Genomic DNA, 72,089 nt, shown 5'->3' on the forward strand with positions numbered 1-72,089 from the left:
GCTATGTTTGTGGTTTAATTGAGGATGTTTAATCATTAAATGAATACCATGTTATATGCTTTTGATTTTGTATAAGTGTGTAAGAGATCAAGGTTGACCAAAGCTTGGAAAATAGCCTAGGTATATTCCACACAGCAGAGACACGACCATGTGTCTCGATCGTGTATGGAACACGACTTTGGGACAGGCGTGTGGAGCCTTAAAGCATGAAATTTCCAATATTTTCGTAAGTTCTCGGTTTAGTCCCAAACCCTTTCTAAAGTATGTTTTGGGCTCCGTAGACTCAAATAAGGGACTATGTGTAAGAGAATGAACGCTTTGAAATAAGAATAAAATTTTATGGCTCGTATTTTAGTTTAATGTTTGTATGTTTGTCTGGTAACGCCTCGTACCTTAGCCCGGCCTCGGATACGGGTAAGGGGTGTTACATTTCAATTGCTCCACCACAATGCACAAAAATGGGTGAATCCTCAAAGAAAGTTGGGAATATATACTAATTACAAGTTTCTTTATATTATTAAATGTTTTAAATTTATTCAAGATTTAATTATGACGTGATTTGTGATTACAATTTTGATTCAATAGTTTTCCCAACATTAAGGAGAGAGAAATAATAACTTGTAATGAGTTAGGGGAAGAATAATTTGAACCGGAAGTTCAATAAGGATAACTCATTACAAGTTAACCGTTAGATGTATTTACAAACTTAGTGAGAATAACCAAGTGTTATATACCATCTAATATTTTAATTTAAATCAAATTCCCAGTAAGACAATCAGTTAGAATAAATAATAGATTGATTGGTTTCAAAGATGGAAATTCTTCTAGATGGTCATATAGTGAAGGCGGCTGATCACAAGAGACCCAAGACATAACTAATAAGTAAAACTTTAGAAGAGGTTCAGGTACCAGAAACTGAATTTTAAAATAATAAAAATAAGATATTTTGATAAGTTATGTCAATTTGAGAAAATGTGGAACCGAATAATAAAATTGTCGACAATGATTTTGCATGCAATATTATTATTGAAATAATGAAATAAAAAGAGGATCTTGAATAAATTCATTGAGAAATATAGATATGGAATAAATTGATCAAAATAGAAAGACGCAACTCAAGTACAATTAAATTTGTGGAGTTTTTGGACTAGTAGTCCTAATATCTAAAGGTATAAAGCCAGTAAAGGTCAATTCAAGTAATTTTGCAAAAGTAGTGTAACACCCCAAATTTTGGGGTTAAAAGTTTTGAGTTTTATGGTTAAGTTCAAAGAGAAGGGTGTGCTTTTGTGTAAAGTTTTTGCATTATAGTGTCAAGAATGGGCCTACTGGTCTGGTGGTTTGTTATATGTTAAATTGACTCTTGGTTCTGGGTTTGAGTCCTTGTGTGTGCGTTTTGAGTAGTATATTTTTATATTGTTAAATAGTAAATTTAATTTGTGTTTAAAATAAGTATTTAGTTTTATTTTTATTTATTTTATTTTTATTTTTTGATTTTTGGGAATCTTCCTTCTTTCTCTTTTTTTTGACGTTCTCTTCCTTTTGGCTTTTATTTTCTTTTTCTCCTCTTCTTTTTTTTGTAAATGGTGGTGTTTTAGTATTCAAAGAGCTTCGGTTTCCTGGTCATCGAGTCAGCATCTGAATGTTTTCGTTCACGAATCAAGTATGGGTTTCATATCCTTTCTTATTTATTTTTGACTTCCCAATTCGACTTTGTGATAGTCGGAAATTTATGTGTGTGTCCACGAATTGGTTAGTTATGATTATGTACCACTATTTTCATGCTTAAAACTTGTTTAGTTTGGTATGGTTTCGAGTTATCGAGGGCTGGTAAGTGCTTTGAGGGTGAAAGCATGCTTTTCGAGGCTATTTTAGGGTGGTTTCGAGAGCACAAGGGTGGCCACATGGGCTTCTTACCCCACACGGCCTATCGTTTGGCTTTGCCACCAGAATTGGAATGGATTCATGATGTGTTTCATGTACCCATGCTACGTCAGTATAAATCAGACCCTTCGCACGTGATTTCACCAACTGAAGTTGAAATTTATCTGGACATGACTTATGGCGAAGAGCCGGTCAAGATTTTGGCTCAAGAAGTCAAACAGTTAAGGAATAAGAGTATAGCACTCGTGAAAGTTTTGTGGCATAGACATGGATTCGAGGAAGCCACATGGGAACCCGAGGAGACTATGAGAGATCAGTACCCAAACTTATTCACCAGTAAGATTTTCGGGGACGAAAATCCCTAAGGGGGGAGAATTGTAACAGCTCGAATTTAGGGCCTAGTTGGAATAGTGGTTTCGATACTATGAATCTAAAGTCATAGAGATTATTTTATTATTAAATTGATGTTATGGCATGTTTATAAGAGTGCATGAAATTTTGATAGGTTAATTTTTGCGTTTATGAGCCCAATTGTGAAAAAGGACTAAATCGCATAAAGTGCAAAAGTCTTGAATTGATAGCTAAAGGTGTTAATAGTTAGAGAACCAAAATTAGGGGTCTTTAAAAGGCAAATAGACCCTTAGAAGAAGGCATAGCCGGCCATAGAGTCAAAGAGGAGACAAATTTGTCAAAATTAGGTGAGTTGGTGACCAATTTTGACTAGATTAAAATAAAATAAAGGGGAAATGATATCATTTTTTTATCTTCTTCTCCACTGAATTTTCAAAAAAAAATAATGGTTTGAAAGCTTCAAATTTTCAGCAACTTGAAGCACCCACAAGTAAGTGATTTTAATGAGTTTCTTGAAGATTTTTACATTTTTGGACCAATTGAAGCATGAGCTTTCAAATGAGGGTACTATTTTGCAAAATGGTTAAAAGTCTAGGTTTTTCCATAAGAGCATCTAGGGTGTTTTCTGAAATTTTATGGAAGAATATGAGTCTTGGTGTGATATAAACAACTTTTGTGAAAGGTGTTAGCATAAAAACACCTAAATGGACCATTTTGTATAAGTTGTAAAATATATGAAAAATGTGTGAAATAGTAGGATTTTAGAGTTGCTATAAGAGTAAAAAGGGTTCGACTAAGCTTAAGATAAGAAGAAATTCGATAAAAATTAATTTTCGAGTCTAGGGGTAAAATGGTCATTTTGTCAAAGTTTAGTGGAAAAATGGTCATTTTACCAAAGAAATGAATTTTTGATTTCCTAATTTTATTTAGTGATTAAATGAGTGTATTTTGTTATTATAGATCAAGAATTACCGAATCTAAATCTAGACAGGGGGAAAGCTAAGCAAATCGACTAAACCGAACTAGTCGCCATATTTTATGATCCGAGGTAAGTTGTATTTAAATAATACAACTACATTGTTAATGTATGTCTTGAATTGTACTTGAATTTAATATAGCATGAAGTGCTTGATTTTGGAATTGGGAAAGCATGATGATAATAGAGATAGTAGAGTTCTAGTTGAGCATAGGAAATAAATCGGATATTCATGCCATGACATACGGGTTAATGTGAGCTAGTTAAGACATGTCTAAGACATGCATCGGCCATATTATGAGAGCCAGTGTAAGACCATATCTGGGACATGGCATCAGCATCGACACGAGTGCTAGTATAAGACATGTTTGGGATATGCATCGGCTTCAAGACGTAAGCCAGTGTAAGACATGTCTTGGACATGCATCGGCTACAAGATGATAGTCAGTGTAAGACCATGTCTGGGACATGGCATCAACTTGAGATATGAACCAATGTAAGACCATGTCTGGGACATGGCATTGGTACCTCACCCCATGTTTGATGCTATAGAAATATCCGATAACGTCCCAATTGGTTTAATAGAGAAAGTATGACCTCAAGTTAACAAGGAAAAATTTTAACTGTGTTGTGAGTGGCACAAGTACCTATATGATATGTATGAAATGTGAGCTCAGTATATGCTATATGAGGTGTATTAAATATTGATGAGTAAGTTTTGCTTTTGCCACTTGTGTATTATGATACTTATTGATGAATGGTAAAGTTATATTGTATATTTATTTATGTGCAACTTGCTAAGCTTTATGCTTACTCCCTCTCCTTTTTTCCATTTTCTTATAGTGTCGCCTATCTAGCTCAAGGATCAACGGAAGTCAGAGATATCAATACACTATCAATTGAAGCATTCGGTATAGTTTGATCTATATTTTTGAAAATGGCATGTATAGGGCTTAGACTTTACTAGTTTTAGTGTCATTGAGAACTGGCCAAATGTGTTGGCTTGGGTTGAAAACCCTTCATTTTGTATTAAGCCTCAAACGATGGTAATTATTCATTTTGATTTGTATGCAAATATGTTAATTTCATAGATGAGTATAATGCACACATGGAATGTTGTTCATTGTGGTTGATTTGGTTGCTTGAGATAGCCTTGTATTGGCTTTGGTTGTTAATGTGTATGCAGGTAAGGGTGGCAAAGAGGCTTGGTAAATAGCATTATATTGTCCATACGGGTAGACACACGGGTGTGTGTCTAGGCCGTATGTGATACAAGGTCTATCTACGGACGTGTGGTCCAGCCGTATGTCCCCTGCATGTAAAAAAATTTCAAGTTAGTAGGACATGGCCTAACACACGAGCGGCTTTGGCAGTGTGACATTTTGGGGATGCTGATGTCAGAAATAGAATGTTCATGGTTTTGCACAAGGGCGTGTCATAGTGGTGTGAAGGACACGAGCCAGGTACACTGGCGTGTGCCAGGCCGTGTGAAAACCCCTGTAGGTGTGCATTTAAAATTAATTCCACACAAGCCCTATATTTCTTGGGTCATGTGAGCCATACGGGCCATTAACACGACCATGTGGAAATGGCCATACGAGCGTGTTGCCCTTCTACACGGGCGTGTGCCCTATTTCAATTTCAAATTTTCTATATATGGATTAAAAACCCGGGCTAATCCCGAATAGTTTTCAATGGTCGATTTGGCGCTCGTAAGTCCATAATAAGAATTTTAAAGTAAACTCTGAAAAATTTTAAATTAGATCAAGTCTTGGTGACTTGTGAACATTTGGGTGCATGAGATTGAGTTAGGTAATGCCTCGTACTCCGTTCCGACGTGAGTTACGGGTATGGGGTGCTATATTTAGTGGTATCAGAATTATGGTTTAGTCGGTTCTAGGACTAACCTAGCGAGAGTACGAGTTTAGTTATACATGCCATATCTGTATATTGATAGTGTGACAATTTCTGACAATTATAAATTGTATTTTCATATAGTAAATGGATCTTGATAAAGCTATGGAGAATGATGTGGAGAGTAACGCGTCGGCTCCCTCTGAAGGGACCGCGCCAGTTGAAAGTGAGCTTGTAACTATGGGTCAAGGCGGAGGGGCTAGAGAAGCCTACCTCCTAATGATGGATGCTTGGTATATGGAGTTCATTCATGTGAATCCGAACACTCTACCTCTTCGACCTCCTCTGATTCCTCAGTATGCCCCGGTAGCTCCGCAAGGCGCGGATGTGTTTAGGAGAGAGAAGCCTCCGGTAGACAAGATCCAGAAATAAGTAGCCGAGGAATTCCATGCAAACATAAATGACGACTCGGAGAAAATAGAGTTTTCGTTAGAGAATACCATCAGAGTGTTTGATAAACTATCATGCACGCTTGAGGAGTGCGTGAAGTGTGCAGTATTGCTCTTGTGAGATTCAACCTACCTGTGGTAGAGCACTCTCGTGTCTGTCATACCAAGAGAGAGAGTAACTTGGGAATTCTTCTAGGAATAGTTTCGAAAGAAGTATATTAGCCAGAGGTTCATGGACTAGAAATGGAAGGAATTTTTAGAGTTGAAACAAGGTAATAGGACTGTGATAGAATATGAACGAGAGTTTGTGAAACTCAATAAATACGCGCGGGAGTGCCTGTCCTCAGAAGCCGCTATGTGCAAAAGGTTTGAGGACGGACTAAATGAAGATATTCGAGTATTTGTTGGCATTTTAGAGCTAAGAGAATTTGTAGTGCTCATTGAGAGAGCATGCAAGGCAAAAGAGTTGGTTAAAGAAAGGAGGAAAGCGGCTATTGAGTCGTAGGACTCAAAGAAGAGACAGATGGGGAGATTACATCAGACCCCATACAAGAGATCGAAGGAATTCACCACTTGATCGAATGCTTCAGTAGGGTTTTCTAATAGAAACAAGAACTGGCAGAACGCAACTTCTAGAGCTCAGACCACTTCTGTCGCGAGTGTCGGTAATGTTCGGCCAAATAAGCCAGAATGTTTACAATGTGGTAGATGTCATTTTGGCGAGTACCAAGGTAAAGAAAGAGGATGTTTTAAATGTGGTCAGTGGACCATTTCATCCGAGACTGTCCCGATTTAGAAGAGGATAAGAAAAAATAAGAAGTGAAGGCGAGTAGTGCTCTATTGAGGGGTAGATCGCAAAAGAACTCTGGAAGCGGGGCTTTTAGCAGAGGTGCACCAAGAGATGTTGCAATGATATTCAAGGGCAGAGCGTTTGCAAGGACTTACGCTATAAGTGCCTGTAAAGAGGCAGAGTCTCCCGACGTGATCCCGGGTACCTTTTCTATTCATGATATATCTGTTGTGACTTTAATTGACCTGGGGTCTACCAACGCCTATATTTGTATGGAATTGATACCTCGTATGAACATGATAGTAGAGTCAATTGAATTTGTGATAAAAGTGTCCAACCCTTTAGGCTGATATGTGCTAGTGGATCAAGTGTGTAAAAATTGTACCTTGACAATTAGGAGTCATTGTTTTCTAGCAAACCTGATGTTGTTGTCGTTTAATAAATTTGATGTAATCCTTGGGATGGATTGGTTGACTTCTCATAGTGTTGTAGTGGACTATGGGAGAAAATTTACTGAACTGAAATGTGAAGATGGGAATATCCTTAAGGTTGGACCAGGTGAATCGAATAAATTGCCTATAATAGTATCGTCCTTGACTGCTAAGAAATATTTGAGAAAAGGATATGAGGCTTATCTAGCTTTTGTGCTTAATACTCAAGTATTTGAATTAAAGATAGAATCAGTACCAGTGGTTTGTGAGTTTACATGTTTCTGGAGAAATTACCCGGATTACCTCCAGTGAGGGAAGTTGAGTTTGGAACCGAGTTGGTCCCCAGTACGGCTCCCATCTCGATTGCTCCAAATAAGATGGCTCTTAAAAAATTGAAAGAGTTAAAGGTACAGTTGCAAGACTTAAAGGATAAGGGCTTTCCGAGATTAAGTTATTCACTGTGGGGTACTCTCGTACTTTTTTGTGAAAAAAGATGGGTCGATGAGGTTATGTATCAACTATAGACAACTCAACAAGGTAACTATGAAGAACAAGTATCTTTTGCCAAGGATCAACGATTTGTTCAATCAATTGAAGGGAGCCACCGTGTTTTCTAAGATTGATTTGAGGTCCGAATACTACCAGTTAAGAGTGAAAGAGCAAAATGTACCGAAGACTACATTTCGGACGAGATACATGCATTATAAGTTCCTAGTCATGCCCTTTGGTTTGACTAATTCCCCCACGGTGTTTATGGATTTAATGAACCGTATCTTCCAGTTGTATTTGGATAAGTTTGTAGTGGTCTTTATTGACGACATACTGATTTACTCGCGTGATGAGGGTGAGCACGCGGAGCATTTGAGAACAGTTTTACAAACTTTGAGAGATAAGAAGCTTTACGCCAAGTTCAGTAAGAGTGAATTTTGGCTTAAAGAGGTTGGATTTCTAGGACACATTGTGTCGAGTGATGGGATTAGAGTTGATCTGAGCAAGATTTCAGCTATTATTGAGTGGAAACCGCCAAGGAATGTGACAGAGGTTAGAAGCTTTTTGGGTTTGGCCAGATATTATAGACGATTTGTGAATGGATTTTCTATGATAGCTATGCCGATGACAAGGCTGCTGCAAAAAGATGTTAAGTTCGAATGGACAGAAGCATGTCAACAGAGTTTTGAGAAATTAAAAGCTTTGTTGAGTGAAGCCCCAGTGTTAGTGCAACCAGAGTCGGGCAAGGAGTTTGTGATATATAGCAACGCCTCCTTGAATGGTTTAGGGTGTGTTCTTATGCAAAAAGGTAAGGTCATAGCTTACGCTTCGAGACAGCTGAAGCCTCATGAGAAAAACTGCCTAATGCACTATCTAGAGTTGGTTACCATTGTGTTTGCATTGAAAATTTGGAAACACTATCTGTACAGCTAGAAGTGCCGAGTATTTACCGATCATAAGAGTCTCAAGTATTTGATGACTCAAAAAGAGTTGAATCTACGGCAACGAATGTGGCTAGAGCTAATAAAGGATTATGAGTTGATGATTGACTATCACCCGGGCAAGGCGAACATGGTTGCCAATGTATTGAGTAGAAAATCATTATTTACGTTGAGAACATTGAACACCAATTTGGCTTGGTCTGATGATGGTTCTGTTCTAGCAGAGTTGAGAGCTAGATCAATGTTTCTACAAGAAATTCATGAAGCTTAGAATAGCGACAGGGATTTGCAAGCCAAAAGAACTCAGTATGAGTTAGGAATTGAATCAGACTTTTGAATTGGCAACAATGAATGCCTAAGGTTCAAAGATAGAGTTTGTTTACCCAAGGACAATGAGCTTATTCAGAAGATTCTATGAGAAGCGCATAGTGGTTGTTTGTCCCTCCACCCCAGTAGTGTGAAAATGTACAACGACCTGAAGAAAATGTACTGGTGGTCAAGAATGAAAAGAGACATTTCAAACTTCGTTTCCAAGTGCCTTGTGTGTTAGCAAGTGAAAGCTGAACACCAAGTACCTTCGGGTCTAATTCAGCCTATCACAATCCTCGAGTGGAAGTGGGATCATATTACTATGGATTTCGTGACTAGTTTGCCATTAACCCCGAAGAAAAAGGATGTTGTTTGGGTTATTGTGGATAGGCTAACAAAGTTGGCACATTTTATACCAGTGCGTACCGACTACTCCCTAAAAAGATTGGCCAATTTATACGTATCTGAGATCATGAGGCTTCATGGTGTGCCGTTATCGATTATTTTGGATCGGGACCCAAGATTTACCTTAAGGTTTTGGAAAAAGCTACAAGAGGCATTGGGAACAAAGTGACGGTCAGTCAGAAAGGGTGATTCAGATCTTAGAGGACATGTTGCGGTGTTGTGTTCTTGAGTTTCAGGGAAGTTGGGAAAGGTACTTACCATTGGTTGAATTCGCCTACAACAATAGCTATCACTCAAGTTTGAAGATGGCACCTTATGAGACATTATATGGGCGAAAGTGTCGAAGCCCTTATATTGGACCGAGCTTAGAGAAGGTCAGATTCACAGGGTCGATGTAATCAAGGAGACTGAAGAGAAAGTTAAAGTGATTCACGACAATTTGAAGGCTACCTCGGATAGGCAGAAATCCTATATGGATTGGAAACGGAAGGAGATTGAATTTCAAGTCGGTGATCGAGTGTTTTTGAAAGTATCCCCGTGAAGAAAAGTTCTCAGATTTGGTAGAAGAGGCAAGTTAAATCCTCGTTTCATAGGACCTTATAAAGTTATCAAGAGAGTAAGACCTGTTGCCTATCGTTTGGCTTTGCCACCAGAATTGGAAAGGATTAACGACGTGTTTCATGTATCCATGCTACGTTGGTATAAATCAGACCCTTCGTACGTGATTTCGCCAACCAAAGTTGAAATTTATCCGAACATGACTTATGGCGAAGAGCTGGTCAAGATTTTGGCTCGAGAAGTCAAACAGTTAAGGAATAAGAATATAGCACTCATGAAAGTTTTGTGGCATAAACATGAAGTCGAGGAAGCCACATGGGAACTCGAGGAGACTATGAGAGATCAATACCCGAACTTATTCACCAGTAAGATTTTCGGAGAAAAAAATCCCTAAGAGCTGAGAATTGTAATAGCCCAATTGTGAAAAAGGACTAAATAGCATAAAAATCCCTAAGAGTGCATGAAAAATTTGATGGGTTAATTTTAACGTTTATAAGCCCAATTGTGAAAAAGGACTAAATAGCATAAAGTGAAAAAGTCTTGAATTTATAGCTAAAGGTGTTAAATAGTTAGAGAACCAAAATTAGGGGTCTTTAAAAGGCAAATATACCCTTAGAAGAAGGCATAGCCTACCATAGAGTCAAAGAGGAGACAAATTTGTCAAAATTAGGTGAATTGGTGATCAATTTTGACTAGATTAAAATAAAATAAAGGGGAAATGATATCATTTTTTTTATCTTCTTCTTCACCAATTTTTTAGCAAAAATTAAGGGTTTGAAAGCTTGAAATTTTTCAGCAACTTGAAGCACTCACAAGTAAGTGGTTTTAATGAGTTTCTTCAAGATTTTTACATTTTTGACCCCTTGAAGCATAAGCTTTCAAATTAGGGTACTATTTTGCAAAATGGTTGAAAGTCTAGGGTTTTTTCATGAGAGAATCTAGGGTGTTTTCTAAAATTTTATGGAAGAATATGAGTCTTGGGTGTGATATAAACAACTTTTGTGAAAGGTGTTAGCATAAAAATACCTAAAGGGACCATTTTGTATAAGTTGTAAAATAGATGAAAAATGTGTGAAATAGTAGGATTTTAGAGTTGTTATAAGAGTAAAAAGGGCTCAGCTAGGCTTAAGATGCAAATAAATTCGATAAAAATCAATTTTCGAGCCTAGGGGTAAAATGGTCATTTTGTCAAAGTTTAGGAGCAAAATGGTCATTTTACAATTTTTGATTTCCTAATTTTATTTAGTGATTAAATAAGTGTATTTTGCTATTATAGATCAAGAATTACTGAATCTAAATCTAGACCAATCGACTAAACCGAACTAGTCGCCATATTTTGTGATCTGAGGTAAGTTGTTTGTAAATAATACAACTACGTTGTTAATGTATGTGTTGAATTGTACTTGAATTTAATATAGTATGAAGTGCTTGATTTCGAAATTGGGAAAGCATGATGATAATAGAGATAGCAGAGTTCCCGTTGAGCCTAGGAAATAAATCGGATATTCATGCCATGACATATGGGTTAATGTGAGCTAGTGTAAGACATGTCTGGGACATGCATTGGCCACATTATGAGAGCTAGTGTTAGACCATGTCTGGGACATGGCATCGGCATCGAGACGAGTGCTAGTGTAAGACATGTCTGGAACATGCATTGACTTCGAAACGTAAGCTAGTGTAAGACATGTCTGGGACATGCATCGACTACGAGATGATAGTCAGTGTAAGACCATGTCTGGGACATGGCATCGACTTGAGATATGAGCCAGTGTAAGACTATGTATAGGACATGGCATCGACACCTCACCCCACGTTTGAGGATATAGAAATATCTGATAATGTCTCAAATAGTTCAATGGAGAAAATATGACCTTAAATTAAAGAAAAATTTTAACTGTGTTGTGAGTGGCACAGGTACCTATATGATATGTATGAAATGTGAGCTCAATATATGCTATAAGAGGTGTATTGAATATTCATGAGTAAGTTTTGCTTTTGCCACTTGTGTATTATGATACTTGTTGATGAATGGTAAAGTTATGTTGTATATTTATTTATGTGCAACTTGTTAAGCTTTATGCTTACTCCCTCTCCTTTTCTATTTTCTTATAGTGCCACCTATCTAGCTCAAGGATCAACGAAAGTTAGAGATATCAATCACACTATCAATTGAAGCATTCGGTATAGCTTGTTCTATATTTTTTAATATAGCATGTATAGGGCTTAGAGTTTACTATTTTTGGTGCCATTGAGAACTGGCCAAATGTGTTGGCTTGGGTTGAAAACCTTTCATTTTGTATTAAGCCTTAAATGATGGTAATTATTCATTTTGATTTGTATGCAAAGATGTTAATTTCATATATGAGTATAATGCACACATGGAATGTTGTTTATTGTGGTTGATTTGGTTTCTTGAGATAGCCTTGTATTGGCTGTGGTTGTTAATGTGTATGTTGTGTAGGTAAGGGTGGCAAAGAGGCTTGGTAAATAGCCTTATATTGTCCATACGGGTACGCTGTGTGTTGTACATGGTCTGTCCTACGAGCATGTGGTTCGGTCGTGTGTCCCTTACACGTAAACAAAATTTCAAGTCAGTATGCATAGTAGTAAATACACTGGCAGAGACACGGTCGTGTGTCTCAACCGTGTGAGGGACACAGCCTAGCACACGGACCTGTGCCTTGGCTGTGTGACATTTTGGGGATGCTGACATCAGAAATAGAATGTCCATGTTTTTGCACACGGGCTAGGACACGGGCGTGTCATGGCCATGTGAAGGACACGGGTCAGGCACACGGGCGTGTACCAGGCCATGTGAAAACCTGTGTAAGTGTGCATTTAAAATTAATTCCAAACGAGGACACGGCCGTGTCCTTATATTGCTTAGATTGTGTGAGCCACAAAGGCCATCAACACGACCATGTAGAAATGGCCACACGGGCATGTTGCCCTTCTACATGGGCATGTGCCTTGTTTTAAAGTCAAATTTTCTATAGATGGATTAAAGACCCGGGCTGATCTCGAACAGTTTTCAATGGTCAATTTGGGGCTCGTAAGTCCATAATAAGAATTTCAAGGTAGAAACTGAAAAATTTTTAAATTGGACCGAGTCTTGGTGACTCGTGAACGTTTGGGTGCATGAGATCGAGTTAGGTAATGTCTCGTGCTCCGCTCTGGCGTGGGTTACGGGTATGGTGTCTTACAACTTAGACCCTTAACTGTGTGAAATTGATTTTGTGAATTATATACTGAGCATGTTATATATATAAGCATGTATACTGAACTGTGCGTGTATCTGATAGACCTATGACATCTCATTGTATGTTGCATTGCATTGGATTGGGTTGATTATATTTGTAGAAAGTTTACTAAACGGCTCTTAAGCCTAATATACTGGCAGCTCAGCTGCAAATTACTATTTTGTGCCTCATAGGTTGTCACAGCCCGATTTTGGGCCTAGTTAGAATAGTGGTTTTGAAACCACTAATCCGAGGCTGGAAAAATTATTTTTAATATTATTTTATGTGTTATAGCATGATTACATGATGCATGAAAATTTTTATGAATTAATTTTAGCAATTGTGACCTTAATTGCGAAAAAGGACTAACTCGCATAAAAGGAAAAAGTTTTGTTTTACTAGCAAATGGTGTTAAATAACTAGAGAATCATAATTAGGGGTCTTTAAATAGCAAATAGAGTCATTTTATAGGGGTGGCCGGCCATAGAGATAAAGAAAATAGAAAAGTCAAAATTAGGTGAGGTTAGTAACCTATTTTGACTAGAAATAAGATAAAATAAAACAAAAGGCTTTATCCATTTACCATTCATCTTCTCTATCGAAATTTTCAGCCAACATAGGGATTTTGAGAGCTCAAAATTTTAGTCACTTTTCACTCTTGAAAGTAAGTGATTTTGATGGCCTTTTTTTATAATTTTTGTACTTTTAGAACCCTTGTAGCATAAGCTAACTAATGGGGGGCTATTGCAATAGTTTGGTTTTGACCCTAGTTGAAATAGTGGTTTTGGGACCACAAATCTGAGTTTAAAAAATATTTTAATATTATTTTTTGTGTCTATGATATGTAAATTGATATGTATGAAAGTTTCGTGCGAAAATTTAACTGTTTATGTGCTTAATTTGCAAAAAGGACCTAATCGCATAAAATATAAAAGCTGTGTGCTAGATGTTTAAGTGTTTATTTGAGTTGGCTTTCTAGAGTAAAGGTCCTTATGTGGTTATTTGACCATTGGAAGTTTGAATGGACATAAAATGGCATGTGTTAGGTGAAATTATAATGGTTTAATAAAGGTTATAATGGTCAAATGTTTAATAAAGTAATATATGTTATAAAAAAACATGAAAATAGGCATTATATACGTTGTTTGTACCGAAAATTGAAGAACAAAAAGAAAAGATCAAGAGTTCTAGAGTTCGGCTAGTTGGAAGCTTAAATCGGGTATGTTTTTGCTTCGATTTTTGATAATATCTATGTTTTTGTGATCGTTGCTAAGTGTACTATAAAGCCCATGTCTCAATTTCTGATTTTATTGATGATTTAAAAATGTTTCATCGATAAATTCATGATTTTTGTGTTGTTAAATGGTGAAATATGAAAGCTTGATGTTGAGTTTACATGTTTTGTCTTTGGATTTTATTTGGATTTGAGCAAATTCGGGCTAATTTGTGAAAATGTTATTTTGAGGGACTAAAATGCGAAATAAATGAAATGTGTGGACTAGTATGAGTACTAGGAGAATTCGACCAAACATAAATATATGCAAATTATGTGTATTTTGTGATTTTGTGAATTAGGGACTAAAGTGTCAAAATGTGAAAATATGAAGGTTAAATTGTAGAATGCCCTAAATATATGTTTGTAGATGGAATTGTATTAATTGATGAATAAAAAGGTTAATTTTGAAAGCCTATAGATCAAGAAAGGAGGAATTCGAACTTAGATCGATGAAAGTCGAAGGTTATCGAGTAGATAGTCCGAGTCGACAAATTCTGAGTACGAGGTAAGTTCGTACTTAAAATGTGATGTTAAGTAAGTTTTGATGCCTTTATTCTACATGAGTTGTATATAATTGAATTGGATAATATGGTGATGAATTGGAAGCTTTGGCAGTAAGTGTTCGATTTAAACTAGCTTTGGCACTAAGTGTGCGATTTAACTAGCTTCGGCTACTTGAGGCACTAAGTGTGCGATACCGACTTAGTCTCGGTTATTCGAGATGGCACTAAGTGTGCGAAAATATTTAGCTTCGACTAACCTTATAGCACTAAGTGTGCTGATGTGTAAAACACGAATAACTTATGGAAAGTCTTATAACATTCATCATGAGGTAAGTACAAAACTGAATAAGTACGGGAAGCTTCAGGTATGTATAATGCCTAAGTGGTATATGATGTTATGTATATGAATCTCATTGAGTTGATATAGTTATATGGATTGAAATTGTGCAAATACTCATAGGTTATCATTTTATGTTTATATACTATGAATGTTTTGAGTACGAGCTTACTAAGCTTTTGAAAGCTTACTCTGTGTGATTACTATCTGTTTTACAGTTATCGTAGCTACTGAAGACTCGGGGATAGTCGAGGATCGTCACCACACTATCGATCTCATTTTGGTATTTTTGAAAATGTAAATATTTGAAGTATGGCATGTATAGGCTAGTAGTTGTGAAGTATGTTTTGTGATGTATATATATTTAGCCATGTGATTTGGCTAATTTGTGTTTGAACTTATGGTTGAAAAAGTTTTATGATATGTGATGTAAATTTGCAACTATGGCATGAATGATGTATGTTTTTGCATAAAGAATGGTTGATTGGGTTGTACATGTATGTTTGTTTTCTTGCTGTAAGTTGACCCATAATGGGTGGCAAGTTAGCTTAAACCAAGCCTGCATTGTGCCACACGATTAGGGGACACGGGCGTGCCTTGTGGCCGTGTAAGAAAAGTAGTATTCTCTTAAAAATTACACGGCCTCGATACACGGGCGTGTCATATGGCCGTTGGCTAAAGTCAGTATCTAGCTTAGTATCACACGACCATAGAACACGAGCATGCCTATTGGCCGTAGGTGAAAGTTAGTATGGTTACCCTGATTTGGCACGACTGTTTCACATGGATGTGTCTGATACCCGTGTAAGGCACACAGTCTGGTCACACAGGCGTGTGACCTCAAAAGAATAGAAAAATTTCCTAAGTGTTGAAAGTTGTGAACATGTTTGGTTTAGTCTCGACCTCTTCCTAATGCATGTTTATGGTCTCATTGACCTAAGAAAAGGACTTATGTTGATGTTTGACTATGATGCTATGATGTTTGTGAAATGCATGCGAAGTGTTTCGATATGTTTGGCAACACCGTTTAACCCTAGTCCGGCGATGGATTCGGGTTAGGGGTGTTACAGCTATTTTGCAAATGGTTGAAAGTTTTAGGGTTTTGTCATGAAAGCTTTTATGTTTTTTGCTGAAATATTATGGAAGAAAATGAGTTATGGTTGTTAAATAAACAACTTTTGTGAAGTAGTTTTCATGAAAACCCTAACTAAGGACCATTTTGTATAAGTTATAAATTATGTGGTAAATGTGTGAAATAACTGGAATTGTGGGCTGCTTCTAGTATGCAAAGAATTCAGCTAGGCTTGGTTAGTGAGAAATTTGATGAAAATCGATTTACGAGTCTAAGGGTAAAATCGTAATTTTGTGAAAGTCTAAGGGCAATGTGGTCATTTAGCCAAAATACGTTTTGTAAAATGTCTTTATTAATGTGATGATTAAATTAGTGAATTTTATCATTATAGATTGAGAAATATGATATCCAGACTTAGACTGGGGAAAAGCCAAGCTAGTGGACTAAATCAAACTAGTCGCCCATATTTTGCATACCGAAGTAAGTTTGTGTGTAAATAATGTACCTTATATTTTGCAATTAATAATTGATGTTGAATGAGTTGTTTAATTAATGTTACAAATATGTCTAAAGAGACTTGATGTGATAAATTCCCGGTTGAACCCTAGGAATATTAGGATACCGAGGGCATGACGTTATGATACATGTGAGCCAGTGTAAGACCATGTCTGGAACATGGCATCGGCCTCAAAATGTGAGCCAGTGTAAGACTGTGTTTGGAACATGGCATCGGCATTGTTATGAGAGCTAGTGTAAGACCATGTCTGGGACATGGCATCGGCCTCAATATGTGAGCCAGTGTAAGACCATGTTTGGAACATGGCATCGGTATTGTTTTGAGAGCTAGTGTAAGACTATGTCTGGGAAATGGCATCGGCCTCAATATGTGAACCAGTGTAAGACCATGTTTGGAACATGGCATCGGCATTGTTATGAGAGCTAGTGTAAGACCATGTCTGGGACATGGCATCGGTCTCTTACCCTTTTGTATGAGGTTTCTCGAGTATCCTTTAGTATTCCAACCGGTTCAATGGGAAATTTAAAGATTTTATCAAATAAGAAAAGTTGGGATTTTGTTGTAAGTGGTACAGTTACCTACACGAAACTCATGAGAATTGAGCATCAGTTTATGTTATATGAATAGTAAGGATGAAAATGAGTAAGTTATGCCTATGATCATATGAAAATTTTGTGTAAGTTTATAATATATTGTGCGCGTGTTAGTGCATGATTAATGTTATTACTTATTTACATGCAAACTTACTAAGCTTTATGCTTACTCCCTTTCCTTTCCTTTTTCTTATAGCATCGCCAAGCTAACTCATCAAATGAGGTCGGAGGCTCGATTACACTATCAATCAGAATATTTGTTATAGTTAGGATTATTATTTTGAGTATGGCATATATAGGGACTTGGTCTTTTTGCTAAGTGTCATATTGTTTTAGCCAAATATGTTGGCTTGTCATGAAGGTTGTTTCATTTTTTATAAGGCCATGGATGATGGCTAATATATATTATTGCTAAATGCATTTAATGAAGATTATCATGGATGTGGTTGTTTTGGTTATGTGTGTTTATGCGTAGATAGGAGATGTTTGATGTTGTGTAGGTTGGTGCAAGTAAGGGTGGCAAAAAGGCTTGGTAGATAGCCTTGTTTTTGTCCAAACGGGCAGACACACGGGCGTGTGTCTAAGCTGTGTGTGACACACGGTCTGCCCTATGGGTGTGTAGTCAGGCCGTATGTCCCCTGCACCTAAATTTCACAAAATAGAATGCCTAGTAGTAACCACACGGGCGGAGATACGGCTATATGTCTCAACCGTGTGGAGGGCACGGCCTAGTACACAGTCGTGTACCATAGCCGTGTGGCCCTAAAGGGTTGATGACGTCAGAAACAGAATGTCAAGGTTTTTGAACACAGGCTAAGACACGGGTGTGTCATGGCCGTGTGAAGGACACGGGCCATGGACATGGGTGTGTTCCAAGCCATGTGAAAACCCTTGTAGGTTCGAATCGAGAAATAAATTCGCACGGACTAGGGACACGGGCGTGTCCCGATATGTACAGTCCATGTAAGCCACACGGGCCTTCAACATGGCCATGTTAAGAGGACACACGGGCGTGTCGCCCTTCCACACGGGCGTGTACCCTTGGTTGCATTGAAATTTTTCAAAATTTTTAAAAAGTGTTCGATTTATTCCAAAACTGTTTCCAAAGCATGTTTTGGGCCTTGTAGGTCCATATTAGGGAAAGAGGAAGTTTGAAAGTTTTAAATTTAAGCAAAATTTTACGACCCAAAAATGTTTGTATGTATATGTTTAAGTTTAGTAACGCCTCGTACCCTTCCCCGGCTTAGGATACGAGTAAGGGGTGTTACAGGGGTACTATCTAGAGTGTAGGGATGGGTGGGTGGATTTAATCCCCACATGGAGTGTAGGGTTAGACGGGGATGGTGTGCAGAGGCTGGTTGGGTAGGACTTTGTTACTGAATCATAAACACACTCATAAGCCAACACATTGGCTAAACTAATATGACATATAACAAAACAACCAAGTTTCTATACATGCCATACTCAAATAAAGAGGCTAACTATATCCAAAAGATCCGAATGATAGTGTGATCGAGTCTCCGACGCCCTTCGATCCCTGAACTAGCTTGGCGAAACTATAAGAAAAAGGAAAAGAGAGGGAGTAAGCATAAAGCATAGTAAGTTTTTATGTAAATTAATAAGCTATGAAAATATGAAATTTCAACACACACATAACTTCACTTATTTCATCACATTATCCATAATCACTATAATCATATCCTATCTCGTTCAAATCTCACAATGTCTCATAGAACTTAAGATCATGATTCCTCAATTTTCATCATACCAAAATTGTATCATTCTATATCCTCAATAACTATGAGTTTGGCATTCTTACCTGTACCCACTCAAGATAGCTATACCTCGTCATTCTTTTGCCACATCCTGGGACTACCCGATGAACCGCTTGGAATACTAGGGTTTCTCAGTATATCATCTACACAAGGTAGGGTGCCAATGCCATATCCCAGATATGGCCTTACATAGGACCACATAATGATGCCAATGCCATGTCCCAGACATGGTCTTACATGGGATCACACATTTCGAAGCCGATAGCCCAGCTATGGTCTTACACGATGTCTTATTATGATGCTAATGCCACGTCCTAGACATGGTCTTACATGGGATCACATAACGATGCCAAAGCCATGTCCCAGACATGGTCTTACATGGGATCACATGTCACTGCCAAAGCCATAACCCAAATATGGTCTTATACGGGAGCTCATCCACTCAAATGTCAAAACGAAGATATCGTAAGTGTTCCCGAGGTTCAATCGGTTTAAGTCACCACAATTCTTTAACAAACAACATCAATGATATTCACCAAGACAATTAAACCATTCGTATAACATCAAATATTAAATACATAATAAAATGCTATATTAATTTCACACAAACTTACCTCGGTACAAAATATGGATAATTACTTCGATTTAGTCCAAGATCTTCTTCTTTCCCTGATCTAGGCTCGGACTCCTTTTTTCTTGATCTATAATAGCAAATTTCACTTATTTAACATCCAAATTATTCAATTTAGTCCAAAAATCATACTATGGCAAAATTACACTTTTTCCCCTAAACTTTGACATATTTACACTTTTGTCCCTAAGCTCGTAAAATGAAATGTGTCTAATTTATTTATTACCCAAGTCCATCCTATTCATATTCCTTCTTATAACAACCCATATTTTTCATAAAATCACATTTTTGACACTTATTTTTGCATGTTTTATAAATAAGTCCTTTTTAGTGTTTTCATGAAAAATCACCTAGGAAAAGATGTTTATCTAACACTAAACTTTCATATTCCTTCATAAATCATCAAAATACATGCATGACACACATGGGTAAATTTTTGAACATGAACCCTAGCTTAAAACAATGGTAGAATTAGCTAGTTCATGTTTCAAAGATCTCAAAAATATAAAGAACATTAAAAATGGGGCTAGGATGTACTTACTATCAAGCTTGAAAGGCTGAAGAAACCCTAGCTATGGTGACTCTTCAAATTCGGCACAAGCATGAGAAAGATGATGAAATTTTGGCTTTATTTTCCCTTTTTATTCTTTTATTTACCAAAAGACAAAAATGCCCTTAAGGCCTTCCTTTAAAATTTTACCCATGCATGCCCATTTTTGTCCATAAAATTAGAAATTGGGAAATTGCTATTTAAGGACCTCAAATTACTAATCTAAAGACATTTCATACTTAAAGCTTCTAGAATCTTTAATTTTGCAACTTTTTCAATTTAGTCCCTAAGGTTAAATTGGACAGTTTACACATAAAATTTCTTAATGAAGTTTTCACACAAGCATGTAATCATATCATAGACCTCATAAAAACCAAAAAATAATTATTTTTACTTCGAATTCATGGTCTTAAGACCACTATACTGACTAAGCCCTAATTCGGGATGTTATAACTCTCCCCTCCTTAGCGATTTTCATCTGCGAAAATCTTACCGGTAAAAAAGTTTGGGTATTGACTTCTCATTGTTTCTTCGGGCTCCCATGTGGCTTCGTCAACCCCATGTTGTTTCCATAACACTTTTACAAGGGCAATACTCTTGTTTCTTAATTGTTTGACCTCCCAAGCTAAGATTTTAACCGGTTCCTCACCATAAGTCATATCCTGTCGTATCTCCACCTCTATACGTGAAATCACGTGTGAAGGGTAAGAACGGTAGCAGTGCAACATAGACACATGGAACACATCGTGAATCCTTTCCAATTTGGATGGTAAGGCTAACCGATAAGCCACCAGTCCTATTCTTTCAATCACCTCATATGGTCCAATAAAACGCAAACTCAATTTTTCTTTCTTGCCAAATCTAAGAACTTTTTTCCACGGGGATACTTTTAGAAATACCTTATCACCGACCTGAAACTCAATCTCTTTCCGTTTTAAATCTGTGTAGGATTTATGTCTATCCGAAGCTACTTTCAAACAATCTTAAATCACCTTTACTTCTTCTTCGGTTTCTCGCACCAAGTCAACTCCATGAATGTGATTCTCTCTGAGTCCAGTCCAAATAATGGTGTTCGACACTTGCGCCCATACAAAGCCTCATAAGGCATCATTTTCAAGCTCGACTAAAAACTATTATTATAGGCAAACTCAACCAATGGCAAATACTTTTCCCAACTGCCATGAAATTCGAGAACACAACTCCAGAGCATGTCTTCCAGTATCTGTATTAGTCTCTCTGCCTGTCCATCGGTTTGTGGATGGAAAGCAGTACTAAAATTCAATTTTGTACCTAAAGCTTCCTGTAGCTTTTTCCAAAACCGCAATGTGAATCTCAGATCCCTATCCGAAATGATCGACAAAGGTACTCCATGTAATCTTACAATTTCAAAAACATTTAACTCGGCTAACTTATTGAGTAAGTAGTCGGTACGTACTGGAATAAAGTGAGTCGATTTTGTCAGTCGATCGAATATGACCCAAACGGCATCTTTCTTTTTTAGTGACAACGGCAGTCCCTTCACAAAATCCATAGCAATCCTGTCTCATTTCCACTTGGGAACCATCACAAGTTGCAGTAAACCCGAAGGTACCTGGTGCTCAGCTTTCACTTGCTGACATATTATGCATTTTGAAACAAACTCTGAGATGTCTCTTTTCATGCCCGATCACCAATACAATCTTTTCAAGTCATTATACATCTTAGTGCTACCCGAATAGATTGCCATACAACTATTATATGCCTCGTAAAGAATTTTCCCGATAAGTTCATTATCCCTAGGTACACAGACCTTATCCTGAAACATCAAGCTACCATCGGTACCAATCCGAAAATCTGATTCAACACCCGACTTACATTGAGTTCTCTTGGTTTGCAAATCATTGTCACTTTTCTGAGCTTCACAGATTTCTTGGAGAAACATCGGTCTAGCTCTTCCGCTAGTATCGAACCATCATCAGACACCGTTATCTAATTGTTCATAGCTCTCAAGGCAAAAAAGGATTTCCTGCTCAAGGCATCGGCGACCACTTTCGCCTTACCCGGGAGATAGTCAATCACCAGCTCATAATCCTTTATCAACTCTAGCCACCTTCGTTGTCGTAAATTTAGATCTTTTTGAGTTATCACGAACTTTAGACTTTTGTAATCGGTGAATATCCAACACCTCTCACCGTACAAGTGATGTCTCCAAATCTTTAACGCAAACACAATAGCAGTTAGCTCTAGATCATGTGTCGGATAATTTTTCTCATGCAATTTCAATTGCCTCGAAGCATAGGCTATCACTTTGTATTCTTACATAAGCACACAACCCAATCCATTTAAGGATGCATCACTATAAACCACAAATACTTTTCCTGGCTCGGGTTGCACTAATACCGGAACTTCAGTTAATAATGCCTTCAATTTCTCAAAACTTTGTTGGCACTCTTCCGACCATTCGAACTTGGTATCTTTTTGCAACAATTTTATCATTAGAGAGGCAATCATAAAAAATCCTTTAACGAACCTCTTGTAATAGCCGGCTAGGCCCAAAAAACTTCTAACTTCAGATACGTTCCGTGACAGCTTCCAATAAAAAATGACCGAAATCTTACTCGGATCAACTCAGATCCCATCACCCAACACAACATGGCCCAAAAATCCAACTTCTTTAAGCCAAAACTCACTTTTGCTAAACTTTGCATACAACCACTTATCTTTCAAAGTTTGCAAGAAAATCCTCAAATGATCGACATGTTCAGATTTGTCACAAGAATAAATCAGGATATCATCAATAAATACTACGACAAATTTATCCAAATAAGGTCAGAAAATTCGATTCATTAAATCCATGAAAACCGCAAGGGCATTGGTTAGACCAAAAGGCATTACCGAAAATTCATAGTGGCCATACCTTGTCCGGAATGCAATTTTTGGCACGTTCGAGTCCTTAACTCTCAACTGATAGTAATCGGACCTCAATCTATCTTGGAAAACATTGTGGCTCCCTTCAGTTGATCAAACAAATCATCTATCCTTGCCAAAGGGTACTTGTTCTTTACTGTCACCTTGTTGGGTTGTCGATAATCAATATATAACCTCATCGAACCATCCTTTTTCTTCACAAATAAAACTGATGCACCCCACAGTGAGTAACTAGGTCTCGCGAAACCTTTATCCATCAATTCTTACAATTGGGCTTTCAACTCCTTCAACTCAGTTAGAACCGTCCTATACGGAGTAATATAAATGGGTGTCGTACCCGGAACTAGATCAATGCTAAATTCCACTTCTCTAATCGGGGGCAATCCAGGCAACTCTTCTGGGAATACGTCTGAATACTCATATACTACTGGTACTGACTCAATTTTTAACTATGATTCTTTTGTATTCAACACAAAGGCAAGGTAAGCCTCGTAACCCTTCTTTACACACTTCTGAGCAACCATAGAAGAAATTACTACAGGCAAGCTATCCGACTCATCTGATTCAACCTGGAGAATATCACCACTTTCACATTTCAGTTCGATAAATTTTCTCTCACAGTTTACTACTACATCATGAGCAGTTAACCAGTCCATACCAAGAATTACATTGAATTTATCAAATGGAAAAAGCATGAGGTTAGTCGAAAAATAGTGTCCTCTAATCATCAGAGGGCAATTCCTACATACTTTGTCAACTAGCACATATTTGCCTAATGGGTTTGACACTTTTATTATAAATTCAGTAGGCTCAACAAGCATGCTCATACTAGACACCAATTTCATACAAATATAGGAATGGGTAGATCGTGGATCAATCAAAGCAATAACAGTAGCATCATAGATAGAATATGTACCCGTAATCGCATTCGAGGATGAAGCCCCTTCGCGAGCGCGAATGGCGTATGTCCTTGCAGGAGCTCTGCCTTCAGGTCTCACAGTAGACTCTTTAAGGGCACTCTTACTGCTCACTCCACTACCCAATTTTTTCTGCGGTCTACCACAACCAGCAGAGTTACCCGATCTTGCACTTTGATATCTCTCTTTCTCTGTCATCTCGAGGCACTCTCTAATAAAGTGGTCTAGAGAACCACACTTGAAACAGGTCCTGTCACTTCTATGACACTCACCGGGGTGACGTCTACCACACTGTGGACATTCCGGCTGACTTGGTCGAGCATTACCCACACTAGCAATCGAGGTGGTCTGGGCCTTAGTACCCAATAATGTTAATCTTTATTTCTATTTGGAAACCCTATAGGAGCATGAGAGCGAGAATTGTGATCCATCAACTTCCTCGATGTGGATTGAAATGACTTGCTCATAGGCCTTTTCCTTGAGTCCCTAGCCTCAGACTTAGCCTTTCTCTTCTCTTTGGTCATGTCCTCGGCCTTACAAGCTCTTTCAACAAGTACAACGAACTTTTTTAGCTCAAGCATACCAATGAACATCTGAATGTCTTCGTTTAATTCGTCGTCAAACCACTTGCACATAATGGCTTCGGTCAACACACATTCCCGAGCGTATTTGCTGAGCCTCACAAACTCACGCTCGTATTTAGTTATCGTTATTCTACTTTGCTTCAACTCAAGGAACTCATTTCTCTTCTAATCCATGAATCTCTGACTGATATACTTTTTTCGAAACTCCTTTTGGAAAAATTTCCATGTCACTCTCTCCCTCGGTACTACCGAGACAAGTGTCTTACACCAATGGGAAGTCGAATCTCTAAGCAGTGATACCACACATTTCATACACTCTTCCGGTGTGCATGACAATTCTTCAAAAACCCAGATGGTGTTTTCGAGCCAAAACTCTACCCTTTCTGGATCATCGTCAATACTAGCGCGGAACTCTTCAGCTCCTTGCTTCTGAATTTTATCCACCAGGGGTCTATTCAGTCTTATAAAATCCATACCTTCGGGTGCCATTGGACTAGGCTGAGGAATAGGCGGAGGTGGAGAGGGTTAAGCATTTGGGTTCGCTCAAATAAACTCTGTGTACCAAGTATCCATCATGTGAAGAAAGGCTTCTCGAGCCCCTTCTCTTCCTCCCTGACTAACCGTGAGAGGTCAGGTATCAGTTGGCACCGTTTCTTCTGTGGGAGCCAATGGGTTACTTTCTACATCATCTGCCACAGCTCGATCTGGATCTATTTACTATATGAGAACACAATTAAAAATTGTCAGAAATCGTCACACTATCATAATATATGTATGGCATGTATAGCTAAACTTGTCCACACGCTACGTTAGTTCGAGAATCGACTAAACTTGTCTCTGATACCACTAAATGTAACACTCCTTACCCATATTCAACGCTGGAATAGGGTACGAGGCGTTACCGAACATAAAATCACACAATCATACAAAACCAGGCCATAAAATTTCGCCCAAATTTAAAACCTATCATTCGCATGCATAGCATCCCTTATATGGGACTTCGAGGTCCAAAACATACATTGGTTGTGGTTCGGGACTAAAATGAGAACTCTCGAAACTTATACAATGCTTAGAAAATTTTCCTATTTTAGAGGGTCAAACGCCCGTGTGGATATGCCGTGTGGTCTCACATGGTCGTGTGGCTTGGAACACGCCCGTATCCCTAGCCCTTGTAACTCTCTATTTATGACGTCATGAACAAAATGTGGTCACACGGCTAAGGCACACGCCTATGTGCTTAGGTCGTGTGGAGAATTAAATTTTATAATTTTTCTATAAATAGGTGCAGACTTCACACGGCCAGGGCACATGCCCATGTCCTATGGCCGTGTCTCTCACACGGACTAGAGACACGGCCATGTCTCATCCCGTGTGTTTACTACTGGGCATTCTATTTGTATTAATTAGAGTGTAGGGGACACACGGCTAGAGTACACGCCCATGTGTCTACCCGTGTGGACAAATTTAAGGCTATATTTCAAGCCATTTGCCACCTTTATTTACACAACACATTCATGGTTCTAAAGGTACTTAAACTCTCTCATGAATCTAGTTGTGTATTCAATTTCTCAAAACTTTAGACTAAATTAAGGCTTCTTATCATAATAACTTTATTGAACCAAACACACATGTATCTATGAGCAATAATTTTTAAATTTGCATGCATGCATTTACATATCAACCCATACTCACATAGTGATCATCATCATTCAGCCCTCACCCACTAAGATCCATACCATAATAGAATTGGCTCATACATGCATAATTGAATAGGTTTACAACCCAATAGTCATTGTAAGCCATATCTCATAGCCTTATACAAAATGAATCATAAACACACTCATAAACCAACACATTAGCTAAACTAATATGACATATAACAAAACAACCAAGTTTCTATACATGTTATACTCAAATAAAGAGGCTAACTATTCCCAAAAGATCCGAATGATAGTGTGATCGAGTCTCCGACGCCCTTCGATCCCTGAACTAGCTTGGCGAAACTACAAGAAAAAGAAAAAGAGGGGGAGTAAGCATAAAGCTTAGTAAGTTTATATGTAAATTAATAAGCTATGAAAATATGAAATTTCAACACACACATAACATCACTTATTTCATCACATTATTCATAATCACTATAATCATATCCTATCTAGTTCAAATCTCACAATGTCTCATAGAACTTAAGATCATGATTCCTCAATTTTCATCATACCAAAATTGTATCATTCTGTATCCTCAATAACTATGAGTTTGCGTTCTTACCTGTACCCACTCAAGATAGCTATACCTCTCATTCTTTTGCCACATCCTGGGACTACCCGATGAACCGCTTGGAATACTAGGGTTTCTCAGGATATCATCTGCAGAAGGTAGGGTGCCAAAGCCATATCTCAGATATGGTCTTACATATGACCACATAACGATGCCAATGCCATATCCTAGACATGGTCTTACATGGGATCACACATTTCAAAGCCGATAGCCCAACTATGGTCTTACACGATGTCTTATTATTATGCCAATGCCATGTCCCAGACATGGTCTTATATGGGATCACATAACAATGCCAAAGCCATGTCCCAAACATGGTCTTACATGGGATCACATGTCACTGCCTAAGTCATATCCCAAATATGATCTTATATGAAAGTTCATCCACTCAAATGTCAAAACGAAGATACCCTAAGTGTTCCTGAGGTTCAATCGGTTTAAGTCACCACAATTCTTTAACAAACAACATCAATGATATTCACCAAGACAATTAAACCATTCGTATAACATCAAAAATTAAATACATAATAAAATGCTATATTAATTTCACACAAACTTACCTCGGTACAAAATATGGATAATTACTTCGATTTAGTCCAAGATCTTACTCTTTCCCCAGTCTAGGCTCAGACTCCATTTTTCTTGATCTATAATAGTAAATTTCAATTATTTAACATCCACATTATTCAATTTAGTCCAAAAATCATACTATGGCAAAATTACACTATTGCCATTAAACTTTGACATATTTACACTTTTATCTCGAAGCTCGTAAAATGAAATGTGTCGAATTTCTTTGTTACCTAAGCCTAGACGATTCATATTCTTTCTTATAACAGCCCACATTTTTCATCGAATCATATTTTTACACTTATTTTTGCATGTTTTACAAATAAGTCATTTTTGGTGTTTTCATGAAAAATCACCTAGAAAAAGATGTTTATCTAACACTAAACTTTCATATTCCTTCATAAATTATCAAAATAGATGCATGACACACATGGGTAAATTTTTGAACATGAACCCTCACTTAAAACAATGGTAGAATTAGCTAGTTGATGTTTCAAAAATCTCAAAAACATAAAAAAAAACATTAAAAATGGGGCTAGGATGTACTTACTATCAAGCTTGAAAGGTTGAAGAAACCCTAACTATGGTGACTCTTCAAATTCGGCACAAGCATGAGAAAGATGATGAGATTTTGGCTTTATTTTCTTTTTTTATTCTTTTATTTACCAAAAGATAAAAATGCCCTTAAGACCTACTTTAAAATTTTACCCATGCATGCCCATTTTTGTCCATAAAATTAAAAATTGGTAAAATTATTATTTAAGGACCTCAAATTACTAATCTAAAGCCATTTCATACTTAAAGATTCTAGAATCTTTAATTTTGCAACTTTTGCAATTTAGTCCCTAAGGTTAAATTGGATACTTTACACATAAAATTTCTTTATGAAATTTTCACACAAGCATGTAATCTTATCATAGACCTCATAAAAATTACAAAACAATTATTTCTACTTCGGATTCATGGTCTCAAAACCACTGTTCCAACTAGGTCATAATTTGGGATGTTATAAGGGCACCTAGCCCGAATGTCTGACTTGGGAGTTCTTCAAGACTGCCTTCTAGGGAAATATGTGGGGACGAGCTACGTGGATGCCCGTAGGAGGGATTTCCTAAACCTTACTTAGGGAGATCGATCTGTGGCCGAGTATGAGGCCAAATTCCTGCGACTGAGCCGCTATGTGTGAGGTATGGTATCGACTGAGTATGTGCGATGTGTCCACTTCGAGGATGGTCTCAGGGATAATTTGAGAGTCTTGATAGCTCCGCAGAAGAAGCGTGATTTTTCTTCACTGATTGAGTGTGACAGCCCAAAATTGACCCTAGTCGGAATGTGGTTTCGGGACCACAAAACCGAGGCATAAAAATAATTTAAAATTTATTTTGATGCCTATAATATGTGTATGCTCATGTATGACATTTTTTGATGATTGATTTAGTGTTATAAAGGTGAATTTCACTAGAAAGGACTTAGTAGTGAACTTTGAAAGTACGATAGGGAAATGTGTGATGACTAATTAAAGCATGCATGCAAAACAATGGACTTGCATGTCAAATTCCCCTTTTTATAGGTGGTGGCCGGCCATGACCAAGAAATATGGGCTAAACATGTCATGAAACATGTTTTGTTGGGCATTAGGGAGAAATAATAAACAAATAAGCATGGGTAAGAAAAGAATGAAAAAAAAATGTGTGTGTGAGTGTGGTATCTCCCCCATTGCCGTGAGTTGTAAAGGAAGAAAGAAAAAAATTTGTTCATCCTTTCTTTGAGCCAAAACTAAGGGGGAAGAAGAGATTTTTGCTTCATTTTATTTGTTTAGAAGAGATCTAGAAGGAGATTTGGCTAAACTTGCACCAAGATTAAGGTATGTATGAGGTTGTACCATGAGATTCATGCATGTTTTTGGTTGCTAGATTGATGTTCTTGTTAGCCCATGGTTCAAATCTTTGTTATGTCATGGGAATGAGATTCGGCCCAAGTGAATATGGTGATAAAGCCATTGCATGCTAAGTGTGAAGCTTGATGATGATGCATGCAAAGATGGATTGTCTACTCTTGAAATTTCTTTGTAGCCATCTTGAGTAAGACATTGAGATTTCTTTTGTTTAACCATGATTGAAGTTGAAAGGGCATGATTGTGATGTATTCGGCCATGATGCATTCATGAGCATGGTTCATGCTTCTTGCATGTTAGTTAAAATTTGTGTTTTGGATGGCTAGGGACACCTTGAAATTCGGCCATGCACATACATGTATATATATGTTTGCACATGATGTTTTGGTTATGAAGTAAGTGATGAATATGTTTGTTTAAAGAAGAAAATGTTGAAGAATGCTTGTGAAATTGCAAGTACATTCGGCCTAGTACACATATGATGTGGAAATCTTGGAATTTATTGTTGAATTGGTGCAAGTATGACTAAGTATATTCGGCCTTAGGTAGCCTATTGATGGCCTTAGCTTTTCCTTGATGCTTGAATGAATTGTATTGAATTGCTTGATGTAGTATAAAATGTGCATGACCATTGTGTATTCAAGCTAAAGGGTGGCCATATGACCATTTAAACTCCTTGTCATATTCGGCCATAAGCTAGCATAATGAGGTTTTAATAAATTGAATTTGTTTGAATTAGCTCAAGAGCTTAGAGGGCCACAATTGGACAAGGGGAAGGAAAAAGTGATCGAATAGCCGTAAAAGCCGCTCGACAACATCCGAGGTAAGTCCTCAAGAAGTGACCCTACTTGAATTATGTGAAATGAAATATGGATGTGTAATGATTATCGATTTATGTGTGTATGAGTATTTGAATGATACGGGCTAAGTCCCGAAGGCGATTATGCTAGTGATTACCTTTGTGTTTGAGCCTTAGTAACGAAAATGAAACATGAATGTCTAATGATTATTGATGTATGTGTGCATGAGCAATTGAATGATATCCGGCTAAGTCCCAAGACATTTATGCTGGAAATTATATCTGGGTTAAGACCCGAAGGCAATTGTGCTAGCGGCTACATTCGGGCTAAGACCCGAAGGCATTCGTGCAAGTCGTTCTATCAGGGCTAAGACCCGAAGGCATTCGTGCACGTGGTTATATCCGGTTGTATTCAAGAAGCTTGGGCTGGAGGTGAGTGTTGGTTGCTGTAATAAATTCAATTAGTACGCTCGAAAAGCCCAAAGAATAAGGTATGTTTATATGTGCATTGAAAAGTCGACATGTTTGAGCAACATACGCTCAATCGACTAACGAATATCAACTATTGAAGTGGTTGATACCTTGTGAAAGTATATAATGATGAAGTGTGAAGTAAGAATGATTATGTGAATGTGTATTAATGAAATGATGCATTTGGCTATGTGACTGTATTGCTTTAATTAAAGCTGATTTTATTCCTTGAGACTTACTAAGCATAAAAATGCTTACCCGTTGCTTTGGCTCTCTGTTTTATAGATTTTGCTCGATAGCAATCGGATTCGCATCATTAAAGTCGAAGTCATCTACACTATCAAAGCCTCCATTTTGGTATAATTTTTGGTTGAACTTTGAAATGGCATGTATAGGACTACCCTTGTCGGTTCAATTGTGTTGTGATGTATATGTGTACGGCCATGCAAAATGGCTCGTAGAAGTCAAGTACTGAACTTAGACCATTTGTGATTTGTATATATATATATATGGTTTCATGCTATAATTATGGATTGGAAATGGGAGTGTTGGTCACATGATCAGCCATTGAATGGCTAAAATGGTCATAGGTGAACCTATGTATGGCAAGACTAGTTGGATCATGGAGACTACAAATAGATAAGACCTACCTTGAAAAGCAGATCTGGCAGAAGAAGTGGAGTGGTTTTGAAAAATCACCAAAATTTGTAGGAATGGTATTAAATAGTGAATAAGTTATGTAAATGAACCTTGATGAGTCTACTTTCATATGGAAGAAACGAAACGGTCATAGGAGTTACATGTTAAGAGATATTAATGCTATTGTGAGACAGGTACGAACGGTTTCGGGTCCCCGTCGCAACTTTAAAATTTACTAAAATTATCCGAAAAGTTTCATTAGAAACAAACGGCACCGATATTAAAGCCCTGCATGCAGAGATATTCAAGTTGTAACGCAAAAGGTCGAAGCGGTTGATCTCTCGTAACATGGGTGACTTTAACTAATAAACTGTACCAATTGGCCCGACCAAAAATTCTAGAATTAAATCCATGGATGGATATATGAGTCTAAATTGGGAAAATTTACGAAAATAGTTTCGAGTTTTGAAACTCGAGATATGATTTTAAGGCGACAATGACGCAGCTTTCCACTGACCGAAATGTCAAATTGATGGGCTAAACATGTGGATTTGGCTTGTTAACCCTCGTGTCCGAAACCGCGATGGTCTCGGGTTCGGGTGTTACTGATTTATTGGTATCGAGCCACGGTTTAGTCGATTCTAGGACTACCGTGATGTGTTTGGGGTCTAGCTATACATGCCATTAAATGATGAATCGATAGTGTGGTGATTTCGACAATTTGACTTTGTGTTGTTTATAGTAATGGATCCGATCCCAACCGAAAGCGATAGTGATGATGTGGAGAGTGTGGCGCTGCTCGCGCAAGGGACGTGGCCGCGGACTCTCAACCTATGGCCAAGAATCCGAATAATGAGGCTAGGCAAGCCTTTTATAGTGTGATGAATGAATGGTTTAACCAATACATTCGAACTAACACTACTGTTCCACAACCTCCATTCCCGACAAATGCAACCCCGCACCTACAATGCCTCCGAATCGACCAAATAAGGTCAAGTAAGCCCCATCGATAGGATTGAAAACATGGGGCCTTGAATTCAAAGCTACGGATGATGATGATGCCGAAGCGAGCTGAATTTTGGTTGGACAACACTATCCGGTGCTCGATGAGCTATCTTGTACACCGATGAGTGCCTAAAGTGTACCATCTCCTTGCTACGCGATTCCGCCTACTATTGGTGGAGTACTCGACTTCGTGGTGCCTAGAGAGCAAGTGACTTGGGAATTCTTTCAAACCGAGTTCAAAAAGTATATCATCGAGATTCATCGACCAAAAGCGAAGGGAATTTCTTGATCTTAAGCAAGGTTTTATGTCGATTCGACTCACGAACGAAAATTTGTGAGGCTTAGCCAGACGCGGAAGAATGCATTTCGTCCGAAGCTATTATGTAAACGCTCAAGATGGGCTGAATGATGATATAAGGATGTTCGTTGGCATTCTCGAAATACGAGAGTTCAGTAGTACTTGTTGAGCGAGCTTGTAAAGTCAAGAGCTTAGAAAGGAGAAACAAAAAGGTGATGTGGGAACCGGAGAATTTCGAAGAGGTCTCGGAAAGTCTCTTCAACAGCATCGAAGAGATTTCGAGATGATGCGAGCCGGTCTAGAGGCGTTTGGGCTTTTCTAGACGAGGACGCGATCGACCCCGTGACCGCACGAGTCACTTCGATCGCTAGTGGTGGAAATGATCGCCGAGAGAGGGCGAGTGTTCGCATTGTGGCAAATGGCATTCGGGAGTGTTGGTTCCGTGATCGATCTGCTATAAGTGTGGATCGGCCGACCACTTTATGAAGGATTGCCCGAGGATGCTTGAACAAAATGTAAGTCAAAGTGGAAACCGGGTGCTACCATCGCCGAGGTAGGCCACCTAGAAATATGGGCAATGTCGGTGGCGGTCGAGAGGATCTAGAGATGCTACCATCGATCCGAGGCTCGTGCTCTGCTAGGACTTATGACATACGCGCACGCGAGGATGCTGCCTCTCAGATGTCATTACCGGTACTTTCACTCTTTTCAATACTAATGTGATTGCTTTGATTGACCCCGGTTCTACTCATTCTTATATATGTGAAACCTTAGCATCCAAAGAAGACTTTGCCTATTGAGTCTCATCGAGTTTGTAATTCGGTGTCAAACCCTTGGGTCATTACGTGCTTGTCAACAAAGTGTGCAAGAAAAGTCCCCTAGTGTTCGAGGTTCTTGTTTTCCGCGGACTTGATGCTTTTGCCGCTCGATGAATTGACGTTATTCTTGGTTTGGATTGGTTGACCATGCACGATGCGGTTGTAAATTGCAAAAGCAAGACTATCGATTTGAGGTGCGCGAATAACGAGATAATTCGGGTTGAGTCTACGGACTTAAAGGGGTTGTCAGCTGTAATATCAGCAATGTTGGCCCGGAAATATGTAAGAAAAGGGTGCGAAGCGTACCTTGTGTACGTGCTCGATGACAAGGAATCAGAAAAGAAACCCGAATCTGTGCCCGTGGTTTGTGAATACCCGGATGTTTTCCCTGAAGAATTGCCGGGTTTACCACCTGTTCGGGAAATAGATTTTGGCATCGAATTGGTACCTGGTAGCACTCCAATTTCGATAGCTCCGTATCGTATGGCACCAACGGAATTAAAGGAGTTGAAAACTCGGTTGCAAGAATTGGTGGATAGAGGTTTTGCTCGCCTTGAGTTGTTCGCCTTTGGGTGCGCTAGTGTTGTTTGTGAAAAGAAGGATGGAACCATGAGGTCGTAGATCGACTATCGCCGACTTAATAAAGCGACGATAAAGAACAAATATTCGTTACCACGTATCGATGACTTGTTCGATCAAATCAAGGGAGCCTCGGTGTTCTCGAAAATAGATTTGAGATCGGGCTATTATCAATTGCGAATCCGAGATTTGGACGTACCCAAGACCGCCTTGAGCGAGATATGGTCACTATGAGTTCCTAGTGATGCCGTTTGGGCTTACTAATGCCCTGCGGTATTTATGGATTTAATGAATCGGATCTTCGACCATATTTGGATCGATTCAGTAGTCGTGTTCATTGATGACATCTTGGTCTATTCAAGAAGTGAGACCGAACATGCTTTGAACACCGAGGTTAGTGCTTGCAAATTTTACGGGATAAGCAATTACATGCTAAGTTCACAAGTGTGAGTTCGGTTAAGAGAGGTTAGCTTCTTGGGTCATGTGGTATCTGCAGACGGTATTCGAGTCGACCGAATAAAATTTCAGCCATACTTAATTGGAAGCCTCCAGAAATATTATCGAGGTTCGACTTTTTGGGGCTTCTTAGGTTATTACCGACGATTTGTAAAGGTTTCTCAACGATAGCCACGCCGATGACGGCTACTCCAAAAGGATGTTAAGTTCGAATGGACGGAGAAATGTCGAAAAGTTTCGATCAACTGAAAACTTATTTGACGGGAGCCCCAATTCTAGTGCAACCCGAATCCAAGCAAAGAGTTTGTCATCTATAGTGATGCCTCCCTACTTGGGTTAGGTTGTGTATTGATGCAAGAAGGTCGAGTTGTGGCCTGTCGTCGAGGCAATTAAAGCCACATGAGAAAAATTATCGACCCATGATCTCGAATTGGCGCCATCGTATTCGCTTTAAAGATTTGGCGACATTACTTATTTGGTGAGAGGTGCCATGTACTCGGATCACAAAAGTCTCAAATATTTGATGACCCAAAGAGACTTAAATCTGCGACAAAGACATTGGCTCGAGCTGTTAAAGGATTATGAGCTGGTCATTGACTATCACCCGGGAAAGGCGAATGTGGTTGCGGATGCCTTGAGTCGTAAATCATTATTCGCTTTACAAGCGATGAATGTGCACTTGTCTGTTCGATCCGACAGTGTGTTAGTAGCTGAATTGAAAGCCAAACCATTATTGATACATCAAATTCGAGAAGCTTAGAAAGTCGACGACGAGTTGGCTGCAAAACGGGCTGAGTGTGTTCCGAACAAGGACTCGGAGTTTCAAATCGATGATGACGATTGTTTGAGGTTCAAAAGTCGTCTGTGTGTTCCAAAGAATTCGAAACTCATTTTGATAATTCTGAATGAAGCTCATTGTAGCCGAATGGCAATCCACCCGGGGAGTACGAAGATGTACAACGATTTGAAACGTCGGTTTTGGTGGCATGGTATGAAACGAGACATCTCCGACTTTGTTTGAGATGTTTAATATGTCAACAAGTGAAAGCGGAACATCAAGTGCCTTGGATTACTTCACCAATCACGATACCCGAGTGGAAATGGGATCGAGTCACAATGGACTTTGTATCCGGACCGCCATTGTCGTGAGTAAGAAGGATGCGGTTTGGGTCGTGGTAGATAGATTAACTAAGTCGGCTCACTTTGTCCCCGACGCACGGATATTTCAATGGACAAATTAGCCGAATTGTACGCTTCTCAGTTGTGAGATTACACGGGTGCCTATTTCCATCGTGTCGGATAGAGATCCGAGATTTACCTCGCGATTTTGGAAAAAGTTGCAAGAAGCTTTGGGTACCAAGTTGCATTTCAAAGACCGCCTTTCACCCCAAACCGATGGTCAATCTGGCGGATAATTCGGATACTTGAGGATATGTTGAGATGTTGCGTCCTCGAGTTTAGTGGTTCATGGGAACGGTATTTGCCGTTGATTGAATTCGCTTACAACAACAAAGCTTTCAATCAAGTATTAAGATGGCACCTACAAGGCTTTGTACGGTCGTAAATGCCGTACACCATTGTTTTGACCGAGCTCGGTGAAAGCAAGATTTTCGGTGGATTTGATTAGAGATGCTGAATGAAAGTGAAAGTAATCCGTGAAAGTCCAAGATAGCCTCCGATCGTCGGAAGTCGACGCGGATCTCAAGCGTAAGGATATCGAGTATCGTGGGTGATAAAGTGTTTCTCAAGGTATCGCCTTGGAAAAAGATACTCGATTCTACCGTAAGGTCAAGTTGAGCCCGAGGTTCATTGGGCCATATGAGATATCCGAAGCGAGTCGGTCCGATGGCATATCGTTTGATTTTGCCCCGAACTCGAAAAGGTTCACGATGTCTTTCATGTTTCGATGCTTCGACGCTATAGATCCGATCCATCGCACGTGATTAGTCCATCGAAATTGAAATTCAAGCTAATATGAGTTATGAGGAAGAACCGATTCGTATCCTATCACGGAAGTGAAAGAGTTGCGAAACAAGCGGGTTCCGCTAGTGAAAGTGTTATGGCTCAAGCACGGGATAGAAGAAGCTACTTGGGAGACCGAGAACTCTATGAAAGAGCGATATCCAAACCTATTTACGGTAAGATTTTCGGGACGAAAATTTCTTAAGTGGGGAGAGTTGTGACCCAAAATTGACCCTAGTCGGAATGTGGTTTCGGGACCACAAAACCGAGGCATAAAATAATTTAAAATTTATTTTGATGCCTATAATATGTGTATGCTCATGTATGACATTTTTGATGATTGATTTAGTGTTATAAAGGTGAATTTCACTAGAAAGGACTTAGTAGTGAACTTTGAAAGTACGATAGGGAAATGTGTGATGACTAATTAAAGCATGCATGCAAAACAATGGACTTGCATGTCAAATTCCCCTTTTATAGGTGGTGGCGGCCATGACCAAGAAATATGGGCTAAACATGTCATGAAACATGTTTTGTTGGGCATTAGGGAGAAATAATAAACAAATAAGCATGGGTAAGAAAAGAATGAAAAAAAAATGTGTGTGTGAGTGTGGTATCTCCCCATTGCCGTGAGTTGTAAAGGAAGAAAGAAAAAAATTTGTTCATCCTTTCTTTGAGCCAAAACTAAGGGGGAAGAAGAGATTTTTGCTTCATTTTATTTGTTTAGAAGAGATCTAGAAGGAGATTTGGCTAAACTTGCACCAAGATTAAGGTATGTATGAGGTTGTGCCATGAGATTCATGCATGTTTTTGGTTGCTAGATTGATGTTCTTGTTAGCCCATGGTTCAAATCTTTGTTATGTCATGGGAATGAAATTCGGCCCAAGTGAATATGGTGATAAAGCCATTGCATGCTAAGTGTGAAGCTTGATGATGATGCATGCAAAGATGGATTGTCTACTCTTGAAATTTCTTTGTAGCCATCTTGAGTAAGACATTGAGATTTCTTTTTGTTTAACCATGATTGAAGTTGAAAGGGGCATGATTGTGATGTATTCGGCCATGATGCATTCATGAGCATGGTTCATGCTTCTTGCATGTTAGTTAAAATTTTTGTTTTGGATGGCTAGGGACACCTTGAAATTCGGCCATGCACATACATGTATATATATGTTTGCACATGATGTTTTGGTTATGAAGTAAGTGATGAATATGTTTGTTTAAAGAAGAAAATGTTGAAGAATGCTTGTGAAATTGCAAGTACATTCGGCCTAGTACACATATGATGTGGAAATCTTGGAATTTATTGTTGAATTGGTGCAAGTATGACTAAGTATATTCGCCTTAGGTAGCCTATTGATGGCCTTAGCTTTTCCTTGATGCTTGAATGAATTGTATTGAATTGCTTGATGTAGTATAAAATGTGCATGACCATTGTGTATTCAAGCTAAAGGGTGGCCATATGACCATTTAAACTCCTTGTCATATTCGGCCATAAGCTAGCATAATGAGGTTTTAATAAATTGAATTTGTTTGAATTAGCTCAAGAGCTTAGAGGGCCACAATTGGACAAGGGGAAGGAAAAAGTGATCGAATAGCCGTAAAAGCCGCTCGACAACATCCGAGGTAAGTCCTCAAGAAGTGACCCTACTTGAATTATGTGAAATGAAATATGGATGTGTAATGATTATCGATTTATGTGTGTATGAGTATTTGAATGATACCGGGCTAAGTCCCAAGGCGATTATGCTAGTGATTACCTTTGTGTTTGAGCCTTAGTAACGAAAATGAAACATGAATGTCTAATGATTATTGATGTATGTGTGCATGAGCAATTGAATGATATCCGGCTAAGTCCCAAGACATTTATGCTGGAAATTATATCCGGTTAAGACCCAAGGCAATTGTGCTAGCGGCTACATCCGGCTAAGACCAAGGCATTCGTGCAAGTCGTTCTATCGGGGCTAAGACCAAGGCATTCGTGCACGTGGTTATATCCGGTTGTATTCCGAAGAAGCTTGGGCTGGAGGTGAGTGTTGGTTGCTGTAATAAATTCAATTAGTACGCTCGAAAAGCCCAAAGAATAAGGTATGTTTATATGTGCATTGGAAAAGTCGACATGTTTGAGCAACATTCGCTCAATCGACTAACGAATATCAACTATTGAAGTGGTTGATACCTTGTGAAAGTATATAATGATGAAGTGTGAAGTAAGAATGATTATGTGAATGTGTATTAATGAAATGATGCATTTGGCTATGTGACTGTATTGCTTTAATTAAAGCTGATTTTATTCCTTGAGACTTACTAAGCATAAAAATGCTTACCCGTTGCTTTGGCTCTCTGTTTTATAGATTTTGCTCGATAGCAATCGGATTCGGGATCATTAAAGTCAAGTCATCTACACTATCAAAGCCTCCATTTTGGTATAATTTTTGGTTGAACTTTGAAATGGCATGTATAGGACTACCCCTTGTCGGTTCAATTGTGTTGTGATGTATATGTGTACGGCCATGCAAAATGGCTCGTAGAAGTCAAGTCTGAACTTAGACCATTTGTGATTTGTATATATATATATATGGTTTCATGCTGTAATTATGGATTGGAAATGGGAGTGTTGGTCACATGATCAGCCATTGAATGGCTAAAATGGTCATAGGTGAACCTATGTATGGCAAGACTAGTTGGATCATGGAGACTACAAATAGATAAGACCTACCTTGAAAACAGATGCTGGCAGCAGCAGTGGAGTGGTTTTGAAAAATCACCAAAATTTGTAGGAATGGTATTAAATAGTGAATAAGTTATGTAAATGAACCTTGATGAGTCTACTTTCATATGGAAGAAACGAAACGGTCATAGGAGTTAAATGTTAAGAGATATTAATGCTATTGTGAGACAGGGCCAGAACGGTTTCTGGGTCCCCTGTCGCAACTTTAAAAATTTACTAAAAATTATCCAGAAAGAATCAGGAGTCATGCCTTATATGTACAGATTCCATTTTGAGTCTAGTTTCATTAGAAAGAAACGGAACCAGTATTAAATCCCTGTACAGAGAGATATTCAAGTTGTAACGTGCAAAGGTCAGAGCAGTCGATCTCTGTAACATGGGTGACTTTAACTAATAAACTGTACCAATTGGCCCGACCAAAAAATTCTAGAATTAAATCCATGGATGGATATATGAGTCTAAATTCAGGGAAAATTTACGAAAACAGTTTCCGAGTTTTGAAACTCGAGATATGATTTTTAAGGCGACAGTGACGCAGTTTTCCAGCCTGACTGGAAATGTCAAATTGATGGGCGAAACATGTGGATTTGGCTTGTTAACCCCTCGTGTCCGACACCGGCGATGGTCTCGGGTTCGGGGTGTTACATTGAGAATGTGAAGATCGCCGAGAAGGTTAATCGCACTGAGCGTCAAAACCGTGATAGAAAGAGAAGTAGGAACAAGAGGGATTCAGAGTCCTTGAGTTCTATACAGAGGCGTAAGAAAAAGGCCAGAGCTAATGGGATGGTTAGAATTGGGCCCCCTATTGCTGTTACTAGACAGTAGCCTTGTGTTGATTATGGTAGACGCCATCAGGGCGAGTGTTGGAGAAGGACTGAGGCATGTCCGAGGTGTGGATCATTGGATCACAGTATCAGGGAGTATCCGCTGAGAGCTGATCAAATGCAAGCTCAGGGTACTGGTAATGTACAGCCACAGAGGGTAATACAATAGCCACCGAGAAGCTGTGGATAAGGCATGAGTGGTAATGGTATAGGCCGCTGATAGAGAGCACCAAGCAGAGGTGCTGGACAGACTGAGGTGAGACAGCCAACTCTAGTATACGTTGTATGTCGCCGAGATGACAGAGATGCTGCAAACATTATTACAAGTACGTTCTTTATTCATAATGTACTTTATACTGCATTGATAGATATAGGATCCACTCACTCCTATATAACCTGTACTGTGTCTGAAAACTTGGGGATTTTGGTTGAGAGCACTACGAGTGAGGTTACCGTACTAAGTCCGTTGGGGCAATCTATAAGGGTTAACAGGTTGTTTAGAGATGTCCCTTTAGAGGTTCAAGGTGCAATCTATATGGCTGACCTGATAGAGCTTCTATTTAGGGAGTTCGACTTAATTCTAGTGATGGACTGGTAGGTCAAGCACCGTGTTAGCTTAGACTGTACGACTAAGAGGGTTGTATTGAGGACTGAGGAGGATAATGAGGTAGTCTTGATTGGAGAATGCCAGAATTATTTATCTAATGTGATTTCTGAGCTGGTGGCAAAGAGATTGGTTCGTAAGGGATGTGAGGCATTTTTGGCCTACGTAAGTGTTTCTGATTCTGGGGACTCCACTGTTAAGGACATCAGAATGGTAAAGAATTTTCTGGACTTTTTCCTGAAGAGCTACCAGGGTTACCTTTGAATTGTAAAGTGGAGTTTGGGATGGAGCTCCTTCCTGGTACAGCTCCGGTGTCCATCTCTCCCTACCGAATGGCACCGAATGAGCTTACGAAGCTTAAGGCTCAGATTCAAGAGTTATTGGATAGTGGGTTCATCCGCCCTAGTGTGTCTCCATAGGGAGCACCGGCACTATTTGTGAAAAAGAAGGATGGATTCATGCGGATGTGTATCGACTATCAGTAACTGAACAAGTTAACCATTAAGAACAAGTACCCATTATCGAGGAGAGATGACCTATTTGACCAGTTCCGAGGAGCTTCGGTATTCTCCAAGACTGACCTCCGATCTGGGTATCATCAGTTAAGGGTTAAGGAGGCTGACGTACATAAGACGGTGTTTAGAACTCGTTATGGTCATTACAAGTTCCTAGTAATGCCATTTGGACTGACTAATGCACCGGCAGCTTTCATAGATTTGATGAATCAAGTATTTCAGCCTTATTTAGATCAGTTTGTGGTAGTGTTCATTGACGACATACTGGTTTACTCGAGGACTGAGGAGGAGCATGATGAGCACCTTCGAGTCATCCTACAAACTTTAAGGGAAAAGTAACTCTATGCTAAGTTTAGCAAATGCGAGTTCTGTTTGCATGAGGTGACATTTCTGGGTAATGCAGTTTCTGCTGAGGGGATTCAAGTTGATCCTCGAAAGATTGAGGCTGCTTTAGAATGGAAACAACCTAGGAATGTATTGGAGATTCGTAGTTTTCTGGGTTTCTCATTGATTGTAGAGGGTTTCTCATTGATTACAGTACCCTTAACTAAGCTGCTATGTAAGGGTATACCGTTTGATTGGACTGATGCACAGCAAGAGAGCTTCCAGAAGCTTAAGACTGTACTAACTGAGGCCTTTATTTTGATACAGCCAGAACTTGGAAAGGAGTTCACGATTTATAGTGATGTATCACACGTCAGTTTGGGATGTGTGTTGATGTAGGATGGTAAGGTGGTAGCATATGCGTCTCGTCAGATTAAGACACATGAAATGAATTATCCGACGCATAACTTGGAATTGGCCGCTGTGGTGTTTACACTGAAAATCTGGAAGTATTACTTGTATGGTGAGAAGTGTATCATCTACACTGATCACAATAGCCTCAAGTACCTCCTTACTCAGAAGGAGCTAAATCTTAGACAGCGTAGATGGATTGAGCTACTTAAGGACTACGACTGCACCATTGAGTACCATCCTGGCAAGGCCAATGTGGTGGCCGCTGCACTGAGCCGTAGAGCTATAATTGATTTGAGGGCGATGTTTGCTCCCCTAAGCTTATTTGATGATGGTAGCTTATTAGCTGAGCTTCAGGTTAAGCTGACATGGATTGAGCAGATTAAGGGTAAGCAGTTGGAGGGCGAGTCTTTAGGTCTTCGGTTCTGATAGATTGAGAGTGGTAGCACTATAGATTTTGGACTGAATAGTGATGGGGTACTCTGTTTCCGTAAGAGAATCTATGTTCTGAATAATACTGATTTGAGACAGTCTATATTGAGAGAGATGCATAGTAGCCCTAATGCTATGCATCTTGGCAGAAATAAGATGTACCGAGACCTCCGTGAGTTATATTGGTAGTCGAGGTTAAAACGTGAGGTTACTGATATTGTGGCGAGATGTCTGATGTGCCAACTGGTTAAGGCTAAGTATCAGTTACCTTCGGGTTTGCTACAGCCGGTTAAGATTCATTTATGGAAGTGGGAACGAGTAACCATGGACTTTGTTAGTGGGTTACCCCTAACATCCACTAAGAAGGATTCAATATAGGTCATCGTGGATCGGTTGACTAAGTCTGCGCAGTTCATACCGGTTAGGGTGGATTATTCTCTGCAGAAGCTAGCGAAGCTTTATATTTCTGAGATAGTGAGACTGCATGAGGTACCAGGATCGATCATCTCTGATAGGGATCCTTATTTCACGTCTCGATTTTGGAGGAAGTTGCATGAGGCTATGGGTTCAAGCTTGGATTTCAGTACTGCGTTCCATCCTCAAGCCAATGGTCAGTCTGAGAGGGTGATTTAGATACTGGAGGATATATTGAGGAGCTGTGTTATTCATTTCCGAGGCAGTTGGGAGGACTATCTGCCATTAGCGGAGTTTGCCTATAATAATTGCTTCCAATCTAGTTTCCAAATGGCACCTTACAAGGCACTGTATGGTCATAAGTGTCGCACTCCTTTATGTTAGACTGAGTTGGGCGAGCGACGTGTTTTGGGTCCTGAGTTGATTTCTGAGACAGAAGATAAAGTTAGATTTTTTCAGGATCGTTTGAAAGCGACTTCTGACTCATAAAAAACTTATGCGGATTTGAAGAGGCATGAGATCGAGTATTTTGTGGGGGACTTTGTGCTTCTCAAGGTCTAGCCATGGAAGAAAGTACTGAGGTTTGGTCGTAAGGGCAAATTGAGCCCTAAGTTTATTGGACCTTACCGTATTCTAAAATGAGTTAGAACAGTTGCTTATCAGTTGGAGCTACCTCTGGAGTTAGATCGTATTCATGATATGTTTCACGTCTTTATGTTGAGGCGCTACTGCTCTAATCCTACTCATATTGTCCCTGTTGAGGAGATTGAGGTTAGGCCAGACTTGACCTTTGAGGAAGAGCCTATCCAGATTCTGGATGTGACATAAAGGTTCTGAGGAGGAATTCTATCCCTTTGTGAAGGTTCTATAGCGTAATCATAGCACTAAGGAGGTCATGTGGGAGCCTGAGGAAGCAATGCGTCAACAGTATCCTCATCTATTCTGATCAGGTAAATTTTGAAGACGAAATTTTCTTTTAAGGGGGTAGAGTTGTAACGCCCCAAAATTTAAATTTTTGTTTTTGTGAATGTGAGACACAAATATCTATTTACTTCAGTGGTTAAGTGTTCTGGGTATGTGTAGGAGGTCCCAAGTTTAGGCCATGACTTGGGCAAATTTTGATATTTTTATGAACAAAGCCCTATCTCTGGTTATTAGGCTTTTAAATAAAGTCAATAAAATCATATCAGAATGGGCTTGTTAGTCTAGTGGTTAAGTAGCAAGTTGGCTTGCTAATGGTCCTGTGTTCAAATCCCTGCATAAGCAAGAGAGATTATTTTTGCTCCGGCTGAGAGTTTGAGTTGTATTGGAAATCTGAGTAGTGGGAGTTTGATGGAAAGAATTTAGGATTGAATTAGGGGATGTTGGGGAATATCCAAAAATCTGATTTTATTTCTATTTTGTTATTTTCAAAATCCCCAAATCTTTCCTCCATCTTTTGACGTCAGTTTTACCTTCTCCCCTGCTGAAATTCTACTTCCTATTCTTCTTCTAATTTCTGACGCCAACTCATCTGCCATCTTTTCTTTTTACTTCGTTTTTCCTTCTCTCTATAGTCAAATTTTACAACGTTCTTCCCCACCCTTGTCGTTTCTTTTCTTCTTTCTTTACTCTTCTGGAGTTCACGCGCTAAGTTCATCGATAATAGTAAGTTTTTTTAGTACTTTGTAACTTCAATTTTTAAGATATTAATTAGAGGATTGTGAATATTGTTTTGACAGTTGAGAATCGGGGGTAAGGAGCTGTTCTAGTGTCGAATTATATTGGAGAGTATTATTGGTTTTCAAGGTAAGTTTTTGTCTCATTTAAGCTTTAATGTTATTTTAGTTAAATCTGATTTGGGGTTTCCTTTTTGCCAAAAAGATTGTTTTTTTTTTTCTATTTTCTTTGTCTCTGCCGATTCTTTGCCCTCTTACTGCAGAACTTTCTACTAAATTTTCCCTCACCCTTTTCCTTCTTCCGATTCTTTTCTCTCGATTTCGTGGTGCTTCGTAGACTACACGCATTCGGTAAGTTCAGTTTTTGGTTAAACTTTAATTATGTTTTGGATAAGCGTTAAGAAGGGTTCGTTTGGTGTTTAGGGGTTTTTCAAGGGCTGAATATCATTCATCGGCATTTTAAGGTCGTGAAATCTTTGATATTCAATTGAAGGTACAGGTTTTCGCTCGAATAATGAATATTCTGTTTTAAGTTTTGGTAGTTTGATTGTTTAAGTGATTAACTAAGTGAAATACTGGTCTATTATAGGTTCAGGATTGCTTGGAATTGCTTTTGCATCAAAAATGATACATGTGTGTACTCGATTGCGCAGAAACTGAAGTTTTGACAAAAGTTGAAAACCTCACTGTTGAGGCCACCCGAGCGTGTGGTTGCCCGTGTGGTAGGCCGTGTGCCCTAACACAGCCGTGTGATCAACGAGGTTAGGCCGTCACAGCTAAGGCCAATTTGGGCTGTGTGGGCCCACACGGGCAGGCCACATCGGCGTGTGAGCTCATTTTTACTGAAGTGATTGTTAAGGTTGCATGGGTCACCCAAGTCGACTTTGAACCTTCCGTAAGCTCAGTAAGCACTATTTAGACCCTTAACTATATGAAATTGATTATGTGAATTATGTACTAAGCATATTATATATATAAGGATATATATTGAACTGTATGTGTATTTAATAGACCTGTGATGGCATGACATCTCATTGTATGTTGCATTGCATTGGGTTGGGTTGATTATATTTGGAGGAATTGTACTAAAAGGCTCTTAAGCCTAATATACTGGCAGCTCAACTGCAAATTTCTGTTTTGTGCCGCATGAGGTACTATCTGGAGTGTAAAGAATGGTGGGTTGATTTAATCCCTACATAGAGTGTAGGGTTGGACGGGGATAGTGTGTAGAAGCTGGTTGGGTAGGACTTTGTTACTAAAAAATGCATGACTGATACTGATATTAAGATGGGCTAAGGCCCAAATCATTACTGATACTGAAAGGGGCCTAGGCCCAAGGCTGTTTGACTGTGCACTGTGATTATTAATTATTTGTTATTTTCTGCGGGATTACACATTGAGTTTATGAAAACTCACCCATCTTTGTTTAATGTGCACATGTAATCCCCAGACCTAGATGGATCAATACGGCAGACGACTTGATGGTAACCACAGTTCTAGACTGTCATGGTTTTAATTTATGATTATTGGTTTTATTTTTAGTCTATTTTTACTAGTTAAATTTTTGGGTTGTAATTGGACTTTCAGAATTTGGTTTGGTTTTGGGTGTTAATTATCTTTACCCCATAGTTTACAACTGCTAGTACCAAGAAACCTCGATTTCAAAAGAAACAAATGATTTTTGGAAATGCCCTATTGCTTAAATTGTTTTAAAAGTTTTCGCAATGAATAACGTTTTGAAACTATCGACTAAATGAGTAACACGATTTTGGAACTAATAAGATATTAAGATAAGTAATTCAATGGAAATGGTTTTATCGTGACGGTATGGTTTTTCAAACACCCTATCATGTGACATCACTAGATCCAACCATAACGTTTAGGCCGAGTTTGGGGTGTTACAACACGGGCGTGTATTTTAGACACATGGCCGTATGAGACCCTCACACGGTCGTGTCTACCCTATACTCTTTTTAGTACAAATGAACAGTGAGTTACACGGCTTATTCCCAAAGCCATGTCCCTAGTTCACACGGCAGTATGCCTCTCTTCACACGGGCATGTACCTCAGTCATATGGTCGTGTGCCCCTCTTCACGCGGGCGTTTGACCTCCCTCACGGCCTAGGTATTTCCACATGGCCAGAGCACATGGGCTTGTGGTTCTAAGTCACTTATTTTGGTTCTGTGTATATTTTTTATCTGAGAATGTGTTTGTGTGTTTCAACCATAGCTGATCTTTAGTAAGGGTGGCTAAGAATTCTGATATGGGCTTCGGCTTATGTGTCATTTGTGACTATTTGTGAGATGTTTGATTCTGAATCCGATCTGTTTGGCGTATGTGCATATCTGCTTCTATCTGATTGGTTGTTGATGTGTTCATTATTTCTGTGGGATTCAATGCATATATGCACTTGCATAAAGTATTTTGGGTTGGGTTGTGAAGAGAAGGAAGACTGTTTCTATTCTGATCTAGTAGTTTAACTGCAAGCTTATTCGTACAGTGGTTTACCACACTGTACTGCACGTATGTCAGCTTTATTGCGTACCATTATCTGATCTGGCAGTCTAAACTGCAACATGTCTGTACAGCAGATTACCGCATTGCATTGTACTGCATATACGCCAACCCTCCTGTATATTAATATCTGAGTGGCTTAGTCCACATACATGGCGTGTAGGGTTGGATGGGCCTTTCGAAGTCCTATGTGGTGTGTTTTGGTTGGATAAGCTTAATCAGCTCTTACAGGGTGTGATCGGGGGACGGAGAGGTGTGTTTGCTGGATAGGTGGGTTTTATTACTTGACTGCATTTCATACGCATCTATTTGAGAGTTCTGGGTGCAAGACTATCTGATTGTATTCTGTCTGACTGTGTGTGACTTGGTGTGCTTGAGTTGTTACGTTCTGTTAGGACGTTGGTTCCAAGTTTACTTTCTGACTCTGTGAGTATCTGTAAGTCTGTTGCGCCATTGAATTGAATTTCGTAATTTTGTTTTTAGTCTCGATTCGAACTCACACTGAGCTCATGTAGCTCACCCCCTTAGTGTTTCCCCTTGTAGGTACGTTTCTGAACTCTGACGCTGGACGTGGTATGTAGAGGTCTCGGACAGTCTCTGTTAAAATAATCTATCAGTTATCTTTTCAGTTTTCATTTTGATTTACAGTTGATCAGTAGGGTTTTATAAAAATTGTGGTTCAAGTCCTACTTTTGAATTTTTCTTGTAATCTAATTTTGTTCATAAATTAAACTTAACTGTAATATTCCTATTTGAAATCTAAAAGATTAAACATTCTTGGTTTGTAAAAAGATAAAAATGTTTGTGATGGAATTTGAGATAATTTATTTTGTAAAATTTTCCTACGGTCACTTCAGTGATTAATGTAACCTCCGAGATTCGGTCTAAACTCCTAAGCCGAGTTTTGGGGCATTACAAGCAAAATAAAAATATAAAGTTTTTCACTAAATTCTGACATTGATTATGAAAAGATATAATATTCTTTTGTGATGGATGCAATAACCTTTAAATATATTATTAAATTGACAATTCATAAAAGATTTAAGTTGCATCTAATGGTTATTGTTACAACCTTTATGAATTACTATATAGTAAAGTTTATTTAAAATCCTTGAAAGATTTAGGATGCTAGAATCATATTGAAATTCTAGAAATTGTTCATTTATATAAATTGAAATAATTTGAACATATGTGGTAAATTTGAATAGTTGAAGGAAGATTATAAAATGATCCAAAATACCTATTTGTGTTTTTATAGAAAGATCATGATTAAAGTTTACTATAATTATTATTGAAACTCCTAAAGAGATCAAAATATATTTCCCCAAATTTCCCTCACTCATGACTTTAAAAAAATGGTAACATAAATACTTATCAATACATTCAAATAGTCATTTGAAAAACTAGTATTCAAGATTGAATACGTAGAATATGAGAAAATATGTGATATTTTTATGAGGGGGAGTAAATACGCGTTGCACTCTTTTTCCCTTAACCGAAGTTTTGTCCCTTTGGATTTTCCTATTAAGGTTTTTAATGAGATAACATATTTTGCATATTATAGATTGTGTACTATTTTTCTTTCATTAGATTTTTATCCCACAGGGTTTTTCCTAGTAAGATTTTAACGAGGCATATTATCTACCAATGGATATCCAAGAGGGGATGTTATATCTTATTAAGTGGATGTCCATCATGATCAAGATAAAGTTTTAATATAGTTTAAATTCTAATAGTTATTAGAATTAGATCTCTACTTCTTCTATACTTCTTATGCCTATAAATAGAGACTAATGAAGCAATGTAATAATCTCTTTTGATTAATAAAGTACATTCTCTATTATTTTTATTTTTTTTCTTTATTCTCCCTCTCTCTTTATTTTATAACAATTTAATAAATTTAAATATTTATTCTAACTAAATCTTAAATTCTCAAACTGATGTAATGATTCTGAAAAACATTTTTTTTTAAGTGGATTAAACTTGACTCAATCAAAGTAGCCTCGACTTTGCCAATACGTGGTGTGTAATCACAAGCGAAGCAAGCGTCAAAGGGTTGACAGTGTCACCCAGCCCGACCAGGGGAACCAAAGTCGTGGGTGTTTCCGTAAATAAAGTAAAGTACAGGGGTAAGCTATTAAAGTGGGTGGATAATTATGCCACCGAGTTGTTCCAAACCCACGTCAGATACCAACGGAGGTCTTTGTGGGCTCTTTCCTCCATCTGCTACTTTCTGTGCGCCTTCTAATCCGTGAACAACACGCCCCAAAAAATCTTGTATAGTTTAATGTTGCCTTTACTATAAAACGCCTTATTGGTCATGCCCATTACCACTTACTAGCTAAATTCCAAAACAAAATCTTAAAATTGTGCCAAACATTTTAATGATGCGCAATTATATTTTTATTACAAGTGAGAATAAAGTGAATAAATAATCCACAATTATTTTTTATTTAGAATTTTCGTGAAAAGTAATTAGTGCTATAATTTATTTTGGTCAAGGGATTTTGATTAATGTACTCGTTTCCATCTATTTCGATTATATCCATCGGTACGTATTATTTTAATAATAATTTAAAATATATATTTTCGTTTCAGTTAAAATTTCAGTCTATACTAATTTTATTTATTTGTTGCATTTAATTATAATTAGACCATTCAAAATATTGTGTGCCAATTAATGCATAAATAATATTAAAAATTATATAAAAATATTATTTTATTAATTTTATTTTTTATTATACTAACTTTAAAATTTAAACTAAAGTAAAGTAGAAAAATTAATAAATAATAAATTAAAGAATTTTTCTAACAAACAAACTAAATAAAAAAAAAGAGAAAATCTCTAAAAGTTTTGCACAACTTTACATATATGTTTTAATTAAACGTCCGTTTTAAGGGATGTAGATTTTTAAATAATATTGTGGATGACTTTATTGTTTAATATGTGAGATGATTTTTTATTTAATTTATATTTATTGAATGAATAAATTTTATTGGTAAAGTTTATTGATCATTAATATAATTGATTAATATTTTATATTTGAAATTATTTGATTTAATTTATTTTATATATTAAATATTTTTCAAAATATCGGTAAATTTAAAACGGTGTACCGAAACAGATCAGTACTTGTACGAAATAGTTCCGGTAGAAAAATGGCGTGCCTACTAGTGCGGTACCGATTACCTTTTGATCTCTTGAAATTATCAAACTCTCTCAATAAGTAGGTATTATTTTTGGAAGAAATAGGGGTTTTGTCTCCAAACTCTACAGAGAATCTAAGTATCTTGAGAGATAATAAGTGCACAAAACAGACACGCCTTATGAAGATAGACCATACTTAGATCAAGTGGTACCATGCCTCCCACCCAATGACTTACATGTTATAGATTAAGGATTCAAACCCTATCAATGACATATTACCAAACATTTTCTTGGTAGGTGATTGCAAATTCTAACAAGGTGCTCCAACTTAATCAACCGATCACCTCTCAAAATTCAAATTATATGCCAAGTTAGAAAACAAAGCTTATACTCAATTTGACGATAATATATAAACTTGTAGAGGAGTCTGATAGCCCAAAGGATCAAAGTAACGAATTTTTCAATTTAATTTTTTCTTCAAAATGTAATTATGATATGATCACAAATAATACATATTTAAGCAACTATAATTATAATTAATTTTCTATAAAAAACTATAATTAATTTAGTGTGGAGCACAAACCATACTAAAAATTGAAATATATCTCAACTTATACTAGAATAAATAATATGAAACTTAAACCAAAAATAAAAAATAAAAATCTAATAGATAACATACACATGACATGATATTTTCATATTATGAGACTCAAATATGGACACTCAAGATTTTTTCGAGCAATCTGATGCTCATTGGCTTCTTTTCTTTTTTTTATAAAGATTTGTATCCTAAAACAAAACTCTAAAAATTTATATGATATGTAAACTTTAATTTTATACAATCATTTAATATGAAATTTTGGTTTTAATTCAATTTTGTACATTTAGAAATATAAATCAATGGAGGTATTTTTATCTCGAATAAATTTAATTATTTATGTATTTAATAAGTAACCTTAAACTTGTGTATTGTATTTCATAATAAAAAACATAAATTATATAAATTTAATTATTTGTGTATTGTATTGTATTAATAGTGTTAGCTATTTTTGAAAAGTTTAACTGAAATAAAAATTTAATAAATAATATTGCATAAAATCAAAATACGCATTTAAAACATAAATTATATATATTAAGAATTAAAACACGTGCGTTTTAATTAAAGAAATAAAATCTTCTAAATTGCTTGAAGAAAATTGCTCAATTTTGAATTCAATTAGAGTTTCAACAAGAAAATTTAATATATATTAAAAAATTATAAATCCTATTACACATATATGAATGCGGAAATTACATATTTAACATATAGAGGTGTGTTTGAAAATTACATACAATAAATAATGAAACGTATGGTTTGAAATTAATTAATCATAATAAAGTATGAAATATTTACAATATTAAAATAAAAATTAGATTAATTTGTATGTAAATTAGATATACAATCAATGAAGGTAATAAATTGTGTATATTAAAATAAAACATATATAAAACATTAAAATGAATTTTGGTAGACCGATAAATTTAAAGTTTTAGTAATCTTATTAGTGTGAGTTCAAACCTCAATGTAGGTACATTTTACTATTTTAATTACAGAAATATATTTTCATAATTTACCTAATAGTATAGTATAGTAACAAAGAGAATCAATGTATGTGTTAAAAAATAGGCATAATGATCTATTTGTCCTTCCAATTTTACAAAAAAAAGACATTTTAGCCATTCATTTAAATTATTGCCTCGGTTACCCCTTAAACTTATTCTATCTGTCAAATCACCCCAAACATAGATGGAAAAATTAATCGGTTAAATTTCTTGACATGGTATCCACGCTAGCACTTAATTAATTTTTTAAAAATTAGAAAATATTTTTACTACATTTTTATAATTTTTATTTTTTTGAAAATAAATTTTATATATTATTTTTGTTATAAAATAAATAAACGGAGAGTAAAGAACAAAAAAAATGAGAGAGTAAAAGAAAGCGTATTTTATTGATCAATCGGAATAATCTACAATACTTTCCCAAAGTCTATATTTATAGACATAAAAAATATAAATGAAATAGAACTCTACTCTTAATGACTATTAGAATTTAAAGTATATCAAAAACTTATCTATATCTTGGTGGATATAGTATCAAGAAGTACCGCTTGTGGAACCTCAATATCCTTGAGTTTATTCGCTAAATGGCAATTAGCACATACAATACACTCAATTGCTTCTCGTGGATTTTCATATCATTGTTGCACAAAAATGGGATATGCATTTGAAATGGAAGCCCCGGTTATTATATAGATCCTGAGCAATACGTAAATGGATCGAGTAATCTCCTCATTTATCCAAGAAAAAATATTTCTAGTTTGCATGGTCCAATCATTGATCCCGAAATTTTCTACAATAAAATTAGGTAGGTCACTAATATAGTTCCCTAGCCACAATTGTGCTATTTACTTTTACTGAAAATTAAAAAAAGAAAAAAAGAGAGAAACTAAATCAGAGGAGAAATTGTATTCTCCTAATGCGTAAAAAGAGTAAAATAAGTACGACTTCTCATGCTTTGCTTATCTCGAAAATAAAAAATTTATTTAATAAGATATTTATAAAAATTTAAAATAAAAATAATTAATTGTTGATATAATAGTCTTAACAAAATTAATAAATGATAAATTTTTATTATTTTAAAGTGATTAAAGTTTAAAAAAATAAATAGCTGAAATAATTGTTTTTAATAAAGTTGGAAGATTTTATAGATTATATTATTAAAAAGAAGTTGCAACACCGCCATGATGAGAGTGGCTTTTAAACCGCCATTAAAAGCAAATAATTTAATTTTAATTTTGCTTCTCCTATAAAAATCCCTCTTTCCTTCTAACTCAAACCACATTACATGTTTCATTTCCTTTTATCTCATGAAATGCAAGAGTTTCTCCTCTTTTTGATAAATACTTAATTTCGCTTCATTTGAGTCTTCTTTCTTAAATTTCGTCTAAAAATCCTCTCCCAATTTCATTTCCAAAGCTTTTCAATTCTCTTGATTGTTCATATATTATAAATTTCTTCTTTTTCAGCCATGGGTGTTGCAGTTCTAAAACCAGACGATTGTTTGAAGCTACCAAATCCCGTGAAACAACGAAATAGTCTTTGCCTTAATCCGAACCGATCGAATCGGTCACACCCAAACCGTAAAACTCGGTCTCCTACTACCTCCCCTCCTTCCCAGTCGGCCGGCCCCAAGGTACCGGCTAAAGATCTCGTGATGGGTCAAGTTAAGATCCTCAAACGCGGTGAGGTTCTAAAAAAACTGACGCCGGAGAAATCCGTCAGGTTCGAAAAGGAAAACATTGACGTTGCAGATCTGGGTTCCACTAACCGTTTGGGTCCTGAACCCGGTTCCGTTCCTACCCAGATCCGACTGACCAAGTCAAACAACAATAAGAAGGTAGTCCCAGCCTCTTTTTATGCTGGGTCGGCCTTTATAACCTCGCCGCCTCCGAGTTCCGTCCCGATGCCGGTGTTTTGCACCAAGAAGATCAGCGTTACCGTGAAGAATGACGAAGCCACGAGCGACTTAAGGAGGATATTAAGGCTCGATTTGTAGTCATACTCAGAAATTAATTCGTGTCAGTTTGTCGATTTCATCGTTTGGGTTCTCTTTTATATTTCGATCATCCCTTATTTTTTCAAGGGGAAAGATCGAAACAGGAGTAGGTTTTAGCTTTTCAAATAGTGTTCTTTATGTTGTATAGCGTAACTTGGGTCTTAGATTTGCTGATTTGCTTGGTTTAGAATGCAAAGGTGTGTCTGGGTTTTCGTCTATAAACTCTTTCAGTCTTTTTTTTTTTTAATTTCCTCACAGAAAAATGTAATTTCTAGTTTGGGAAAAAGGATATATTTGGTGGGTTATCATCTGAATTAGGATTAGTCTAAATTTCGTTTGATTGATATATGTATAATCGGTTATTGATTTGTTAGTGAAGTTGCGTTTGATTTCTGTGTTAATTATTGCTGTTGTTTCGGTGGAGTTTCGATAACCAAAGATTACTGCTTCAAGAGAGTATTTGGAATAATCATAGTTCGGAATTTTATACGATCTCTGGAAATGCTGAGGGAAGAAGGCGTTTCCTGTTTAAGGGTCTGAAAAACAAATCAAAAGATGATAGATTGATCCCCCATCAAAGCTTCCCAAACTGTACGGAATGTTTGGAATAGCTTTCTAACGGAATAGAGCTCTAATAGAATAGGCATTCATTGTTTAGTTGAATTTAATGGAATTTAATTGTTTGGTTGAATCTAATGGAATAGAGCTGTAATAGTATTATTATGTTTGGTTGAATGGAATAGATATGTAATAGTATAAAGAAAAAATTAAAATAATCATAATATCTTTAATAAAATTTTTTAGATATGGATATTAAATTTTAATTAGATTTTTATTAAATATAATATAATTTGATAAAATAAAATAAATAATTTAATCATATTTTAATATAATTATTATTAAATATAACTTAATAACATTCTTAATATAATTATTTTTATATTTAAATTATACTTAAATGTTTTTTATTTTTATATTTAATTATATTAAAACATTTAAAATTTATTTACTATATTTTAAAAAGTACACTATTATTTGAATGCATTACTTGAATTTATCTTAGATTTCAACTAAAGTTTTATTTGTTATTTACATAATTTTTATATAAAAAAGCTTTTTACCTGTGTTATACTCTAAAATTAATTGATTGTATTAAACACAATTTTTATTACAAATAAAAGAAAAAAGTCACAAAGCATCCAGAAGAAAAATAGTATCTTTTATTTTTCTTTTTCAACTAAAAGAAACAAAAAATATTTGTTTATCTACATTATAAAATTGGAAAAGGCGATGTTAATGAGAAAGTTTTGCATTAAAGATTACATTATAAAATTGTTTTTACATTATAAAATCCCAATGCTTCATTACAATACTCCCTCAACAGCTTTGCCAACCGGTTCGATATCGAATAGATAAATACAATTTATTCTAATTGTTGAAGAAAATAATACAAAATTCATTCAACTCTACGCATCATCAGTAATGGGAAGATTATTATACCACAACAGTACCTTTGAAAAACTCAACACCAAGGTTTTCTGCAACAAAATTGAGGTCTCTCAAAACTGTGAACTTGTTCATCCTGTTGAGCCAACAGGCTTTCAGTGTAAGAACTAAGCTGCTCCAGGCAAGCCAAAAGTATCTGCAAGGAATATCAATGGGATATTGATAGGCATATAACTTAAGTCAAGTCTGACACAAAACTAGAATACAAGAAAGTGAAGTTGAAATAAAACTGACACTAGCATAAGGATACTTCTTTACTTTTCCACTCGCTCACCCAAAATGGAAAACCTAAGGTTTTGCTTGGTTGCAGAAATCTAAAAGAAAATAGCAAACAGGACCATGTTTCCAACAAATCATATCATTATTTTCATTTGACACTAGTATCCCTTGAATGCAAAAATAGAGATTAACCCATTAAGATAATATGGTACCTAAAAAATGCCAGGCTACCTATTTTTCCTCCAAAATAACTTTCGTGCAATAAAAAAGCGATGACAACTCACCTTGCTTTGCCAAACCAAAGCCCAACCATCTTATTCTACCAAATTTGTCAAGTTGGAAAATTTACCTTCAAACAAGTGAAAAAGCATCTTCTCAGACTAACAAAACAGAACTGTATGAATATTAGTTATGTTATTAATTAGGATATAAGAAACTTTTGATTGTCCAGTTAGAAGGTTCAGAATCTTAAGTTCCTTTCTGAAGTAATAATGATCACCAAATGAATAAACAATATGCCTTTGAAGAGCATCCTTCGCTCCATAACTAGATTTCCTCATAAATCAAAGAAGCAGTCGTTTAACGGGATTCAAGCATAAGAACCAAGAGTTTATAAAAGATACCTGATAACAGCAAATATATTATCATTTAGCAACACATAATAATTTCCAAACACAATTATTTTAACAAATAACTTATATAAAACATAAAATCAGCTGCCAAGAATTTCCATTCAAATACAGTAAATAAAAGGACAACTGCAATATTAATTATAAGCTGATCTGATGAGCTAAAAGCTCAACTAGGGCGGTCATAACTCATAAGTCATACTAGCATAGTTATCTTCTATTCTTGTTCGCTGTTTTATTTGTTTGTTATTACTATTGACTACAGATGCATGTAACTATAAGTTCTTTCTAGCAACAGAAAACTGAGAATCGTTGATTCACCACACATGCCAAAAAGGAATGAAAAGTTAAATAGCAAAAATATAGAACCTCATATAGCTGCACACTCTTGGACTCACTAAAGGGCGTCATAAAAAGGCTTGCTTCAGGAATCGACCATAGCCTGACAAGGAAAAGGAGTTAAAATGCATAATCAATAACAATAACCAGAAACAAGAGAAAAGAAAAGTTAGCAACCAACAACATCTTTTGTTTCTCATGTTTTTGTTGTTTTCATGATTGCAATTTAGTGCTAACCCCTCCATTGCCATGGAGTTACTGATATGCCTCTTTATCACAATTTTAAAGCAATGTACTATCTATTCAACATTCTCTTATTATGATAAAAATGGAAGATTTATAACATCATCAAGAAATACATAAATTTAATCTAAAACAAACATAGAAAAAAGAAACCATACCTGAGAGTTTGCTCTAAATGATAGACAGACTAAAGATGCTTCAGGGACAGCCAACTTGCTAGCATCAATGCCACTTGCATCAAAAACAATCGGCAGCTTTGATTTTCTACCATCAGAATATATAACATCCATGGCAGGAAACTTCCTTGCTGCAATTCCAAGAATTAGAATCTTATTTGCCAGTGTAATCTGCAAGAAAAGAAAAAAAACTAACAATTAAAATGTTTACAGAAAGTAACATTAATTTTACTCAGAAATCAGTTGCAATTCAACTAATTTGAACAGATTTGCAAATGATATAGCCTATATGTATATAAAAAGAACAAATCAGTTAATACCTTACCACCGTGTTGTTTTAGCTTAGAAATATCATCAAAATATCCTCTATTCAATTCATCAACACTGCCCTAAATCAAATTAAAACAATTATTTATATTAAATTTCATGGAAAGAAGAGCACGTAACAAAATTTCAATAAACAAGCAAAGCTTAAACTTACAGTCTTGCTCGTTCTTTCTCGATTTTTTCCTCGCTTGCAAGCTGCACACACAAGAAAAAAAGTTAAAAAGAACTATAGCTTAAAAAATCAAATATTTTAGAGTTAAAAAGGGGGAGATGGAAGAATTGCCTTGTAAATATTGAAGAAGCGAATAGATGATTTTGAAGCGAAATGTTGAAGAGGTGAAGGGGAAATCTTTGAGTCATGACTTAGGAGGTATCGATAATTTGAAATCGAAGCTCATGCCTGGTTTATCACTCAGTTTACCCTCAACATTTTTGGTTTTCTATTTAGATTTCAATTCCCCCTCTAAGAACCCTCTTGCTCTTTCCAACAATCGATGGAGTTTTACAGATCAAGAAAAAAAATGGAAGAGAGGAAAAGAAAAACTCTATTGAGAGAAAGAAAAAGAAAGCAGAAAAAAGAGGACAGAAAAATTAGAAAAGAGGAAGATGGAATGAACGAGGGAGAAAGTGGGGAGAGTTTCAGGTGAGAAAATGGGAGAGGGCAAAGTGGGGAGAGTTTTTGTGGTGATGGTCCCCTTAAACACCGAATCAGTAATCGGTGGTGAGGCTACAGAATAGAAATCAGGCAATTTTGCTGCATAGGCCTGTAATGGAATAAGCCCGTAATAGAGCATTCCATTGAACCAAACAGGTGTTTAGGGTGGGCCCACGGAATAGAGTTGTAATGGCATAACCATTACATTGAACCAAACATGGTGTTAATCTTTTGTTCTTTGTTTCAATGGTACAGCAGGAGATGAAGCTTTTGCAAGACTCTTATACTTGATTGATAGACAATTAACATTACAATGACCCTTAATTTGCAAGATTCTTAAATCCAGGCTCTATCCAACTTATTTAGATTTGGACCTACCTAATGATCCCTCTCCGAGTCATGTGGAAAAGAGATTTGACATACTACTTGCTTCTTTGTTCGATTTTAAATTTAAATATTGAGCCTGGATTCACCAATTCCCAATAAGTAGAAATTAAGGGTGCAGGAGCCAACACTGACTGCTCATACATCTTGCTCTCATGAGGTTATTTTCCCTAAAAGCCTTACGTCAGCTCATTACCATTCGTGATGTGACCAAGTCCATACAATCAATACCCCATGGCTGTTTTTCACTATCTTTAGGCTTTTACCACCACTGGTTGCACAAAAGAAATATCTTGTCCTTTTTTGTTGTTGGATTTTAGCTATTTAACTCTAATTTAATAAAAATAATTTTTCTAAAAATAATTTAAAATAAATTTGAATAATTTATCATTATCATCATTTTCGATCTTTATTTTTTTAAATCTATTATCCTCATTATCATTTTCAATAAACACTGGCTTCCTCAACTTTATCCTTCACAACTTAAATTTTAATTTTCTAAAATTCAAAATAAATATTTAAAAATTGAATAAAATTAATTTTAGAATATAAATATAACAAAATTATTTCATCATTGTTTCAATTGATCTTCCATCTCTTCAATATATAAATTTAAAATATAAATTTTAGGAAATAATATTAAATTTTGATTTTTTAAATGTTACATGAAAGTGTTGGATGGTAATGCATCATTGAATTTAGTTTTAATTGGTATATAAGTATAAATTAATTAAAAAACAAATTTATTACTAATGAAAAATGGCTCGCTATAAGAGTTGCAATTTGTTTTATTACTATTGTTTGTGTTAGAATTAAATGACCAATTCTTATTTAAATAAAATACAATGGTAAAATAAAATAAAATAAAAGTAAGATCCATATAGAACTACACTTCTTTTATTTTATTTTAGAATAAAGTTTTTAAACCTTATTAAACTCCATCTATTTTATATTGATTAGAATAAGGTGTTTCAATCTTACTAAAATATGACTTTACAAGTATATAAATAGACATAGTCTATTCTTCTTGTATTCATTCGAATTCGACATAATGAATTTTTTTCTCCTCTGCTTGTGGTTTTTTCTCGAAAGGGTTCACACGTAAAAATTTGTGTGTTCTTTATTTTATTTTATTTTATTTTTTCACAAATTGGTATCCGAGTTTCTGGGTTGTTCATCTCGATCACGGTAATGGCGTCTTTAAAGTATGAAATTCCACTATTAGATCGCAACACCAGATTTGCGTTGTGGCAGATTAAGATGCAAACAGTTCTTGCCCATATGGATCTGGAGGATGCCCTGCTAGGGATAGATAAGATGCCTTCGACATTAACAGATGAAGAGAAGAAGCGTAAGAATCGAAATGCCTTAACACAATTACATCTGCATTTGTCCAACGAAATTTTGCAGGATGTGATGAAAGAGAATACTTCCACTGTATTATGGAAGAGACTAGAACAAATATATATGTCGAAAACTCTAACAAGCAAGCTGCATATGAAGCAGCGTCTTTATGCTCATCGTTTGGAGGAAGGTGCGTCCGTACACGAACACTTAACAGTGTTTAAAGAAATTCTCTCAAACTTGGAGGCCATGGAGGTTCAGTATGATAAGGAAGATCTAGGGTTGTTTCTACTTTGTTCGTTGCCCCCGTCTTATTCAACCTTCAGAGACACGATTTTATATAGCCACGAGTCTCTCACATTTGATGAGGTTTATAATTCTTTGACCTCGTATGATAAGATGAAGCATCTTGTGGTTAAACACGACTCTCAGGGAGAGGGTCTCATTGTTCGTGGGAGACAAGATCGGAACACTGATGATGATCGTGGAAGGACACAGGAACAGAATCCTCGCGGTAAATCTAAGAGTAGATCAAAGTCTTCAAACAGAGGTAAAACTTGTAACTTATGCAAGAAGAAAGGGCATATTAAATCTGAGTGCTATAAGCTACAGAATAAGATTAAAAGGCAGGCTACGAATCAAAAGGGAAAACAACCAGAAAATTTCGGTGAAACTAATGTTGTAGAAGACTACAGCGATGGTGAACTTCTAGTCGCTTCGGTCAACAATTCTAAAGTGAGCGAGGAGTGGATACTTGATTCAGGCTGCACTTTCCACATGAGTCCCAATCGGGATTAGTTTACAACTTACGAAATAGTGTGTAAATGTGTTGTTATTATGGGAAATAATACTTCATGTAAAATCGCAGGTATTGGAACAATTAAAGTTAAGATATTCGATGGAGTTATCAGAACACTTAGTGACGTGCGACATGTTCCAGAATTGAAAAGAAATTTAATTTTGTTGAGTACTCTTGATTCAAAAGGGTACAGATACACAGTTGAAAGTGGGGTTTTAAATATTTCCAAAGGTTTTCTTATTGTGATGAAAGAGCAGAGAAAGACTGTAAAGTTATATATTTTACAGGGTTCTACTGTTACTAGTGATGCAGCTGTCGCTTCCTCTTCCTTGTCAGATGATGATATTACTAAACTTTGGCATATGCAGCTAGGGCATATGAGTGAGAATGGTATGGCAGAATTGAGCAAAAGAGGACTTCTTGGTGGGCAAGGAATTTGCAAACTGAATTTTTGTGAGCACTGTGTTTTTGGGAAGTAAAAGAGAGTTCGATTCACCAGAGAAATCCATAACACGAAGGAAATGTTGGAGTATATTCATTCTGATTTGTAGGGGCCATTCAGAGTACCTTCGAGAGGTGGAGCTAATTATTTGCTAACATTTATTGATGATTTTTTCAGAAAAGTTTGGGTTTTCTTCTTGAAGCAGAAAAGCGATGTGTTTTTCGCATTTAAGTCTTGGAAAATTATGATTGAAAAATAGACGGGAAAACAAATGAAATACCTCCGTACAGACAATGGCTTAGAGTTCTGTTCTGATGAGTTTAATAGATTGTGCAAGTCAGAATGGATCGTGAGACACTTGACAGTTTGCCATACTTAGCAGCAAAATGGCATTGCAAAACGAATGAACAGAACGATCATCGAGAAGGTTCGATGTATGTTGTCAAATGCCAACTTATGAAAGTCGTTTTAGGCCGAAGCAGCCTCTACTGCATGTTTTTTGATCAACTGATCCCCATCCGTTGCCATTGAGAACAAGACTCTACAAGAGGTATGGTCTGGTAATCCTGCAAATTATTCTAATTTAAAGATTTTTAGGTTTCTTACTTATGTTCATGTTGATAATGGAAAATTGGAACCGAGATTCATTAAATGTATTTTTCTTGGTTATAAAGCTGGTGTAAAAGAGTATAAATTATGGTGTCCTGAAAATAGAAAAGTTGTGATTATCAGAGATGTTGTTTTTGATGAAACTGCTATGCTGCCTAACTTATCTCTTAAAGACTCTTCCAATAAAGAAAATCAAAAGCAGGTGGAGCATCAAATTAATACAGAGTCGACTCCTCAAGCCAGTACAAAAATTAAGGATAGAGTTACTTTTTCACCGCAATACTCTATCGCCAAAAAAAGAACTAGAAGAGAAATTAAACCTCCAAAGAAGTATGCTGAGACTGATCTAGTTACTTATGCTTTAAATGTGGCTGAAGATATAGATGCGAAACAAGAGCCATCTAATTATTCTGAGGAGGTTAGCTGTGAAGACTCAGAAAATTAGATGTTTGCTATGTAAGAGGAGATGGATTCACTCCACAAAAATAGAACATGGGATCTTGTGAAACTTCCTAAAGGTAAAAAGGCTGTTCGTTGTAAATGGGTGTTTAAAAAGAAAGAAAGGACTCCATGAGTTGAAGAACCTAGATATAAAGCAAGACTTGTTGCAAAGGATTACAGTCAAATTCCAAGAGTGGACTTCACAGATGTGTTCTCCCCAATTGTTAAGCATAGTTCGATTAGAGCTTTGCTTGGTATTGTGGCCATGCATGATTTGGAGCTTGAGTAGTTAAATGTAAAAACTGCATTTTTGCATAGAAAACTTGAGAAGGATATTTACATGCAACAACCAGAGGGTTTTACAGTCTCAGAAAAAGAGGACTATATTTGATTGCTGAAAAAGTCCCTTTACGATTTGAAACAGTCACTAAGACAGTGGTACAAGAGGTTTGATTCCTTTATAACTTCTCATGATTTCAAAAGAAGTAGTTTTGACAGTTGTGTTTACTTTAAGAAAAACAGTGATGGTTCTTTTGTGTATCTACTTCTTTATGTTGATAACATGTTGATAGCAGCAAAAGATAAATGAGAGATAAGAAAGGTCAAAGCCCAACTAAGTGAAGAATTTGAGATGAAAGATTTAGAACCAGCAAAGAAGATACTTGGTATGGAGATTCTCAGAGATAGAAAAGCAAGTAAATTGTACCTAAGTCAGAAGGGGTACATTGAGGAAGTTCTTTGCAGGTTCAATATGCAGAGTGCTAAGCCTGTTAGTACTCCTTTAGTAGCCAATTTTAGATTTTCATCGGTTTTGTCTCCACTATCAGATGATAAGATTGAGTACATGTCACATGTTCTGTGCTATAGTGCTGTGGGATCTCTCATGTATGCTATGGCTTGTTCACGTCCAGATTTATCATATGCAGTCAGTGCAGTTAGCAGATACATGACGAATCCCGGTAAAGAACACTGGAAAGCAGTTCAATGGATTTTAAGATACTTACGAAGTACTACTGATGTTTGCTTACAGTTTGGAAGAACTAGAGATGGAGTCATTGGGTCTGTTGATGTTAATTTTGCTAGAGACCTTGATAGAAGAAGATCTCTTACAGGTTATGTCTTTACAATCGGAGGTTGTGCAATCAGTTGGAAAGCCACTTTGCAAACTACAGTCGCTTTGTCTAGCACAAAAGCTGAGTACATGGCAATTATTGAGGCTTGTAAAGAAGCTATCTGGTTGAAGGGACTCTTTAGTGAACTCAATGAAGACCTTCAAATTAGTACTGTATTTCGTGACAGTCAGAGTGCAATCTTCCTTACAAAAGATCAAATGTTTCATGAGAGAACAAAACACATTGATGTTCGATATCATTTTGTTCGTGATATTATTGCTCGTGGTGATATTGTTGTGAGCAAAATTAGTACTCATGAAAATCTTACAGATATGATGACTAAGTCACTTCCTATAACCAAGTTTGAGCATTGCTTAGACTTGGTTGGTGTCCATTGTTGAAGTTAAACCCTTAAGGGGTTTTATGGAAGAAGTGGAGAACTTGTTCGTTGAGAGTTCACGATGAAGAACTTGTTCATTGAGAATTCGTGTCAAGGTGGAGATTGTTAGAATTAAATGACCCGAATCCTTATTTAAATAAAATACAGTGGTAAAATAAAATAAAAGTAAAATTCATATAGAACTACACTTCTTTTATTTTATTTTAGAATAAGGTTTTTTAAACCTTATTAAACTCAATCTATTTTATATTGATTAGAATAAGGTGTTTCAGTCTTACTAGAATATGGCTTTACAAGCCTATAAATAGGTATAGTCTATTCCTCTTGTATTTATTTGAATTTGACATAGTGAATTTTCTTCTCCTCTGCCCGTGGTTTTTTCCCGAAAGAGTTTCCACGTAAAAATTTGTGTGTTCTTTATTTTATTTTATTTTTCACAGTTTGATTAATATTATCATAAAATTACAAAATTAATATATTATGATTTCATTCAAAATTATTTTTAAATTTTATTGTTGTAATATAATAAATAATAAAATTTAATTTTGTTTGTTCAAAAATTTCTTTAAATTTATGCTTTTATATAGATTATAAATAAAATGCTAAACCTATTTTTTTTTTACTATCAACCTATTTACTAAATGGTACAAGGAAACATTTGTATTTGCTTTATTTGGATAAATGCTTGTCTTGAGTATAGAACAGTTTTAAAATTTATAGCCAGCATTTACTCCTTAATGGAATTACAAAATGTGGATGATTATTTATTGAACTCGCTCTGGTAGATATCTTGAAAAAAACAAAATAAAAGGAGTTATAAAAAATAATTATATTAAAATAAATAATTTAAAAATATTCAACATGGATATCGTCATATTTGTAAAAAAATATAAATTATTAGAATTAAATAAAATGAAATTTGAAATTTAAGTTGTTTTTATCTTATAGAGGGTCATGTGTATTAAATCAAATAAAATTCTTAGGAATTTTGAAAAGGAATTGAGCTATTGAAATCTCTTTTAAAATTACTTATTTGAAAAATTTCCATATATTTACTAAAATAAGTAAATTCATTTTTAAAAATTTAAAACCTTGATAAAAGTGAAATCCCTCCCAAACACGCTTTTAATCTCTAAACTTGACAATTTTTCTCAACTTGATCCTTGAATTTTTTTTTTTTCACATTAATCATATAACTTGACAAATTTTCTCAATTTTGATCCTTGTGATAATATAGCATTCTAAGATTATGGCATATCATCATCTCCTTTTAATAAAAAAAAATATTTTTAGGCAACAACATTACATGGACTGAAATTGAAAAAGTTGTCTAATTTTAAGATTAATGTGAAAAAAAGTTCAAAGACTAAGATGAGAAAATTACAAGTTCATAGGCTAAATGTTGATTTAACCTAAAAACAATATATAAATTCTGAACTTTGTCGTGAAGGATGAATTTTACTTATAATATCAAAATGGTTTCATATATATATATCATTCTTAATTAAATTTGAGATTAATTTAAATTTAGAATAGTTAAAAAGCAGTTGAGAAAAACCTCATGAATTTTATTATAAGTTTTAATTATATTTATTTTTAAAATTAATATCTAAAATTACTCATAATTCTTTTTAACTCATAAATATAAAGATGGGTTATTATATTGATTCTTTTAACCCATAAATATAAAGATGGGTAATTATATTGATAGTTTGTACAATATTTAGTTGAACATTTCAATTAATTAGTAACAGCGGTAATTTTACAATGGAGGTAGATATTAATCATAGGCTGTTGATGTAATTAGGGATGATTGGCTTTTCCTGACTTCCCTCCCTCTTTATTTAATTATTTAATTAATTTGTATATTAAAATATATTCAGTTTCTAAAAATTATAGATCCGTAATTATAGATACTTTCCCACATATGGAATTTAAGATTTCTAATTTTATTTTAGTGAATTTGGTCTCCTGTTTTTTTAGTTTTTAATTTTAGGTTTATTATAATATTATTTTTTATTATATGATATTCTGATTTTTTAAACAAAATAAATAAATTAAATACTGCAACCCCATTTGTCGACCTGAATCGTACTTGGCCAGGTGCCTCTTCGACTTGACCGATTCGTATGTTCCTAATCTGATACACCTACCACCACACTATCATCACTGCGCCTCTTCTTCCCTTCCGTCCGATCTGGCAATGGAACCCGACGTGAGCATTGAGACATCATGCATGATCCGGATCGCCGTCCTTCCAATCGGCAAAGTCCCCCCTCCTCTTCTGCGGGATTACCACTCCATGCTCCTTCCGCACCACACCATCCCTCTCTCAACCATCAGCTCCTTCTACACGGAGCACCAGAAATCGCCTTTCGCCCACCAGCCTTGGGACACAGGCTCGCTCCAGTTCAAATTCTTGTTGGGCGGGTCTCCGCCTAGCCCTTGGGAAGATTTCCAGCCTTATCGCAAGTTCCTCTCCGTGATTGGCATTTGCCACTGCCCTTCGTCACCAGATCTTGATCACGTCATCGATCAATTCAATGCTGCCTGCAAAATTTACACTTCGGCTCTAGTTCTACGCTGCTTCGCCTTTTGTCCTGGCGATTCGCAAGTTAGTTCTCAGAATTAAGGTTTCTATTTTACTTCTCATTGAATCACATGCTGATATCTGGTTATTGGTTTCGATTATTATAAATTGACTTGGATTCTAATTATTAGTAATCTGTCGAAGGAATGGTTATATTACCTAGATTCTAGTGTGTCGTGAATGCTTAGGTTTTTTGTATAAATTTGAAGGATGATAACCCATATTGGGTGTAAGATACGAGCATTTTTGGGAATAAAGTCTGAATAACATAGTAGAATGATATGATTTGTGTTTTTGAAACCTTTTACTATGTTTACTATTTGTTTATCTTAATAAACTAAACAAAACCTAGCTTTTAATGAATTACGTGATCTAATTACTTTATTTTCTGCTGCAGTTGGATGATGGTAAGAAAAGGGAGAACTTGGTTTTGTTTCCTCCTGCAGACCGTACAATGCAGGAGTTTCACTTACATACAATGATGCAAGATATCGCTGCTTCATTACTGATGGAATTTGAGAAGTGGGTTCTTCAAGCAGAATCTTCAGGAACTCTTCTGAAGACGCCTTTAGATTCTCAAGCTACTCTTAGCTCAGAGGAGGTTTATGTTTAGGTGTTTTATGCATTTTAGTCTGTGAGCACGTGGGCGTGGGTATGCGTGCACTTCTGCATGTGTGTGTGTGTGTGTGATGTGTTTGTTTTTATTAAATAACAATGCAGGTGATCAAGGCTAAAAAACGAAGACTTGCTCGTGCACAAAAGACAATAGGGGATTATTGTTTGTTAGCAGGATCGCCTGTTGATGCAAATGCTCACTATACTACTGCACTAGAGCTAGCCAGGTTGACTGCAGATTACTTTTGGTATGCTGGGGCATTGGAGGGTAGTGTTTGTGCTATACTGGTAATTGCAGGATGTTAATCAAGCTCATCTGCTATTTATGATATTTGTATGGACCCTTAAATGTCCTTGTTTAGATTTTATAGATGTTCTTGAACAGAAACAAATGGATAAGGCTAGCAACTCACTTGTTGAAATTTGAAGCTAAGTTTTTTTAAGGAAATCTCTATTGGAAAAGTGTCTCATAAAAGTTTTACAACGAGACACATGTTTAGTTATGTCCACTACCAACTTTAGTGCTATGGTTAAATTCCAAGATTTATCACATTTGAATTCGTGATGTTTTAGTTTCCTAATTGAGGATTTGTCCCATGTGTAAGGACTAAATTGTTCCTCCTTCTGTACTTTATTATTATCTTTTTACTTTTCTAGGGTAGGATTTTTTGTAGGAGGAGGGGGTTGATGTTTTTTAAATTAGGCTGTATTGACCTTTTGCATCATAACTGCAAGTGATAATATAGATAAAATATTTGCACATATGATATGAAATTTATTCATCTACTGTATAATTATTTCTGTCTTATTATCAGGTTGATCAAATAGGCCAGAAGGATACAGGTGTAGAGGATGAGGTTAGATGTCGGTACAATAATGTCATTACGCATTATAGGAAATCCTTCATTCAAGACAATGTTCAGAGGTATTTGGTGTCTTTCCATTGCACCTTCTTTGAGTTTCAACTACACATATTTTTAGATTTTCGCATCTACACTCTATTCCCCTACTTTTTAAGTTATATTTATGTTTGTGTTGTACCCATCTTCATTTGAATATTCTTTTAAGCAAATTGGATGAGGTCTTTATGATGCACCTTATTCTTGTCAGCCTAATCTTGTGTAGCATAATAAAAAGTGTTTGATTTATGCACATATTTTATTAATCAATGGAAATTTATCTAGCTTTAACTTTTTGAGAACTAACTCTTTTAATTTTTTTTTAAATGCAGAGTTTCACCCATTACCTTTGAACTTGAAGCTACCTTGAAATTGGCCAGGTTTTTATGTAGGTGTGTTTCAATTTTCAATGGAATTATAATTTCATTGAGTTAGTTGTGGACATGACATGCATAACTCCTTGGTATAGATAAATTATAGGGAGATTGCAAGTTGTATTAGATAAATTAGAAATACATCTTGGCATTTTGAAAATTCGGTTGTATCATTCAACCCCCTCTTCCTAACTCCCATTTATTTTTTATTGTTTTACGTTGTTAATGTGATAGTTGGTAAAGAATACGGTGGAGACACTTTTATGACAAACTATATAAATTCCAAGATCTTGTACATAGTTTTATGTGTTAAGTCTTGTCAAAATGCATTCTTAAAATAACATTGTTTATATTCTTGTGGTAATTGTAGGAGAAAATTGATTAAGGAGGTTGTGGAGTTGTTAACGAATGCTGCTGATGGTGCTAAATCTTTGATCGATGCCAACGACAGACTCATATTATATGTTGAAATAGCTCGCTTATTTGGTACTCTTGGTTATCAACGAAAAGCTGCCTTCTTCTCAAGGCAGGTAGCTCAGTTATACCTACAACAAGAAAATAGATTTGCTGCTACCAGTGCCATGCAGGTCATAGGAATGACCACCAAAGCATATCGTGTTCAGAGCAGAGCATCCATCACAAAACATTCCATTTCTAATGTATGGAACTATGGAGCAAGTTTTGAATTGTCGACTTTATAAAGGCACTTCAATCTTATTGAAGTTGTTCTTTCTTTGTAAACTAGCATACTATAACAACCATCAATATATTCTTTCTTCTGTGGTAGGAAACTGAACCAGGGAATGCTGATAATGGAAAATTGCATCATCTGTTAGTAGTTTCACTGTTTGAATCACAATGGAGCACCTTGCAGATGGTTGTGCTGCGAGAGATACTTCTATCTGCTGTTCGTGCAGGAGATCCTCTTGCTGCCTGGAGTGCAGCAGCAAGGCTACTAAGATCTTATTATCCTCTAATTACACCTGCTGGACAAAATGGCCTTGCTAGTGCCTTAAAAAGTGCAGCTGAAAGGTTGCCTTCGGGAACTCGATGTGCTGACCCAGCCTTACCTTTCATAAGGTTTGTCTTATTGCTTTTGATTTTATCTAGATTTGGGGATGGATAATTGTATTTCCTCAATGTAATGGTTTTTGTGCTTTTGTTGTGCTCAAATGTATGTTGAGACATTCTGTTTTCTCTTAGTTTTGTCATAAGCTTTTTGGTGTGGTTTAAGTGAAAAAAACAACAGCGATAGAAAGAATTAATGCTAAACAAACTTGTAAGAAAGATGGAACTCGAGAAAACTTAGGGTTTTGCATTAATTGAAATATAATAATCAGAAATATTGTTGATGTAAATTAGTTACAACATACATATAATAGATTTTCTTGCAAATAAAGTTTTATTATTAACCCTAAACTTAATCCTCAAGAAATATAAATAATACTTTAAACTAAATGTTATAAAATAATCTGAAATAGAACAAAATAATAAAATTAATTATTATAAAATCATAATTAAGCTTCTGTGTCACTTTTTTTGCATACTTTCTCCTTCAATTCTTTTACTGAGGTTCATATATTTTCTCATCGTCAATTGTGATAAACTATTGACTTTCACTATCAAGTTTATGTGCTTCTATTGCACTTAAATGTGGAGATTTTAATAATAGTTAGTTGCTGAGACATTATGTTTTCTCTTAGTTTTTGCATAGGCTTTTTCCGCATGCTTTCCTTGTCTATCTATTATTTTTTTAGGTCTATGTGTTTGCTTATTGTCAATCATGAAGAAACTGTTGACTCCCACTTCCTTAATACCCCAGTATGCAAAAAAGTTGATATTATTTTCTATGAATGTAGGGTATACTCTTTTCCTCTCCATCCCTCACAAATGGACATTGTAAAACGCAATCCAGCAAGAGAAGATTGGTGGGCTGGATCTGCTCCTTCAGGACCTTTTATCTATACACCATTTAGCAAGGGAGAGTCAACCAAAAATGGCAAGCAAGATTTGGTTTGGATTGTTGGGGAACCAGTTCAGGTCTTTGTGGAGTTAGCTAACCCTTGTGGATTTGATTTAAAGGTTGACAACATCTATCTCTCAGTGCAATCAGGGAATTTTGATGCTTTTCCCCTTAGTGTAGATCTCCCAACTAATTCATCCGAGGTGATCATGTTATCTGGAATCCCAACATCTGTTGGACGAGTGGAGATTCCAGGATGCACTGTTCATTGTTTTGGTGTAATTACTGAGCACCTTTTTAGGGATGTTGATAATTTGCTTCTTGGAGCGGCGCAAGGACTTGTGCTTTCTGACCCTTTTCGATGCTGTGGGTCGCCAAGGTTGAAAAATGTGTCTGTACCAAATATTTCTGTTATACCTCCATTGCCATTGCTAGTGTCGCATGTTGTAGGTGGTGATGGTGCCATTGTTTTATATGAAGGTGAAATTCGAGATGTTTGGATAAATCTAGCTAATGCTGGCACAATTGCAGTTGAGCAGGCACACATTTCACTATCTGGAAAAAACCAAGATTCTGTCATCTCGATTGGATACGAAAAACTAAAGTCTGCTCTTCCATTGAAACCTGGTGCAGAAGTGACGATACCTTTGACCTTGAAAGCCTGGCAGCTTGGCTTGGGTGAGAGTGATACTGCAGCTGGTAAGGGTGCCTCCGGTAGTATGGGTAGAACTGTGAAGGACGGATGTTGCCCCTCATTGTTGGTCCATTACGCAGGTATTTTTGTGAAATTTATATGGTGAAATCAGACACTGTGTCTCTCATAACACTGAACCACATTTTCCTTATGCTGCCAATATCCCGTTGATGCATTTAATGTGATATTGTGTTACCAAGTTTCTTTGATATATTCTTTGCAAGATTCCTGTAGATTGGATGGAATGATCTACGATTTCCCTTATAATGTAGCCTTGCAGTATTTATACTAGCAGCTATGATGCATAGCAAAGCCCATTCTTTGCAGTTAAATATTCGTATGCTAGTAGTTTTGCATAAAGGTGGAAGTGTATCCATTATCAACCCTCTCAGAAATATTAGTGGCATGTGCCACTTGTTTGGAAGCTTGACATAATCAAGTTCATTTGACTTGGATGAGTAGTAACTTCTTTATAGTTCCATCAGTCTTGAACTGCATGTTGGAACTTTTTGAATGAGATTATCCTTTCAGCCTTTTCCTAATGTTGAAGTCCGTTCTTTTTCAGGGTCATTGGGAGATGCTAGGGATCTTGAAAAAAACAAAACATCTGTGCCCCCAGGAAGGCGTCTGATTGTTCCACTACAAATCTGTGTTTTGCAAGGTTTGTCTTTTGTGAAAGCTCGCTTGCTTTCCATGGAGATTCCTGCATATGTGGGCGAGAGTCCTTCCAATCCGGCTAATGTGGATGGTAACCATTCAAATAAAGCTGTTGGCTATGGAAGTAAGATAGAGAGATTAGTGAAGATTGATCCCTTTAGAGGAAGCTGGGGATTACGTTTTCTTGAACTAGAGATGTCTAATCCAACTGATATGGTGTTCGAAGTAACTGTTTCTGTCTTGGAAAAACCAAGCAATGAGGACGACGTTTCTGTTGACTATGCTGCTGAATATGGTTATCCCAAAACAAGAATTGACAGAGAATACTTCTCAAGGGTTTTAATACCACTTGAGCATTTTAAGTTACCTTTTCTTGATGATTCATTCTTTTCAAAAGATCTGCAGCTTGACGAGTCCACCAGTTGTAAAAATTCTAGTTTGTCAGAAAGAAATACAAAATCTGAACTAAATGCTTCCATTAAGAGCCTCGTTTCCAGAATAAAAGTCAGGTGGCAATCAGGGCAGAACAGCTGTGGAGAACTGAATATCACAGATGCTATACGAGTAGCCCTTCAATCATCCATCATGGATATACTATTGCCAGATCCTCTGACTTTTAGCTTTAGGCTTGCTAGAAATGTTTCTAAAAATGCTGCAAATCTTGATTCACCAAAAGAATCTAGTATTAATATTCAGCCTTCTATGTCAAACAGTTATGTAATCGAACATGATATGACTCCTATGGAAGTTCTAGTTCGGAATAACACGAAAGAAACCATCAAAATGAATCTTAGTGTTACATGCAGAGATGTAGCAGGACAGAATTGTGTTGAGGGCACGAAGGCAACTGTCTTATGGGCCGGTTAGTTCCTTTTCACTTTATGGTATCATATTTTAGCCATTAACTTAAACCTATCTAATTTATCAATTTCTTTTTAGTTTGTTGGGCAATTCATAAAGAACATTTCCTCTGTTTTTTTTAAGAACCATCAAATTAGTGTTTTCGACTGAGAGGTCAACCATGTTTTTGTTAATCAGGTGTTCTAAGTGGAATCACCATAGAGGTTCCTCCACTTGAAGAAAGCAAACATAGTTTCTTTCTGTACTTCCTTGTCCCAGGTGAGTACACCATGGTTGCTGCTGCTGTAATCGACGATGCAAATGACGTTTTAAGAGCTAGAGCAAAATGTGAATCGCCTGACGAGCCTATTTCTTGTCGAGGACCTCCTTTCCATGTTCGTGTCATTGGGACTGCATGACATTTTTCTTTTTTTTCCATATTCTTTCATAAAGTGAACTTCCTAAACCACTGCTCTCTTCCCCTATACACCGAAATTGAGATTCCATCTCAGAAAACCTAATCCGCTTCTCAAAATCCAGTTACCCTACAAATT

General features: G+C 36.6%; 3 protein-coding genes across 4 annotated transcripts in view; 2 read left to right on the plus strand and 1 right to left on the minus strand.

Annotated features, from left to right (window-relative positions):
• The first annotated feature begins 52,469 nt into the window (after positions 1-52,469).
• Positions 52,470-53,679, plus strand: LOC108484282 (uncharacterized). The gene has a single exon (XM_017788014.2). The coding sequence runs from the start codon at positions 52,751-52,753 to the stop codon at positions 53,276-53,278; it is 528 nt and encodes a 175-aa protein (XP_017643503.1). The 5' UTR covers positions 52,470-52,750; the 3' UTR covers positions 53,279-53,679.
• Positions 53,680-54,571: 892 nt separating this feature from the next.
• LOC108484945 (uncharacterized) lies at positions 54,572-57,902 on the minus strand. The gene is made up of 8 exons (XM_053029347.1): positions 57,846-57,902; positions 57,335-57,481; positions 56,872-56,912; positions 56,711-56,774; positions 56,373-56,561; positions 56,002-56,074; positions 55,288-55,352; positions 54,572-54,920 (listed from the first exon to the last, which is right to left on the minus strand). Exons 1-6 carry the CDS (start codon positions 57,900-57,902, stop codon positions 56,057-56,059), a joined length of 516 nt encoding a protein of 171 aa, XP_052885307.1. The 3' UTR covers positions 54,572-54,920; positions 55,288-55,352; positions 56,002-56,056.
• Positions 57,903-64,851: 6,949 nt separating this feature from the next.
• LOC108486771 (trafficking protein particle complex II-specific subunit 120 homolog) overlaps positions 64,852-72,089 on the plus strand; it is a 7,612-nt gene continuing 374 nt past the window's right edge. The window contains exons 1-10 of one of the 2 annotated variants that reach the window (XM_017790986.2): positions 64,852-65,517; positions 65,891-66,094; positions 66,214-66,396; positions 66,924-67,033; positions 67,340-67,399; positions 67,752-68,040; positions 68,169-68,461; positions 69,241-70,118; positions 70,604-71,557; positions 71,734-72,089. The exon at positions 71,734-72,089 is cut by the window's right edge and continues 374 nt beyond it. In XM_017790986.2, the coding sequence (XP_017646475.1) occupies positions 65,107-65,517; positions 65,891-66,094; positions 66,214-66,396; positions 66,924-67,033; positions 67,340-67,399; positions 67,752-68,040; positions 68,169-68,461; positions 69,241-70,118; positions 70,604-71,557; positions 71,734-71,954 (3,603 nt within the window). In that variant the 5' untranslated portion in view covers positions 64,852-65,106 and the 3' untranslated portion in view covers positions 71,955-72,089. Of the gene's footprint in view, positions 65,537-65,890; positions 66,095-66,213; positions 66,397-66,923; positions 67,034-67,339; positions 67,400-67,751; positions 68,041-68,168; positions 68,462-69,240; positions 70,119-70,603; positions 71,558-71,733 lie in introns of both variants that reach the window. The other variant, XM_017790987.2, reaches the window with a different exon arrangement.

Source organism: Gossypium arboreum, chromosome 6 (assembly GCF_025698485.1).
Source record: "Gossypium arboreum isolate Shixiya-1 chromosome 6, ASM2569848v2, whole genome shotgun sequence".
Taxonomy (NCBI): Eukaryota; Viridiplantae; Streptophyta; class Magnoliopsida; order Malvales; family Malvaceae; genus Gossypium; species Gossypium arboreum.

Excerpts from the sequence above, each read along its gene's own strand:
- LOC108484945 (XM_053029347.1), bottom strand. The coding sequence starts at position 57,902 with ATGTATGAGCAGTCAGTGTTGGCTCCTGCACCCTTAATTTCTACTTAT. Across the intron at positions 57,482-57,845 it reads TTTCTACTTATTGGGAATTG|GCCTATGCAGCAAAATTGCC; the intron begins GTGAATCCAGGC and ends ATTCCATTACAG. Across the intron at positions 56,562-56,710 it reads TAAAACAACACGGTGGTAAG|ATTACACTGGCAAATAAGAT; the intron begins GTATTAACTGAT and ends CTTTTCTTGCAG.
- LOC108484282 (XM_017788014.2), top strand. The coding sequence starts at position 52,751 with ATGGGTGTTGCAGTTCTAAAACCAGACGATTGTTTGAAGCTACCAAAT.